Below are 72,089 nucleotides of genomic sequence, written 5' to 3' on the forward strand. Positions count from 1 at the left end.
ACTGTTTGCTGCATTATTTTAAAATCTGCACTTAAAGTTACATTTTAGTCGAATTTGATCGAAAGTTTGTTGTTTGTTTGTTTAATTTAACTGTGGAGGCTGCCCACTAAAGTGTGCTAGCCTGTGTAACTAATCTATCACTGTTTCTGCATTTTCTGTGTGTTTCTACCAAAAAAAAAAAATAATCCTTGTTTTCCCGCCTCTCCTCGACTAGTTTAGACCATTTTACAGGCATTGCTGTATTCTGGGCTGTGGTGTAGTTCCTGTGTTGTCCATTACCTTACTTGGATAGAAGGAAGTTTCTTTGCTCACCAGTGGGAGTGGGGAGCCTTGAGCAGCCTACCTGTCCCTGTAGGAAGTGACCTCAGCACAAGAAGTTGTAGTAATTGGTTGTTTTGGACCATTTCTAGCTCTTTTGTAGTTCACTGTTAAAATCCGCCTCTGGGCGTTTTTTTCTGGCTATACTGCTCAGACAAGCTCCTCGTGGGTCTGCAGAGTGGTCCTAGCAGCAGGGAACTCAGAAAAGCGACTACTTTCTGGATTTAAGTATCTTTGCTTTTTTCACTTGGAATAGCTTCTGTAGCTTACCCTGAACTAGCTTGAACTGTTTTTAACTGTTTGCTGCATTATTTTAAAATCTGCACTTAAAGTTACATTTTAGTCGAATTTGATCGAAAGTTTGTTGTTTGTTTGTTTAATTTAACTGTGGAGGCTGCCCACTAACGTGTGCTAGCCTGTGTAACTAATTTATCACTGTTTCTGCATTTTCTGTGTGTTTCTACCAAAAAAACAAAAAAATAATCCTTGTTTTCCCACCTCTCCTCGACTAGTTTAGACCAGTTTACAGGCATTGCTGTATTCTGGGCTGTGGTGTAGTTCCTGTGTTGTCCATTACCTTACTTGGATAGAAGGAAGTTTCTTTGCTCACCAGTGGGAGTGGGGAGCCTTGAGCAGCCTACCTGTCCCTGTAGGAAGTGACCTCAACACAAGAAGCTGTAGTAATTGGTTGTTTTGGACCATTTCTAGCTCTTTTGTAGTTCACTGTTTAAAATCCACCTCTGGGCATTTTTTTCTGGCTATACTGCTCAGACAAGCTCCTCGTGGGTCTGTAGAGTGGTCCTAGCAACAGGGAACTCAGAAAAGTGACTACTTTCTGGATTTAAGTATCTTTGCTTTTTTTCACTTGGAATAGCTTCTGTAGCTTACCCTGAACTAGCTTGAACTGTTTTTTAACTGTTTGCTGCATTATTTTAAAATCTGCACTTAAAGTTACATTTTAGTCGAATTTGATCGAAAGTTTGTTGTTTGTTTGTTTAATTTAACTGTGGAGGCTGCCCACTAAAGTGTGCTAGCCTGTGTAACTAATTTATCACTGTTTCTGCATTTTCTGTGTGTTTCTACCAAAAACAAAAACAAAAAAAATCCTTGTTTTCCCGCCTCTCCTCGACTAGTTTAGACCAGTTTACAGGCATTGCTGTATTCTGGGCTGTGGTGTAGTTCCTGTGTTGTCCATTACCTTACTTGGATAGAAGGAAGTTTCTCTGCTCACCAGTGGGAGTGGGGAGCCTTGAGCAGCCTACCTGTCCCTGTAGGAAGTGACCTCAGCACAAGAAGCTGTAGTAATTGGTTGTTTTGGACCATTTCTAGCTCTTTTGTAGTTCACTGTTTAAAATCCGTGTTTGCACGGCTTTGTGCAGTTGTGCGCATAGCGCAGCACCAGTTAAACAAGGTTAAACTTCTTCTGGCTCCGCCAAGTCTGCTCTTCAAATTTTCCCTTAAGGAAGCTCTACTCTTAGTATAACCAGACTACTCACTATATTATAAGCCTAGCACTTGTTCTCAATACTTCTCTACTAAGCAAGCACTCTCGTACTAAGTAAAGTACTACATCTACTTACCACCCCTGTGAATATCCACTTCCCTTAAAGGTACAGCACTCCCTTATACTGTTCTAGCATGTTGAGTGGTAGATTACTGGCGTCGTCTCCAATTCAGCTGGTCAATCTGGGTATCTTGAGACAATGCTACAATTGTCTCATGTACACAGACAACCATCTCCTCCTCCCAACAAACGCAAATACATGTGAGAGATGCAACTATATAGCCAAACTGGAGGCTGAACTCTCTCAACTCAGGGCTGGCATGACCAGACAGGAGGAGATGGCAACCACACACACAACAATCCCAGTCCCACATATACCTACCACAACTGCAAACCAAACACATAAAAACACAAAGACATACTCAGAGGCTTTAATAAAAAACTTACCAAAACAACAGAGGCTCCCAAAGCAGACATCCAAAAATCCACCACCTCAAAACAAAACACATGCAACACATACTTTAATAAATCAGTGTGTCAACCAATCACAGCCCTTAAGGCCAAACACCTTGCCTGATACACTAGTAATAGGTGACTCTATAGTCAGACACACTGATGTCCCGCTGACCAGGCTGAACAAGGAGAAGGTGACTGTGAGCTGTCTATCGGGAGCTAGGATCCACCACATAACACACGCACTCAAGTCACTCCAAAGCAAGTACAAATATGACTCTGTCATTGTCCATGCTGGTGTGAATGACCTGAGACGTACCTCCTGGACTACATGAAAAGAGACATAGAGGAGCTCTCCGATTATGTAGCCCAGGCTGGTATGACCCTGACCCTGAGCAGCATCCTGCCCTCACCAAGAATGATACCACAATACAAAGACAAGATGATCAGCTTTAACAATTGGCTCAAGTACTGGTGTCATTCTAAGGGGATCCAATGTCTGTCTGCCTGGGATGACATGTTGGACAAGCCACGTGCTTCGCAAGGGATGGCTTACACCTGTCACCACTGGGCTTCCGGATATTGGCTAAGGCTCTTGCCACCCCATAGTGCCTTTTTAGGCAAGGCTCAAAGGACAAACCCACCTCCTTAGAAAACAAAATGGAAAAACTAAGGGTAATGCTGCTCAATGCCAAAAGTCTAAATCTCAAGATGCAGGCACTTGATGCACTCCTCAGCATGGAGAACATCGACGTCTGTGCAGTAACTGAAACCTGGTTCAAGGCTCCGGAGAGCACCCCAGCACTACCAGGCTATACCTCGTATCATGCTTTTTGGCCCCAAAACCCGGGCCGAACCACAAAGGGAGGGGGAGTGTCCATATTCATCAAGGACACCCACACCTCCAGGTTAGTAGCAACACATGAAGCATCAGAGACCATACAGGTGCAACTAACCATAGGCAAAGCTGCTATACAACTGGTAGCATGTTACAGACCACCCTCCCAATCTCAAGAACCCCACTCAGCCTTCCTGAAGACATTGGAGGATATGAATGTATCACAAAATACCATCATACTGTGAGACTTCAACTACCCAAACATAGATTGGGTACATTATTCTAGCCCTAATACCCTAGCCCAAAGGTTCCTGGAATTCATAAATTCAAATGCACTGGAACAACTAGTCACCTCTCCCACTAGGGGAGATAATATACTAGACCTGATCATCACAAACATGGGGACAAAATGCTCCACACCGGAAGTATACCCCTCACTAGTGAGATCTGACCACAAACTAATCACCCTGGATATACATATCCCACCTCCACCCCAGCACAAAAGACCACAGTGAAAAACTTCTCAAAAGCAGACTTCACTCTTCTTAAGACTGAGATGGTATCCTTTAAGCCCACTGTGCCAGAGGATACCACATCTCACAATGCCGAATCCTTCACAAATGCTTTCTATGGACATCTCCAAGAATGCATGGATCATGCAATCCCAAACAAATCCAAGTCCCTCTCCACCAAAGGAAAGCATCCTGTCTGGTGGACCTCAGCCATAAACAAATTGTATAACAAAAGAAGGAAGCTACTGCACGTCAGAGCAAAATCCCATGAAGGGAAGACATCTCTGATCAACATTAGCAGAAAACTACGTTCTCTCATAAAAACATCCAAGGCCAACTTTGAGAGAAAAATCGCTAAGGACACTAAAGACAACCACAAAGCCTTCTTCAGCTATGTTAGAAACCTCATGGAAACCCTCAGATATGCTCAGAATTGGTTCACAACAACATAAAATACACTGAACCCACAGATATTGCCAACATTCTGACTGACAGGTTCAGTGCAAATTTCTCCCCTCCTTCACCCCCAAAAGAAGAAATACTTATCCCAGCTGAATGTAATCTCCCTGTCATCTCAGATGTCCAAGTAAGAACCACCCTAAACAAAGCAAAAAACACAGCATCAATGGGACCTGACGGTATCCCGGGTTGCGTGTTACGTGAACTCCAAGAGGAGCTAAACCCACACATAAAAATGCTATTTAACCTTAGCCTTACTTCAGGATATGTACCTGAACACTGGCGTACAGCAACAGTGGTCCCACTCCACAAGGGGGGTGCCTCTACAGACCCTGGAAACTACCGCCCCATAAGCTTAACCAGCCTGGTCTGCAAAGCTATGGAAAGAATCATTATGGAACTCATAAACAGAGGCATAGAGGACTTACAGACACTTGACCCCACCCAGTTCGGCTTTGTAAAGGGCAGATCCTGCCTTTTAAACCTGGTTGACTTTTTCAAAGCAGTCACTAGAGCCATTGATGAGGGCAAAGCAGTCCATACAGCATACCTGGACTTGGCTAAGGCCTTCGACACAATACCCCACTCAGGCATCATAGATAAGCTTGACAGCTTAAAAGTAAACCCTTATGTCACTAGATGGGTTGCAAACTGGCTAAAGGACAGAACCCATAAAGTTAAAATCGCTGGAGCAATGTCAGACTCAAAGCCAGTCACAAGTGGTGTCCCACAGGGATCTGTCCTGGGACCCCTCTTGTGCGGCATTTATTTCTCAGATGTTAAAGCAAACATGGGAGGGCTGTGGCTGACAAAGTTCACAGATGACTGCAAACTAGGTGCCATAGTCGATACACCAGCAGACACACACATCCTACAAAAAGGCCTCACAGAAACGGACAACTGGTGCCGGAGTCACGGCCTTAAACTAAATGCCAAAAAATGTATAGTCATCCCCTTTGGGAAAAACAAAGTACCCACAAATTATCACATAGACAGCAACCCACTGAGTACGGAAAAAGTAATCAGAGACCTAGGGACCCAAGTCGACAGCGACCTCTCATTTGACACCCACGTTGCCAAAGTGGTTAGAAAAACATTCTACCTTGCACAAGTCATCATGAAGGGATTCACATCCAGATCCAAGGATGTCATTGTACCCCTATATTCCTCCCTCATCAGACCCATGATTGAGTACAATGCCCCATTTGGTATGTACCTCACCCGGCATTTGCAACAGCTGGAGAGACCACAAAAGTACCTCACCAAGAGGATCAAGGGTCTCCAACATATGTCTTATTCTGCCAGACTAAAGAAACTTCAGCTCTATTCAGTAGCATACCGCCTGCTCAGAGGTGATCTCTGCCTGACGTACAAGGCCATGTCCAATCAGGATCTGATGGACATGTTCCACCTCAAAAAATCCAAATCCATCAGGACCACGAGAGCTAAAGACTTAAACCTCGGCACAAGTATGAATAGGACATGCTGGAGGGATAGATTCATAACCCAGAGGCTTCCCATGCTTTGGAACAAGATCCCAGTTCGTATTAGGCAGATCCCCTCACTGACTCTTTTCAAGAGAAATCTTGATGAGTGGATGGGAGATCGTAAGTTTACCCCAGGGGTCACATCTGTGTCACTGCTAGACAGGGGCACAGTAAACTAATTCTATTATATAAGGGGACCTTAGTTGTGTCACTACTAGACAGAGGCACAGTGTTCTAAATTTATTCTGTACATTTTTTGTACCATCTCATGGGGTGGCAAAAGCCACATCACTATGGCTAGGCTTACAAATGCCCCAGGGCAGATAGCCTAGTACTATACTATGAAACTATGAAACTATGAAGTTATTTTTAAAACAAGAATCTTGAATTCTGGGAAAACATTTTTAGATGTTTTTCATTACAGTATAGGAAAAAACTCTCACCATAATGGAAAATAAGAAACTACCTGGTTAGAATACCATGGAAAAGCAATATGTGCATATATGATTATCAATAACCTAAATTAGGTGTATAATAATGAAACAATGCAGCATCTAATTTCCCAGTCAAACAGAAATACTGACCATAGAGATAACAATATATTCCTAAATAAGACGGCATAAGAAAAAAAGCAGATTGAAAATCAACAAAGTTTGTTAATGCATAAGCACATAAATACTATTCTGGACATGGAGCCATAATTCCTTCGTCTTCTCAATAGTATAAAAATTATGTCCAAGAAATTGTTGACCATCCATCTCTCCTTAGATATTTTTGAAATAATCACTTCATTGCATTAATCCAACCACATGCAGGGGTGGACAAGCAAATTAATACAATATTAATTCAATTGGCAGTTGAAAATATAGAGAATGTTTTATATAAATAGTACAGAAAATGCTTACAATAAAGTGACAGTATATTTAAGCAATAACCCACGGCTGGGTGTGGGTAATGCTGGATCTACCCACGGTTGATGTGGTTTGGTCACGAGGTAGCCTGAGGCTTTTTTTGATGTACTGCACATACGTACAGGACTTATGTTCCATGCTTATGCAATACATCAGTGCTGTGCAGAGGTAGCAATGGAGAAAGGAAGTTCTCCATTGCTTTTTTTTTTTTTTTTTTTTTTCATTGAATATAAAAAAGAAACCGGGAGACTTTTTACATTCGGGAGAGTCGGGACAGACAAAATAAAGGATGATCAGATACCTGATTAGCCTTTTATTTTTGTCTGCGCCATCTCCCTCATTTGATTCAAGTCTTCCATTTTCTTTTTTCATTCAAAAAAAGAAAGAAAAGTAAACATAATTATGACATATACTAATGGGGAAAAAGTCCAAGCAACCGGACATTTTTCCATTGGTATATTCTCGGATTTACAATGGGCACACTGGTTGGGCTGACCAATCAGTGTACACATTTTTGAATATTAATGACCAGTGATTGTATAATTTTTATTTTCCTTGCAGGAATGGTATAATTCTCCTCCACCATTATTTGAAGTGACTCTAGTACAAAATTCCAAGAAAGTATAATTCATATACTGTTGGTATCAAATCTACTACAACCTCATTGTCATGTGTCTCTAAGATAAACCTCTTAGACTTAGTTTGGTTTATTTTATAGTATCCATAGCTATATCAGTAATTGGTCAGACACATTGAGTCATACTTGTAATTTGCTGAAATTATAAGCAAATTTTCTGAATATGTATCACTATGTACTTAATCTCAGTCTCGCATGTTGTTGTGACAATATTCTCTAAAGAAAGGACCCATTGTAGTAATAAAGAAGGTACACCATTGGATAAGCCTGCCAGATCCCATTAATAGAGGCAATTTTGCTGTCAAGTTATTATTTATTATTAAAAATGCATGTCTTACCATATCAGTTTTCTGTGATATTTCTAAGAGGGAACTGCAAAGTTGGTCGAAGCTGTAGTTCAAAAAATCTTTTCAGAAAGAAAAACCACATCAGAAACAAAAACACAAATTTATTCTGCAAATGTTTAGTAAATCATTTTTTATCTTTACAATATTTTCTTCCAATTCCTTTCCCTCAGGTACAAAATATGTATTCATTAAATTCAGCAAGAAAAACCATGTCAGAAACAAAAACACAAATTTATTCTGCAAAGCTTTCGGGTTAACACCCTACCTCAGTGCATTATAAAAATCAGTTAATACATCCATTTTAAATAGGATCATTAATTAATCACATGTCAGACAGCTAACCTATCATGCACATATATCACTCCCCTCCCCATATATATACAAATTCATATAAAATTTTAAAGTCACAAAGTTTTTGGTCAAATAGTGTGAACATCAAAGGGAGTAAAGGAGTGAAATATCAGCCAGGTAATGGAAGGAAATCGTGGAAGAAATACTACAGTACAAGCTTTTGAAAAAACTTTGGACATTCTGAAAAAGAAGGTGCAAACCTTCAAGCAGCTCTAATGGCAGTGGTTAAGCTTTCAAGCTTATTTGGAGCTGGGCCTAGTTCCTCGAGGGCTCAGAATCTTAAAAATGCCCTCATATGCAAATACCTATCTAGACCTGCTAAGACAGTGGCAACAGTTAAATCTGAAGTTAAGTGCTGAATATATGTATTTAATGAATACCTGTTTTGTACCTGTGGAAAAGGAATTGGAAGAAAATATTGTAAAGATACAAAATGATTTACTAAACATGCCATGCTTTAACAGTTCAATGACCTTATATCAGAATGCACTAGATTATTTACATCTAATTGATGTAAAACTAGAGGTTAAAAAAAGACAGAAACTAGTGAGAGATATCAATGACTTTAAATCTGGCCATATCTTTTTGTGGCCGAGAAATGATGTTATAAAAACAGCTGATTCAAAACCTAAAAAAAAGAATGGATGCACTGGATAAATTTGAGATACCCGGTCCATCTAAATGACAGCAACCTAACACCAATAGAAGTGAACAGGAATCAATGTCATGTGATGTATTGTCAAATCAGGAGGCTTGTATTCAACTAATGGCAATGCCTACCACTGAAACAATGGCCATGAATGAGGAAGCAAGTGGAGGAGAGGGGATAAAGTCACAAACAGCATCAAAAGATGCCAATACAATGCAACTAGTGGGTAAAATGAATCAAATGTAATTTTCCTCCCTATCTCCTTTTCAGTTAAAGCTACCAGAGCAAGTGGGTGTACAACTATACGCCCAGTCGAGAGGGCATTCTCTACAGAGACAGCAGCACAAGAAAGTGAATGGGGCAGAGAGGAAGAACAGCAGCCTTGCCTTTCAGAACAAAGCAGCATGTCATTGTTATAAAACAAGGTACTGTTAATTTATAAGCTAAAAATATAACAGAAGCGCATTTAAAGCTTCTAAACAAAGGACTTAAATTTATACCTAATGCCACTGATAACATTGCAAAAGCATTGACAGATTTAAAGTTATTTGCAAGAAATGTGAACTTGAAGTTGATTTTTAAATGTAATGAGAATACTGAATTAGCAATGTGTAGAAGAAGTAGTACTTTCTCACCTATTAGTTGCCACATAGTGACAGCTTTTGTAAATGTGGTGGAAGATGAGCTTAGGGAGTTATACTCTGTATCAAAAGGAAAGAAAAAGCATAATTTAACATATGAGGAATATGAAGCACTGCAACAGCTTATGAATGAGAAAAGTACAGTAGTTAAACAAGCAGATAAAGGTGGTGCCGTAGTAATAATGGACAGGGACAAATATATTCTGAACTTTAAAACCTTATTACAAGATGAGGAAACATTTAAGAAAATAACACTCTTTGATGTTAAAAAACTTAGTTCAGAGATAAATATGGCTATTTATGATCTGCAAATATCTGGTGATATAACAACTGAGCAGTTTAACTACTTTACTGTTTCTTGTCCTAGAATACCACAAATTTATGGCATCCCTAAGATACACAAATCCATAGAAAATCCCCCGCTGAGGCCTATAGTCTCAGGTGGTGGATGGATGACCGAGCCCATCTCAAAATACTTACAGAAATATTTAAGTACTTTCCTGACTAAATGTCCCACCATATTAGAGAACACAAATGATTTTTGGGTCAAACTATATGAATGGTGTTCTAAACAAGAAAGAAAATAATTTTTATCCGTAACTTTAGACATAGCATCCCTTTTCACAGTAATACTCAATGATTATGGGTTAGATTCTATAAGGAATTTCTTGAATGTAGAAGTGAACTAACCAGCTAGACAAATTGAGAATATCTGTGTATTATTGGAACTAGTTCTGACAAAGAACAGTTTTATTTTTGATAATGAAATTTATCTACAACTAGCAGGGGTGGCTATGGGTACGCCAGTAGCAAATACCTATGCCAACCTCATGCTATATGAATGGAAGAAAAGTTATGTCTTAAGTGATACTAATGTTATGAATAAGAAAATATGTTTCTACCAGAGATTTGTAGATGATTGTTTTTTAATTTGGGATGGAACGTTGCAACAATTGAATGATTATATAGAATATTTAAATACAACAACAAATTTCTTGAAGTTTAAAATGTTAGCCTCAGAATACAAAATAGTATTTCTGGATATAGAGCTATGTAAGATGGGAATGCATATTGAAACAAGTATACATTGGAAAAAGGTTCATGTTAGTACATATGTGAATAGGGACAGCATGCATGCCCCTCATATCTTTAGAGGTATACTGAAAGCACAAATGATTAGAACAAGCTTGTTAAATACAAATCAGGAAAGTTTTGAAAAGCAAATCAAAGAGATGATGGATACATTTATTAGTAATGGATATAATTTTGAGATGGTAAAGCAAGTATACAAGGAAGTCACTGATGGGAGAATGAGTGAATATACCCCAAGTTTTGGGAATAACTTGAAAGATAAAATAGAAACACGAAAGGAAGTAGATAAAATGATGTATTTAAATATGTTACCACTTATAATTTAAAAACTGAAGAAGTGAAATGTGTAATATATAAGAATTGGACAATTTTGATGGCAATGCCAGAATTAAAGGAAATAGTAGGAGAAAGACCCATATTTGCTTATAGAAATTCTGAAAGCTTAAGGTTAAAGTTATACTATAAGGATTTTAAACATCTGAAAGGAAAGAATGTATCAAATAAAACAGGTACTTTCAAGTGTTTTAATTGTAGCTGCTGTGATAACATCTATGAGGGGGAGAACAAGTTTGTGCACCCTGAAACAAAAAAGGAATTTATATTCTTCTGTTATACAAATTGTAACTCAACACAAGTTATATACCTAGCTGCCTGTGTAGCCTGCCCCTTGTTTTATGTGGGAAAGACTACCAGGAAACTAAGGGAACAAATAGTGGAACATAAATCACATATTAGAAGTATAAACACGAATGCATTAAGTAAACATATAACTGATAATGGCACAGGGCATTATTTTAAATTTAGGTTGATTGAGTAGTTATGAGTATAAGGGCTGGTGATTTAAATAATTTCCTAGAAACAAGAGACTATGAATGGATAGTAAGGCTGAGAGCAGCTAGTAAACCAAGTATTAATAGTATGGCAAGTATAAAGCCTATTTTAGTAAAAAAACAAAATGAAATAAAATAAAAGAGAGTAAGAATGAAGTGTTAGTATTTATTAGTTATATTTATTAGCTATGCAATGTTCACTATGTTTAATAAGTGTTTCTAACAACTTTGTGACTTTAAAATGTTATATGAATTTGTATATATGGGGGGTGATATATGTGTATGATAGATTAGCTGGCTGACATGTGATTAATTGATGCTCCTATTTAAAATGGATGTATTAACCGATTTTTATAATGCACTGAGGAAGGGTGTTAACCCAAAAGCTTTGCAGAATAAATTTGTGTCTCTGTTTCTGACGTGTTTTTTCTTGCTGAATATTTCTAAGAGGCTCAGAAAAGGCACACAGCATGTAAAAATCTTAAATATATGTTTTATATAAATCATATCAAAAACTTCATATCGTGATAAGATATACGCTCATTTTAAAATAAAGTTTCTAGATAAAATAGATTAGAATAATGTATTAACATAAAATATATCTGGACTGACAAACAATAATCATAATGTTTTACTATTCTGCTAATAACTGTTTTGCCTATTCTTCTAGAATTATTATTTAATAAGCAACTTTAATAGGGTTGAGGCAAGTATGTCTACATAATGTTTTTGTGAAATTCTATTGGAAGCTGATCCAGACCCACAGCTTTTCCAGTTGTAATATGTTTTATAGTATTTTATAGTATTCCATATGTATGCAAACATGAGGTAAGCATCTGTGTTATATCTTACATAGTAAATCCAATGGCCATATATATTCATTTTGATATGTTTTGCCATTATATTTTATCAAAATAACAGCACCTTCTGCTGTTGGTTCTGAATGTATTGCTTTCCCTGTCATTGTTTAATAGTGTATTGACCATCTCTGCATTTGAAGCTACTTTGGCTTCTGCTCTGATGTCCTCATTTCTTTGTCTGTCTCACAGTGGGCATCATACCACTCATCGCAGATACTTCATCTCCATCACCTTCTTCAACTGCTCTGCCTTTACTGCCCAGGTGTCAGTAAAGGGTTACCATATTTGGTTATACGAAAAAGAGGACGATAGATTCTTTGTCGGGGCAAAAGGTCTTTCACACTAGGTGAAGACCAAAAAAAAAAAAAAAAAAAAAAAAAAAAGGTCTTTTAGTCTTTAATGCAGAAACAGAAAATCGCAGTTCCACATTAAACACAAGTAGCTCTGTGTTTGGTGATTTTTTTGACCGGCCCGAAAACTTGCACAGCAGACCCTCTTCTGTTAAATAACAATACTTACACAGTCTTTCAACCATAAAAATAGCTTCTGCCTTCGGCACCTCTGGCCATGCAACAAATTACAAATACAAACAACGATTCAGTGTGAAGAATAGAGAAGGTATATATAATGCATTATTTTATATGTAATATATTTAATTAACAGTACCACAAAGCAAGCAAGGAAGGACCACACGATGGTAAACATTGTAAAATCCAATTTAATAGCAGACAGTAAAACAGACAGATGAGCGCTTTCACGTGGAAAACCACGCTTCCTCAGATCTCAATTACAAGAATGAAGCATTAAGTTTAAATAACAATCCTAACATAACTAGCAATCAAAATAATTAACTGTTGCCACTTAACGTCAATTATTTATTCATTAAAATCAAACAACGTATAATATATAACTTTAATATTTAATTAACAGTTAGTTTATGTTGCAGAAATCAAGATCCTTACCTCATGCTTCTTGGTTCCCTGAAAAATCTGACAAGTCTGACTGAGCCTGTGCTTTAGCCCAAGCATATTTTTCGGAAGATCTAATTGCTTTCAGTAAATTCGGCTGGGTGCAGAGGTATGCGTGAAAGTCTCTGCACGACATATCCTTAAAATTATGCTGCACGAACAGAATTCCTTTTATCAATTCAACCAACAACTTGTTCCTTTCCTTTGTCCACTGGCTTTGCATCAGTGAAAATACCCGTTCAGCGTTTGCATTATGTGCCGGAATTGCAAAGAAAAACTCCGCGATCACAATAATTTCTGAGAAACATTCCTCGTTCTTGCAACTGTTGAAGTATTTCACCCATCTCTCATAACTCAGAATCTCTTTGAAGTCTTCCTCGTTAAGATTAGCCTCAACAAATTTCTTCAAATTGCAAAACTGATTAAAACATTTGGCATCGTCAACATGCACACCCTTTTCTCTGAGATATAACACAGTTTGTTCAACTTCATTCCAACTTGGAATTTCAATTAATGTCATCCATGCAAATCTACTGAACTCCTCCACTGGTTCTGTCCACATTTCCAGATACTCTAGACATGTTCTATACATTGTGGCCACTTGTGTACAGAAAGCATCACAACAGTCTTCTAGTCCATCTTTACACAACTTCATTAACAGTTCTTTCACCTTAATTGACATGAACCCCTCTTGTGCATGGCATGCGAGAACAGTGTGAACAGATTTCAGGCAGTGTATAACCTCCAGCAACAAGTTGTTTTCACGTTCAATTTCTTCAATGTGCGAATGAAATACACTCATCAGTGAATGCACATGCCAAAGGTAAGCTTCACTCATATCATTTTCAAAGAACTTTCGTATTAGAATAGGCGGATTTTTTGAGACAAGAAAAAAACTTTAAAGCGGGAAACATCTGCAACAGCCGCTGAATGCCTGGAAATAATGACAACCATCTAGTTTTGCTGTGGTAAAGCAGCTGACGATACTCCACCTCAACAAATTCACAATAGTCTTTCAGTTGTTCAGTTCGAATGGTGTAAATTGAAAAGTAGTTGTAAATTTTGAGAAGTATCGACTCAATGTCAACATTTAGTGTGTCAGTGCCATGCTGCATGCAGTTGTTTAGTACATGTGCTGGACAGCCAACTCCAACTAACGTTCCACTCTTTTTCATCCTCTTCAAATTAGCAAAGACGTTACAGCCATCAGCTCCACACCTGACACCACCAAAATTAGTATTGCAGTTATCTCCCGCGAAGGCAATACATTTCTGAAATAAGTGGTGCTTGTCTAAAGTGTCCTTAATGCATCTGGAAATTGTATCTTCAGTTTCATTAGGGGTGCTGTGAACATCAACAAGTTTCGACTGTATGCCACTTTTTTTCCAGTCAAAATACTGCAAGAGGATCGGAAATAACTTCGCAGAACCATGATTGCTACCATCCATTGCGACTCCACAGTAACGTATATGGTTAAGTGCTTTCTCCACCAAGTTGACAGAATGTGGAGCCAGGACAGAGTTGACAATTGCTTCTGTTTTAGTCCGGGTGCACAAAACTCTTCGTGTAATGTCAGAGTCGGGTAATATTGTTTTCAACATGCCACAACTGCAGTCCATTGACCTATAACTGTGATGATGTTTAATGGCATGAAATGACAGAGTTCCTTCAGCCGCTAACACTGATTCATCAATTTTCGAACCAGGTGTTACAAAAAAATTGGTGATTTTTGAGGATGAACTTTCTCCTCGAACATTTTTAACATGCTTCGGGGTACTTATGTGTGCATTCAAATCAAGTGCACCCTTATTTGCAACAGAAATGAAAGTTCCGCCACCACATGTCATGCATTCTGCTTCCCATTCATATCTGCCTGCACGAAAACACGGGTACTTGGCCTTCATTGCATCCGTAAATGAACAACGACGTTTCGGCATTTTCATGAGCTAAACTTTGTTAAATTTCAAGTCTTCAAGCTGACTATGCCATTCACTTTCACTAATGATAACAGAAAAAAAGAAAGGGGAGACAAAGGCTCAAAAATCAGGTCAGATATTAAATAATGCTTGTGTAAACTTACAAAACATGTTATTCTAGCAATTTTCTATTAGCATAAAAGTTCTGAAGGAGATGATGAAGCATATAACAAGTCTCTAGCATTATTTAGGGACTTCAATCCTCAAAGTTTTGCCAGAAAATAAGAAACTTTATGAGGAACAAACCACAAATGAGAAAAAATGGACATTCTAAGAAATTCTGTGAAGTTGAGACAATGTGCTGTGCTGTGCTACACTACTTCCGAAATTAGTGACAGGTACAAAAATAACCAAGAATTATAACAACAATGTACTTGTGCGGCTACTGCGGCTGTATCAAATTATCGAAAATGATAATCAGATGCCAACAAAAAAACTGTCAATCCACCATTTTAACTTATTATGAAAAATAGCTACATTGTTATCCCACTTGGAAAAAAGTTTCTTATCCAAAAAAAGACCTGCTGCCTGACAACAACTACTTTCATGGGAAAGACATGATCAAAGTAAAAAAAATGAAAAGCAAACAAGAAACAATCTCAAGCTTAAAGGATTACTGCACAAGTTATGGACCACAAGTGATAGATTGGCATTCTGTTCAGTTTACCGTCTATAACAAATGTAATGAGCTTCTGAAAATGCTGTAATCCTATCCTTTGTTACAAATAAATACTGTCATATGCATTTCAATACCTAAGGCTTATACGTTATCTAGTTATGTAAAACAATATTCTCTGCATGCCATTTTCTGAACAATAGAAGCAAATACTCGCAGAATGGGTGGCAGACATGGAATCCACAGTCATTCAACAGGGCACAGAAAGGAAGAGAAACAGTAAGGGGGGAAGTAAAGATGGAAAGGATACCACCATCATAACATCACTTCTAAGGCAGATGACAGATCAGACAGGAGTGCGTTGTCTCCTTCTGCTGTCCTGTAGATTCAGTACAATGTAATTTAATACTCACAAGAGATAAGAACTGCAAAAACTGATATGATGCGGACATACAAAACAAGTAAAATAAGTAATCTAACCAGAAATCATTAACAAATATCACAAAAAGAATGACGATTCTGTCAATACTACTTTCCTACTGCAATGAACAAATTCTGCACCTCAAATTAGTCAAACAACAATTACCAGTATACAACTTTGAAGTCTCAGCTTGGGTTGCTATGTCTTTTACAAGTGGTGATTTTATTTAGAAAAAAATGGCTTGTTAAACACTGCAGTCTACATTGTTCAGGAAGAAGCCAGGAATCTACAGAGGCAATCGCTAAGGTATTCATAAGCTGAATTGACTATAAATAAATGGTAATCAGGTAAATGCGCAGAACTGTCATTAAACAAGCTACTGCTCCTTTTGGCAAAGCCTGAATATACAATCAGCAGCTTCAAAAGCTTTGACTCGACAGTAACTCCAAAACAGCTCAAATTCCTTTTCTTTCTCAGGCAGCTTCACTTCTGATAGGCTGGTTTGTTTAGACAAGTTGTCAGTCAGAAGTAATGTGAGCTCTGATTCTGAACGACCAGTTTAACAGCAGGCCCTCTGTCTTTTGCTTGTGTGTGGGCTCATGTCCCTGACAGCATGACACAGACACACGCCACACTTGACCTATTTGTTTCTAAGGTCAAAATCCTTATAGGCAAGCCAAAGGTGCTTCAACAAAGTATTTAAGGGTGCTTATTGTACGTTTATTTTTTTATATTTTTCCCTTAACAGATTTGTTTGCTTTTAGATTGAATTGCCCAGGTTATAGGTCACATTAAAGGTGGGTAAAGTTTTGAAATTATTTATGGTCTCATTTGTTTATACCACAAAAACCTGGCATTTTAACAGGGTGTGTTAAACATTTTTAAATCCACTGTAAATGGAATAAGTCGTATAATCCAGCACATATTTTATTTCATTTGTGAATACATTCTGTAAGCAGATTACCTGTTTAGAAGTTTAAGTAACATGATAAGGTCACAATTCAGGACTGGGACAATCCAGATATTTATATAATAGAAAACCAAAAAAAGGCATTTGAATGATTTCAGAGCATCAGGAAGAACCCCCCCCCCCAAAATATGTCTGCAAACTTGCATCTGATCTGACCGTAACTAACTATAGTCTGACTGCAGGCCTGCAGCCTGCTAACAAGTTGTCAGCTGCGTAGCCTGCGTACGATAAACATCATAAACATGAAGTGCTGTTGGAATAAATTACCTTGGCTTTGTTTTTACATTAGATTACTAGTCTCTAGACTGACTGACTGCAGCCTGGCACTTGTTTAATAAATGTAAATATTGAATGTCTTGCTCTGGGATGCCTGCAGTGGCTATAACCCCAGAAATCTCTGAAATGCAGATATTTGCTATCAAATCATAATGTCTTTGTGAATTTGGTCAGTTTTCTATTGCTGTTGTACTGAGTTGTTTTTTTCTTTCAGTGGTAGCATTGTTTTTACAGCTTGAACAAATTAGATGTCTGTAGTAGCATAACAATACAGTTATCCTGATGGTCACTTTGTTTACTATTGCCTTTACATTTGGAATTCAGTTTCCCAGTAACTATGAGAGGAGCTATTTTTTAATGGATAGGATGAGACTCATACTGCTCAAGTGTACCTCATTACAAGGAACATACCTATTTTGGGGTCTTAAAAAGTTCATGTTCCTCAAAGTTCCACATTGAAAGGCTCTGCCACACATTCATTAAGAATTTTTAAACTGATATCCATGGTAAATAGAAAAGAATCATATTAATTAATTAAACAATATTTTGTATGAGTAAAACCAGCATATTTTAACCATTGTATGATCTTCCTAGCTGAAGTTGTTAGTACTTTGCTAGTATGTGTTCAACATTTTGCCCATTTGTTCTATATTTTGAGGGCTAGTTTTCCTTGTTTCAGAGATGGAAGGTTGAGAGCTATGACAAGGCTTCCTTCATTAGCTGATATATTTTTTGTTGTGAGATAATACAACTCAAACAAAATCAGGAATATAATTAAACAAAGAGACAAGGCTTGGGCAATCAGAATGCACTAAATTATCAACTTCATTAAGGTTATCTTCCCCTTAGAAAACAATCCAGAACTGCAGCCGACTCTGATAAATCACCATTCGAAAAGGAAAAGCAAAAAAGCCACCGGACTGCCCAAGAATTTGTGGATAGAAATAAAATCCCTTAGAGGCTGATTTCCAGCCCTTCTATCACCCCCAGAAAGAGCAATACAAGCAGCCTCTCTGCAGATGACTATAAAGAATTTCTCATTGCCTCCATTCAAGCCATCATGCAGTCTCTCCAGCTTCAAACCACAATTAATTAAATTGCAACTCATCATCAAGGCTATATTTGTTAACATACTACACTGCAACTTTCTTTTTCTCTGAGATCTCTGTTAAAAAAAAATAAGAACTTATTAAAAAACATAAAACTCTCCCAGAAAACATCAGCACTCTGCATCCTATGTTCCATAGGAGAACAGAGGATAAAACTGAAAAGCATCTTACCTTTGTCTTCAGTCTTTTACTTACTTCAGGAATATTCCTCCAGTGCCAAAGCACACTACCGTTATTCCCCTTCCAAGGGCACATCTTCCCAAAACTCAAAAGATTATAGAACAATACCCAATCTCTGCTCAATAGCTAAAATCTTTGAAAATAATTCTTTGCAAACAAATGTTTAAGCACATCAATAGCTATGGCTTCCTTTCAGATAAGGGGCATGGCTACAGAAATGCCTTTAGTCCGCTACAGTTCTTCTCTCAGCAATAGATGCAATCTATAGTAATATCAACAATGGCTGCATTACAGCTGGCTTATACGTTGATATGACTAGGGCATTTGAAACTATAAATCAAAACTGCTAATTTGCAAACAGACAAATTTGGTGCCTGTATAGTAAATGTTTTTTTTAGCTGTCTTGTAAACAAAGTCCATTCAAATAACCGACCTTCAACAATCGGCTCACTTGGTGCAGGTGTCCCTTAGAGATCAGTTTTAGGACTAGGTATACTAATTTTCTGTTTATTAATTAATGACTTTATGGAAGACTGTCCCTCACTGAATGCTACAATTACATTATACACCGGCAACATTCTTCTACTATCATCAATAGTGCATATACACACACACACAAGCCAATATACTCACTTTAACTTAAAAAAAAAAACATTTTTACCTAACCAGAAGTAGTGAAAAATCGAAAAAACGTCCAAAACGGAGTCTCCAACTCTGTGAGACTGAGACTGGCTGTGGCTGGGCCCTCCTCCCTGACACATATAGTCCTGCTTCTCCCCGCACAAACAACATAGTCTCGCCACTCTCGCGACTCTCGCAAGCTCTTCTACCTTCTGCGCATACGTAGATTTAAAATCTTACTCGGGATTGTAAAACCCGGACAAATCTCAGAAGTTTAAAAAAACGCCCGGACAGGAGCACAAAAAGAGGACATGTCCGGGGAAAACCGGATGTATGATGGTAAGCTTATGTCAGTACCAAACAGTAGTGCAGATCAGCGTGTGTGATATAGCTTTAAGAAGTTTTCAGTGAGTCAGCACATGCATATAAGTACTGAGCATGTGCAAGCTAGAGTGCCATTTTGAGTGAGCAGCCAGAGTAAGAGTATGCAAGTATGTAGTCAGTCAGTTAGTTAGTCCGTTTAAGTTTAATGTTCCTGCTATGTATCCTGATGTATTTGTATACAATAATCTATTTAAACAAACACCCAAGCCTCAACATCTTCTTTATGTATATAAGAAGAGCAACATAGTGTCAGAATGGGATCCAGAGTTACAGCCAAGAGGCAACCAGTTAAAGTTGGAGGAATATGCAGTAGTGGATCATCCCTAATGCTCAAACAACTTGCAAAACAGGTCAGAAACAAATTCCAGGTACTGAAACTTGCTTAAATGATTTATTTTACTATAAATATAAAACAAAGCACCCAGAACACTCAAAATGAATTTCTTATTAAATGAAATGTCCGAAATTGTGACATATTAATAAAAATATTCAAAATAATTACAGAAATGTTTGAAACAATATCCAGATCGCATAAAATGTATAAAAAAGGGAAAACAACCGTATTTTTTTCACTATGTACTACTTTTTCATATTAACTAAAGCTAATCAAAGAAGTGTGCAAAGTGTTTGCAAGTGTGTGTAGTATTACAGTGCAGTTATTTCTCAAAGTAAAGTTATTTCAAAGAATGTTTCACAAAGTACAGTTATTTCAAGGCAAATTTCACAAAGTACAGTATTTTGAAGAGTTTATTGTGAATTTGATTATTATTAAAAGTACCTGGTGTGTACCTGAATGTTCATACATAATTACAAAGGCCATTTTGCATTGTGTTTTACTATAATCTGTGGACATGGCAGAAGGATTTCACAGTCCCTCACCACTTGTGTTTGATAACAATATGGCAGAAAATTGTAGAGTGTTTTATCAGGAATACAATATTTTCATACAGGCTGCTTTTTCCTGACAAAGATGCATGCACAAAAGCATTTATTCTGCTTAACTTAGCTGGTTCAGAGGCCATTGAAAGAGAGTTTTCATTTGTGTATGTACCTGCTGTGTTTGCAGGGGAGGGGCAAGACTGCTGTATAGTGGTACTGGCTGAAACAAGGGAAGGCTCCAAGTGCTTAAAATGTAAATTTAGAGAAATGTGTAACCCCCAAATGAATATTACAATGGAAAGGCATTTATTTTACACAAGGGATCAAAAGCCTGGTGAAACTCTTGCAGCATATATAACTGACTTTAGAAATAAGGCTAAAATGTGAAGATTTGAGAGATGAGTTGATAAAGGACAGGCTTGTGTGTGGTATTAATAATGACACAGTGAGAAAGATTTTGCTTTGAGACAGTAATTTAACATTGAATAAAGCCATTGAAATTTGTCAGATATACGAGCTTACACAAAAGCGCACAAGTATGCTTACAAAGCTCATGTTGATAGTATGCAGTACATGGTTAAAAGAAATAGGCCCAAGCACATGGCAGCTACTGCAGGTCCTGTAACAGTCCCAGGGAAACCCTGAGTCTTTCCAGCAATTTCTAGCGCATGGTCTGTGAAGTGGTCACGCTCAGTGAAGCATAAGGGTGAGTCAGCAAAGTCAAAACATGTGCCCCCCACCCAGCTTCATAGTCAACTTTCATAACTGTGGTGGTAATCATGAGCCCAAAAGAGAAAAATGCTTAGCTTTTGGTGAGCAGTGTCATTCTTGCAATAAGTGGAATCATTTCAAAAGGTTCTGTAAATCAAATAAGGCACATTCTTTTATTAAAAGAGGGTTGCTCAATTAGAAAGCTGCAACCCTAATTTTTATGCTAATGGTGTGTCTGCGCTTTGTGAAACAGTTAATACAGTAGATTTGTGGGGAAAGAACGGAATCTTTTGTACTGTTTAGATTAATGGGAGTAATGGGAGTAGACAAAGTAGATACTGAATCAAGAGTAAACGCTGCAGAATAACTTGATTTGACAAAGTGTGGAAAGTTTGTTGCTTATGCTGGTAAAGAGATTCAAACCAAAGGCTCAGTACTGCTTTTATGTTACTGTGCTGGGAACACCTATGACTTGTTTTTTTTTGTAGTCAAGAGACACATGCAGTCATTAATAGGCCTCAGAAGCAATTTGAAAATGGGACTGCTTTCACTTAATAAAGAAGTTCACCATGTAAGCCTGCATGACAACAGCTCAAATTTTGCTCAAACTATTTTTTCTGAGTATGATGATATATTCACAGACAAACTAGGCAAACTACCAGTTGTGTACTCCATGAAGTTAGACCCAGAGGACAGCCCAGTTGTCAGACCAGCACGGAAAGTTCCAGTAGTCATGGAAAACAGAGTCAAAGCAGAGCTAGACAGAATGGTGTGGCTAGGATTAATTTGTCCAGTAGAAGCACCTACTGAATGGGTATCCTCCATGGTAGTAGTTCATAAGAAAAGCTCAGATGATATCAGAATATGTATTGATCTGAGAGATCTGAACAAAGCATTACAAAGACCTTATCACCCAATGCACACAGTCAAAGAAGTTGCTACCGTCATGCCAAATTCCACTGTTTTTTCTGTCTTAGATGTAAAGAGTTCATTTTGGCAAATTTTGATTGACCAAAAATCTTCATTGTTAACCACATCTGGTATGCCATTTGGAAGATACAGATTTCTGAGAATGCCATTTGGAATTAATTCTGCCAGTGAAGTCTTTAAGTGTGTGATGGAGTAAATTCTTTATGACTATCCCTGTGTTATTATAGTAGATGATATTCTAGCTGGAGGCAATGGTGAAGCTGAACATGACAGAAACCTCAAGAAAATTCTGGAAAGAGCACATGAAGTGAATCTTAAGCCGAATCCTCAAAGGTGCAAGTTCAGGCTATGAGAAGTTACGTATGTTGGTCACTTGCTTACCATTTCTGGTTTACGACCTGATTCTTCCAAGCAAACAGCAATTCTTGAGATGCTAACTCCAGACAATATTCAAACTCTACAATGTTTTCTTGGCATGGTCAACTATCTAGGCAAGTTCATTCCAGATTTAAGCCAACTTTGAGCATCACTCAGAGAGCTGACACACAAAGACGTAATCTGGTCATGGTCAGAACAGCACCAAAGAGTATTTGATGTCCTGAAATAGAAAATTGCTAGTCCACCAACTCTCACCTACTATGATGTTCACAAGCCAGTTACTCTTTCCTGTGATGGTTCTAAGTTTGGTCTAGGTGCAGTCATTCTTCAACAGGGTAGACCAGTAGCAAATGCATCGAGAACTCTTACCCAGACTGAGATGTACTATGCCCCAATTGAAACGAGTTTTGGCAATTGCGTTTGCATGTTCGATGTTTCATGATTATATTTAAGGTCGACCTATCCAGATCAAAACTGATCACCAACCTCTAGTTACTATTTTGGGAAGGCCTATGCATAAAGCTCCAGCTAGACTGCAACGTATGATGCTCAAATTGCAAAAGTACAATTTCAATCTTGTTTCCACAAAAGGCAAACTTCTTTATCTTACTGATACCTTATCCAGATTAACCAGAAAAAAAACACAAAACAGCATAACAACGAGCAACTTGATTCTGAGGTCATGGAAGTGAGAAAGTTTTCTTCCACATCTCTTGATGAGCTCAGAAACAGCTTCAGATCCAATTCTCCAGAACCTAAACCTCTTTATCAGTCAAGGACGAACTTCAAAGCGATCTTGTTTACCAGTGGAAGTGCAACCATATTTTCCATGCAGAGATGAGATTTTATCAGACAATGGTATCATCATGAAAGGTCCTAAAATGATTGTTCCAAAATCCTTTCAACAAGAGTATATTAAGGTCTTGCATCATTGCCACCCAGGATATGATTCTCCCAAAAGAAGGATGAGAGATCTAGTATTGTGGCCTCCTATGTCAAGAGATATTTAGAAAGTGCTTTCATCTTGTTCAGTATTCAATAGTACAAAGTCGCATGAACAGAAATAACCACTTCAGTTAAGCCAGATTCCTGAACTACCTTCATCAACAGTAGCTACAGATATCTTTGAGTGGAATGGTCAACATTATTTGGTGTTAGTAGATTCTTATTCAAATTGGTTCAAGATTGACCTACTTCCCAACCTAACTTCTAGTACTGTCATTACTAAGCTGAAGCAACATTTTTCTCTCCATGGTAGTCCGTACAGAGTTATTTCTGACAATGGTGCACAGTTTACAAGTCAGCAGTTCATGAAATTTGCAGAAGAGTGGGACTTTGTTCATATTACAAGTAGTCCTGAATAATGTCAGTAAAATGGCTTGGCTGAAAGTGCAGTTCAAAATGCAAAACAGCTGTTAGAGAAATCCAGATGTGACAATACCAATGTTTTTCTCAACTTGTTAAATCTTAGAAACATTCCTTATGATAAACATCTTGGTTCACCTACCCAGAGATTTATATCGAGACAAACCAGAACCACATTACCAATCAGCAGTAAATTATTGGTTCTAAGTGCTAAAAACAAAAGAGCAGTAAAAGCCCAACTATTGAAAAAGCGTTTGTCCCAAAAGTCTTACTATGATAAAGCCAGGAAACTGCTCAGTTCATTGAAAAAAGGAGAGATAGTGGGGATGCAGACGTCAAAAGGTTTTGATCACATCAGATTTGTGAAAGGTTTATGTCAAGAGGTGTCAAGAGCCGAGATCGTACATTGTGGACTCACAAGGAATGGAATTCAGATGAAATCAGAAGCATTTGTTACCAGTATCCGAACCAGTGTTACAGCATCTTGCCTGTGACAAAGACTCTAGTACTCAGAGTGACTTGTCTAATGTTCCTATTCCAGAGGACATTCCATCAGCAATCCCGGGTCCTGAGAAAATCCCTGAAAGTCCCCAAGCAGAACATTCCCCAGTGACTGTCCCTGTTGCTAAACTCAGTCTTAACTATTATGTCACGAGATTAGGTCGCATCTCGAAACTTACTTCCAGATACACAGCAACCTGGACATGACTGTTGTTTTTCTTTATTAGTGTCTGTATAATTGCATGCCTATTCAAATGAGATAGCTCAGTAAAGAGAGAGGATGTAGATCAGAGTGAGTGATATACCTTAAAGAAGCTTTCCAGTGAGTCAGCACATGCATATAAGTACTGAGCACTTGCAAGCTAGAGTGCCATTTTGAGTGAGCAGTCAGAATGAGGGCATGCAAGTATATAGTCAATCCATTAGATAGTTTAAGTTTAATGTTCCTGCTGTCCATCCGGATGTATTTGTATGCAATAAACTACTTAAGCAAACACCCAAGCCTTTATGTATATAAGAAGAGCGACAAGTAGTACTGGTCGCACAACTTTGCACCTTAATTTACAGCTTTCTTGTCATTCTTCTGTCTCACATTACCCCTGATACTCTGTGCCAGTTGGCTGCAGCCTCTCTGATTCTAGCGTTGACCTTCTCATTCAGACTTCCCTTCTTCTCAGCCATCCCTCCCAGATATTTTAAGCTGTTAACCTGTTCCACTATTTTCCCTTCTATCCCAATTCTCAGCTGCTTTTGATTTCCCCCACTTGCTGTCATTACAACTATTTTATCTATACTCAGTTTCATCCCATGTGCCTTTAGTTTTGCATTCAATTCACCTGTCCTTTGCAGAAGTTCTTGCTCAGAATCTGTCTGTAATACCATATCATCTACATACAGCAGTTATGTTTATTTTTCAACTCTGACCTGTTTGTTAATATTGTCCATCACCAATATGAACAGCAGTGGGCTCAGAGCTGAACCCTGATGCACACCCACTCCCACAGGGACTTTAAACCATCACAGGACTTCCCAAATTAGCTTTTGTTGGACCTTTGTCATTTGCTTTCTTCAAGTCTAGGAATGCCCAAGTTGGACTCTTTCCTCGTTTCTAGCTTCTTTTCAATGATTTGTCTCACTGCAAACATTGGTAAGGCTATACTACATCATGATCTGAATCAGAACTGCAATCTTACTTTTTACTACTCTGTAGTCATTTATCAATCACCCTCTCCAGAACTTTCATGTAGTCTGACAGGAGTTCGAAATTTCTGCACTGTCCACAGTTGTGGATGTCCCCTTGTTCTTATAGAATGGCACTAGTATGCTTATTCTCCAGTTATCTGTGATACATCATTCTCTCCATACTACTACGAATACCCCCAGGAGCCATTCCTCCCCTGTCTTAACCAACATATTGATCACATCTGCTGTGGCCTCATCTGAGCTTGCTGATTCCCCTGACTTCATTGTACTTAGTGCTTTTCTTACTTTTATGGTGGCCTCCTCCTCTTTTTTTATTATAGGCTGCCTCTGGGCAGTACAGCTTCTGTGGGTTCTTGCATGGTAACCAGCAGTAGAAAACACCAATAAAATGAAGGAGAAGGTAGACCACTGAAGCTCCAGAAAACAGCTTTATTGTATAGCGCTTTCATCTGTGTACTAACAAGACTTCTTCAGAACAATGAACTAACAACCACACTTTCTTTTTATACCATCTCACAAAGGCTAATTGACACAATTAACACTTATTAAAATTAAAAGAGGTACTAATTTACTTGGGCAAGTATAATCTAAATTATACATGCTAAAATATCATAAAAAACAACCATACTTTTTCATTTTTAAAATACAAGAAATACTGACACATTCTTTCAAGCCAGGATATTCTGTAGCATTAAGCCTGAGTTGCCAACACAATTCACAAGCCTCAAGGTGTTCAGGAACTACTTTCCCTTGTCCATCATTAATTAATTGATCATAAATGTAAAAAATTACAGAGGGACCTTGACGAATATACTAAAGGGAGGGCGTATCCCAAACCTAATGCTAGCCCTGATAATCGGAGACAAACAACCAAACGTTTTGAAGCAAATGCTGAAAACGGGATGACCTACGACCCGAGAATTTATGAACAGCCTCATTCTGGGTTTCCTGAAGTGAGACTATCAGAAAGGCTGCAAAATCGGGCACAACAGGAGTATTTTTCTTCACAACGCCCTCAAGACAATGCTTACCAGGAAATGGAATAACAAAAAAGTTATCAGGCAACAAGGAGTATGTCTGAAAAACTGGAGAACAAATTACAAGCATAAGAAGCGTTAAGTCCTTTGTTTTCTAGGTAATGGCATTTCCTTTAACAATTCAAAACTAGATTTTGAAGAGTCTATTTCTTTGTTTGATTCTTCTATATCTTCTATATCCTTTAGGGGTGACTCATTCACTGTTTACAATGCATACATCTGTAGAAAGCCAGCCGTTTAGTTCATTTGTGAACAAACAAAGCAGCACTGTAGACTGTGGTCTCATTGGCTGTACTTTATTGGACAACTTGATATATGTTGGACACTCTATAAATAGTGAGCATATTTGCAATACTAAAGATTCTTTACCTATTACAGTGTACAATTCAATGGGGGATTTTAAATTGTTTAATTATTCAGGTAAAGAAATGTTACCTTCACATTTGTATGTACTTTCAAAGGTATTTTCCTTTGTGCCAGTTAGGAAAGGCAATATTGTTGAACTATTGTTAGATTTTAAGTTATACTTAAGAAAATTGAATTTGTGAATGTTGTTCAGGAATACTAATGTTTCAAACACGTGTAAAAGAGTCTTTAAGTAGACCAAGTACTTTTAATCGCCCTTTGCACAACAAGCTTGTCTTATTTGACAAAGTATGTGAATTAGACTTCAGACAAATGCTGAATACTTGTACTGATTGTCATGACAACTTGATTAGTACTGAAAGACATTCATTGGATGACATCATTTATGATAGGAAAATAAATGTTATGAAGCCTGATACGGGCAATGGTATGGTGGTGATGGACCAAGTTGATTATGTGTGTGCTATGAATAATATACTTATAGATGGCACATATGACGAAATATCATGTAATGCGATCAACATGGCCCACCATAAAATAGATTTAGGTTTGGACGATATGCTCTACCAAGGTAGTAACAAAAAGGCACAGCACAACCATCCATGTAAAACAAGGTTTATTACTTCAAGCTTTTGAGCTGAAACTCTTTTTCAAGAAACCTCTATCAAGGTAACATCACATTAGAAGAGTGTGTATATATATATATATATATATATATATATATATATATATATATATATATATATGAAACATTAATATCCCGTGACAGGGAGTATTTTTGGTATTCCCAAAATTCACACAATATTTGGAAAATCCACCTTTTACACCAATAATAGATTCTAAGAGGTCCAAAATGTTTTATATTGCCATATTTCTTGATCAGCAATTTAAAGAGTTCCTACAGGTTTTTACATGCATTTGTAAAGATTCATGGCAGTTTTTATCAAATCTTAATTCTGTTGATTTATCAGGACAAATATACTTTGTTACTATTGATGTTTGCAATCTTTTTAGTGTTATTCCTCATGACGTTAGATTATTTTGGCTAGAGGAACAATTTTTTTTTTTTAAAAAATTGAGGGCTACAGAATCACCACTTTAGTGACCTTAGTTGAAGTTATTCTAAATAATTTTATATTTTCTGAGGGACAACTTTTTAGGCAGAAAGTATGGGTAGCTATGGGGGTGGCTTGCGCCCCTACATTTGCAAACTTAGTTATGTCCCATTGGGAAACCAAATTTGTATTTCAAATGGAATTTTTTAGGTTTATTTCCAATTACACAAGGTTTTTGGATGGTATCTTTTTTGTTTGTCATGGTACTTTAGACCACTTGCAAGAGTTTATTCATTACATTAATCATACAGTTCAATTTTTCAAATGTACCCATCAAGTCAGTGCTGACACTATTCATTATTTGGATGTGCTGTTAAACTTTGATGCAAAATCAAAAACCTTATTGTTAAACATTTATAGAAAGTCAGTCTTTTCAAATTCCTATTTAGAATTTTCTAGCTGCCACCCCCTTTTCAAAATAGAGCAGTAGTAAAGGGGCAAATGGTTCAGGCAGCTAGAATGGTGTCTAGGGAATCTGACTTTATTGATGAGATACATTTCACCTCTCAAATGTTTAAAGCCAGAGGGTACCTGATCAGTTATTGATTTCCCTTAAGGAAGAGATTATTGATAAGAGGAAAAAATGTTTTATTCGGCCATTTTGACAGGTGAAGCAGTGAGGAGAGAGAATTTATTATTAGTCAACATCAATAAGAAAAAGGTGGATGGCCATTTTTCATTTATAAGTACATATAACCAAAATACCCCAGATATTTATGGTATAGTTAAGAAAAATTGGCCTTTGTTAACGTCTGACCATGACGTAATAGAATTATTTGGGAATATTCCTACTTTTGTGTTCAGGAGAGAATTAAACATTAAAAATTTATTAGACAGAAGTCAAAATAACAATGGTACAACAACTTCTCAGCTAAGAATAGGAAATTTTAAATGTGGCAGATGCAGCCAGTGCCCATTCATTTTTTAAACAAACCAGTTTTTTTTGCTTACATACATTTAGGATTAATATTCATTCACATTTTAATTGTGTTTCAAAAAATGTTGTATATGTGGCCAAATGTTTAGTCTGTCCCACAGGATCCTATCAGCATCTCGAACGTTGACAATATCGAATGCAATATTGTCGACGCGAGAATGCCGAAAGTAAAGAACATCAAACTTGTAAATGGAAATCTCCGTAAGGGAAGATTTCCGTTTACTACAATGTAGTGCGGTCTCAGAGTTGGTATATTTAAGTAGCGGGGGGTGCAGGGGGCTACACCCTTTAGTTTTTTTTTTTTGTTCTTTGTGTTTTTATATCGGCATTTGAAAATGTAATAGTTCGATCATTTCAGTTCGATATTTTGTGATTCAAACTAGACTGCGGTGGTGGTGCTGCGGTAGCGTTGTCGCCTCACAGTTAGACGTTGCCCGTTTGATTCTCAGTTAGAGTGTCTTCTGTGTGGCGACATGCATGAATGGGCATTCTTTCGTTGAAGGTTGTGCATTAGGCCCGGCAAGCCAGCATGTAAAAATCTACTGCCAATCATTAGTGGACCGGAGTTCCGCTCTGGCGACCCCTAACCGGGAAAAGCCGAAAGACACAACAACAACATTTTGTGATTTGAACTATTACATTTTTGAAATGCTGATATAGACCCTGTCCCACATTTTATGTGAGCAAGACTACTAGGTTATTCAAAAATAGGATATATATAAGCATGTTTCCGACATCTCTAAAGCTGTAAAAACAAATGCATTAAGCAGACATATAGAGAGTTTTAAGGACCACGCCTTTAAATTTTTGGTAGTGCAGCAAATTATTAATGATGCACAAGGGAAAGTGGTTCCTGAACACCTTGAGGCTTGTGAATTGTGTTGGCAACTCAGGCTTAATGCTACAGAATATCCTGGCTTGAAAGAATGTGTCAGTATTTCTAGTATTTTAAAAATGAAAAAGTATGGTTGTTTTTTATGATATTTTAGCATGTATAATTTAGGTTATACTTGCCCAAGTAAATTAGTACCTCTTTTAATTTTAATAAGTGTTAATTGTGTCAATTAGGTTTTGTGAGATGGTATAAAAAGGAAGTGTGGTTGTTAGTTCATTGTTCGGAAGAAGTCTTGTTAGTACACAGACAAAAGCGTTAAACAATAAAGCTGTTTTTTGGAGCTTCTGTGGTCTGCCTTCTCCTTCATTTTATTCTGTGGGTTTTTCTTCATTCAAAAGCTGCTGGAAGTATTCCTTCCATCTGTCTTTGATGTCCTGTTGACTGCTGAGCAAGTTGTTGTCGGCATCCCTTACCAAGGGTGTCTGGCTATCATCTTTATCTTTCTGTCTTTGCCTTGCAACCTGATAGAGTTTTTTTTTTTTCTGCCATCTACCAAGTCACTTATTAGAATCTGGTAGACCACTCCTGATGCCTTAATCTTTGCTTTTGCAACTCATCTATTAGCCTGTTTGTTTGCCAAGCAGTATTCCTTCTTAATCTGCTTTATCTTTTCCACCTCCAACCTTTTCCTGCATTCCTTCTTTCTTTTGATGGCTTCCTGGGCTTTGACTGCCAGCTTTCCTTATCTACATTATTTCTGTACTTGGCTCAAACAAATATCTGTTTTGTAGTCCTCACACATACTGTTTTGAGGTGTTTCCATATTTTTTTATTTCCATCTATTCCCTCATCTTCTTGAGGCGTTAGTGCCCTTAGTAATTCCTTGAACTCTTGTGCTGTCTCTCCAGTCAACTTCCGTGTCTTCAGCCTGGTATCTGTTGACCTTAGAACCTTCTCTGACCACTGCTTGCAGCTTATTGTGGCAACCCGTAGTTTATGCTGTGGGTTGATTGTTTCACCGGGGCTGACTTTGTAACCACTGATTCTACTCCTTGCCCTTTCTTTACTAGGAGGAGGTTTACCTGAGTTACATGTTGGCCACTCTTGTATGTGATCTTGTGACTCTCTCTCTCTTACTGAGCCATGTTTTGGCTACTATCAAGCCATATGCAAGATAGAAGTCTAGAATGGCCTCTTCTTCTTTATGTCAGGTGGGCCCAGTATGTGCATTCCGGTCACCCATTATCAGCACCAACTGTTGTTGTCCTGCTTTACCTTCTATGTCCTGCAAGTGCTGTCTAAATGCACTCTTTTCCTCACTATTACAACCCTGCTGTAGGGCATAGGCTGAGATTATAAATAGTACCCTATCATTACACTGGATTACAACCCTGCTGTAGGGCATAGGCTGGGATTATAAATAGTGCCCTATCATTACACTGGATTACAACCCTGCTGTAGGGCATAGGCTGAGATTATAAATAGTGCCCTATCATTACACTGGATTACAACCCTGCTGTAGGGCATAGGCTGAGATTATAAATAGTGCCCTATCATTACACTGGATTACAACCCTGCTGTAGGGCATAGGCTGAGATTACAAATAATGCCCTATCATTACACTGGATTACAACCCTGCTGTAGAGCATAGGCTGAGATTACAAATAGTGCCCTATCATTACACTGGATTACAACCCTGCTGTAGGGCATAGGCTGAGATTACAAATAGTGCCCTATCATTACACTGGATTACAACCCTGCTGTAGGGCATAGGCTGAGATTATAAATAGTGCCCTATTATTACACTGGATTACAACCCTGCTGTAGGGCATAGGCTGAGATTACAAATAGTGCCCTATCATTACACTGGATTACAACCCTGCTGTAGGGCATAGGCTGAGATTATAAATAGTGCCCTATCATTACACTGGATTACAACCCTGCTATAAGGCACAGGCTGAGATTATAAATAGTGCCCTATCATTACACTGGATTACAACCCTGCTGTAGGGCATAGGCTGAGATTACAAATAGTGTCCTATCATTACACTGGATTACAACTCTGCTGTAGGGCATAGGCTGAGATTATAAATAGTGCCCTATCATTACACTGGATTACAACCCTGCTATAAGGCACAGGCTGAGATTACAAATAGTGCCCTATCATTACACTGGATTACAACCCTGCTATAAGGCACAGGCTGAGATTACAAATAGTGCCCTATCATTACACTGGATTACAACCCTGCTGTAGGGCATAGGCTGAGATTACAAATAGTGCCCTATCATTACACTGGATTACAACCCTGCTGTAGGGCATAGGCTGAGATTACAAATAGTGCCCTATCATTACACTGGATTGCAACCCTGCTATAAGACACAGGCTGAGATTACAAATAGTGCCCTATCATTACACTGGATTACAACCCTGCTGTAGGGCATAGGCTGAGATTACAAATAGTGCCCTATCATTACACTGGATTACAACCCTGCTGTAGGGCATAGGCTGATATTACAAATATTGTCCTATCATTACACTGGATTACAACCCTGCTGTAGGGCATAGGCTGAGATTACAAATAGTGCCCTATCATTACACTGGGGTTTGACAACCAAACATGCTGAAAACAATCATGTAAAGATCAAAAATCAGGAGCAGGGCCCCAAATCCTCCAGTTAGTGTTCATTAGTAAACCATAGGCTTACAGCCTATGTTCTATGACAATCTGTTCAGAAAGTCTTGTTCAGAAAAAAATTCAAACTGAATCGTTCTGCTTTTAACTAATGGGCTGAGACACAAAGGGTACCTCATTCCAAATTACCATATGATGTTCAGAAGTTAATAGAGACATTTTTTTTTCTTTCCTTTCCAGAGCAGTTTTCTAATGTTAGCAAATGGTTGCCTTTGTTTCACCATTAAATTAAGAATCATGAAAAACTGCAATAGTAACACCATCTACAATGATTCTTCTTTTCTTCAGCACTTGCAAAAAATATTCTATCTCTCTGTTGAAGTGACAAAACTTTACCAGTACTGCCATAAGTCTGGTTTACATTTGCAGTTTTCTGAGGACTTAGTGGCATCATTCATACTTAAATGTAAAATTAACTTTTTGCACAGAAATATTGATAGGAACTGCCAACACCTTAGAAATAACAGATTCATGAGACTGTAAGCTTTATTTCCCATGCACAGATTTCAAAGGCGTCTGATTTATTTTTGTGTCACTTGTACTGGCCATGCACTCCTTTTATTTTGTCCATAAGCAGTTTTTCATGTTGTTGCAGCACCTGTGAAAGATACTGTAACTTCAGTTGCTGCACAGCTGCTTCCCTTCTGTATTATATATTCACTGATCCCAGTGAGCTACCTTACTAACAGAGTTGTGAAGCTGGTCAGGTTTTGGTGCTAGCAGCTGTAAGCCTTCTATTTGCTTTTTTTTCATTGAGTTAAAAGTCCTAGTTTGTCTATAAAAGCAGCCCAAATAACTCAGTTGCTAAGTCAATACTAGCAGAAGTATCAGCTTGCATAAAGGTAAAAGAAAAAGTATTTGTTGTACTGAGCCTGTTTCTTTAATTTCTCGAAATCTTTTGGGTTACTAATACCATGACGAGAATTGACCCCATACCTAAGTCAAGGCATGATTAAAGTTTGTGAAATTAGTATTGTTTGAGTCTTTGATGTTAGTCAAAGTGCTCTTTGCAGCACCAGCAGTGTGCCTAGTACTGACTCCTTCTGCAGTTCATATGGAGTTACATGTATCAGTAGCATATATAAATAACACTGTAAATTATTTTTATGAGGCCCATTGCTCCTACTACTATTAGAACTGTCTGGGTATCTTTCTTCCACATTGCCCTCATTTCTGCCTGCAAATCCTGGAATTTTATGACTTTGTGTCTTTGAATGTTAGACACTGTAATCACTCGGTGCAGCAATTTCAATTATCAATGCTACTTTTGTCTTCTTTTCATGGACTCCTATATCTGGTTTTCTTGCTTCTATTTTTTGAACTGTTGGTAATGGATGATCCTGTGTGATATAAACTTCATCATTCTCTAAAGCTTTGTGGTTCATGCTTCCAATGTTTTTCAGCTACATCAGTATTGTAATGTTACCACAATCCCCAGTGCAACAGCCTTGCTACATTATTATACCTTTTAATATATAGTCCTTCTGCCATTAATGTATCACACCAAGCAACAAGATGTACAACTGTTTCCAATTCTGTTGTACACATCCTGCCTTTGTCTGTTTCTCCCACATGTTCAATGCACTTTAGAAACCAACATGCACACAGTCCACTATCTAGGGCTGCAAATATAATCTTTTCATATTTTGGTTTAAATTAATCACTCCTTAACCATTCCTGCATTTGATCCTGATTGATATGAGGTTGTTCCAGGAGTTTTCTGTACGTGCAACTATATTTTTGCATTTTCCACATTTCTTGCCTTCTCATCTGATCCTTCACCTTATATTCTTTCTTTTGCTTTTTAGGCACATTCAGTTGCTGCCTGATTTTTATCTACCTCTGGTTTGATTTGCACTCCCACTTGGCACCAATATACTTCAGCTAAACTAAGCAGGGAAGTCATCTTAGACTTGTTCTCCTCACGTTTTAAAATGTTCACTACGTTTGGATCCAGGTCAGATATGTATGCAGTCCTATGATTGCAGCTCTATACATGTAATCAGTTTTGAGGAGGCCCATACCTCCTTCAGAATAATGAAGCTATAATCTTGGTAGACATTGATTTTTATAAATCATTTGTTAAGCATGAAGCATTTTTCTTGTTTTCCTGTCCAGCTGATCCAATACCTTTTGGGGCCAGTCAGTCACCCCAAAACTGTAAGTTAGAACAGGAAGAACAAATTGGTTTATAGCTTGGTCTTTGTTCCTAGATGTCAGGGCTGTTCTCAGTATTAATTTTAGTTTCTAAAACATTCCTTACTAAGTTTTGTTTGCATTTGTTCATGTTTTATTGCCGATCCTTCACCAATTCCCAAATATTTATACACTCCTGCCTGCTCAAGTTATTTTATATTACATTCCTGTACCAGGCTGATATTTTCTTAGTGCTGCAGCTTTTCCTGCTTTAAATGTTGCTTTTGCATATTTATACAGAGCAAATACATTCTTATATCATCTGACAAAGTTTTGACCACTTTTAGTTGTGCTTTCAGCTCCTTATCTGATGAACTATACAGTTTTAAATCATCCAAAAAAAAACAAGATGAGAAGTCTTCACACTTTGTTGTTGTCTGAAAGACAAATTGTAACCATGACCTAAGCTGTTAACTAGACAGTTTAATGGGTTAAAAAGAGCAGCAGTGACAGAGAGTAACTCTGGAATGTCCCTGAGATAATGATTTGTCCTTTATCATGGCTTAACTGCAAAGCAGTTTGCCACTGTTTCATGGTCATTGTAATGCAATAAAACAATGTAGGGTGTATCTTATACATCTGTAAGCACTCCTTTATTCATGAATGTGGGATGTTGTCAATGTTTTTTGTAATCTATTCATGCCATACTTAGATTCTTCCCCTTTTACTATATATATATATATATATATATATATATATATATTTACCAACAAATGACCCTTTGTTTCATATGACTTTCTTTTGTTATCCTTTTGTTCTATTGCCATGATTAAGTTTTCTAAATGACTATACACTCTGTCAGCATCAATTCCAGTGTATAGTTTATACATTGTCAAAAGGCAAGTTATTGATCTTTAGTTATTAGGATAGCATACAGGTTCATTCTTAATGAGGAGTATAGTTTTCTCCTTTTGTTAACCAGGTGCTGTTTGTTTGGGGTGTACATATATGTAGCTCTTACTCATAACTAAATCTGTGTAAAAATATTAATACTTTTAGCCAGAAGTTAGGTACTGCATCTGAACTTGAGGCTTTCCAGTTAGGAGCTTTTCTTAATTTTGTTTCAATTTCTCTGGCCATTACTTCATCCAATTTCATATTCTGTGCAGCTGGACTTCTTTCTGTTTCTTTTACTTCTTCTATCCTTTCAGCAGCTTTGTTATATTCCACAGGGTCTTCATAAATATTTCTCCAAAATGTGTCTATTTCTTCTTTTTTGGTAGTGTTTCTATTCCTTCTGCTATGTTTCGCAATTCTCTATAAAACTTTTTGGCTCATCAATAAATTGTTGATTTTCTACTGTTCCTTTATATTTATCTGCATATCTTCTACGTTTTATGTCAGTACTGATATCTTTAGTTTATTATTTGCAATAGTGTACAATAGATCCTGGTCTGTCCTAATACTGTGTGTTCCTTTCATCACGTCTGTCTTTCTAAGTATTTTTGTTATCTGTTCCCTCTTCTATACTCTTCTAACAGTGACACTTCTTGGAACTCATTATAGCAAGAGTGCACCTCCAGGCATTCCTGCAGTTACCTCCTACTGTGCCTCTAGGTGTCAAATATTGCTTGTTCATTTTTGCATTTATAATTCCAAAACCATGCTGCATACAAGGTATCAGAATATTTTATCTTGAAGCATATGATGGCAAACACAATTGCATTGATATTTGACTTCTGTCAATGACTAGTAGTTAGAACAGTAAGGTGATAACTTCATTTTTTTAAAGTCTCAAGCCACACCCACTGGGAGTTAACGGTGCACACTCAGAAGAGCTGTACTGCAGGGAAAGAGTTAATTGCTTTATAGTTTTCTCTATTTGATACTTTCATGATGGTATTTGATTACTTCCCTTCCTTTCCCCTATTGCTCTGTATAAGTATTTTTCTGTTACTAATTTAGCTACACTGTAATATATCCTATTAACATCTGTTTTATCACATGAATTTCTGTTAATAGTCTTGATTACTGTGTTCTTTTGCTTTATCAGACTTGTAACATTTGGGTCTTACTGACTTACTGTAACCTATTTCTTTCATCAAATTTAATATATCTATTCACCTCTATTAAAGCTAGCAACTCTTCCCTTAGATCTTCTTCTTCTAAACTGAGAGAACATTCTTTATCCTCTGTTCCCTGCAGGCACTCTACAGAAAGTTCCAGAACATCTTCGAGTGACATATTCTCTTCAGCTGCATCCTGCATTATCCATTACTCTTTCATATGGGAACTCACTGGCCTATCACTCCACAACATTGACTGTGTAAGAGTTGTCACCATTTCCTGCTCCTTCCCTGGTTGTGCAACTCCAACTGAGCTTCTGCACTGGCTTTCCACTGAAGGCTTCAGAGTATTTTCATGTAGCAGCTGATTGGATGCTTCCCATTCCACCTGTGTCTCCTTAATTTGGGGACTCCTTGTTCCATAATGCTGTGATGTTGCCAGAGTTTTTTTTTTTGTATACTCAGTCATTCACTTCACAGGTAATATATAACTTCAGTTGCTGTTTTTTTAACTTCTCTATTACTAATCCTCTTTCCTACTTCCCCCTTTGTTTTCTTTTTTTTTTTTAATTGAAAAATTTTCCATATCTGAATGCCTTTGTTTGTATTTCTCTTCAAATATCTTTGGTGCTGCTTTTTTATTGTTTAGTTTTGCTTTCTCCTTTGCATACATTTTCAACCATATTAAATCTCTTTCTCTTTCCCGTGTCCATATTTCTTCTTCAGATGTCTCCCATTCCACTTGTTTCTCCTTACTTTGGGGACTCATTGTTCCATCATGCTGTGACATAACATGTATTAGGCTTTCTACACTAAATCCTTCACTTCACAAGTATTCTATAACTTAATCTTCTATTTGTTTAACTTCTGCTTTACTAATCGTCTGTTCTATGTTCCCCTTTGTGATCTTATTTTTTGTATTGTGAAATTTCCATATCTGGGTACCTATGCCTGCTTTTCCTCTTCAAATATCTTTGGAGCTGCTTTTTTTTGTATTGATTGGCTTTCTCCTTTGTATAAATATTGCACCATATCGGATCTTTCTTTCTTTCCCATGTCCATGTTACTTTTTTATACCATTCAAACATCTCTAGGTTTTGTCCTTTATAATTTTCACACTTCCTCGGTCTTCTTTTTCCAAATGGCCAAAAGTTTCTATATAATGTTTTTCATAAATCTGTTATACTAATGAACACAAATTTGCATTAGAAGTTTTGGCAGTTTTTCTTATGCAAGTATTTTTTCCTCTAATTTCTATCATAATCTTTTTTGATATCTTCTTTCTGGAAATTTTGGGCTTCTTGCATAATAGTAACAATGCACAATTTCTTTCTTATCCTCAATAGTGCAGTCTATCATCTGTATGGCTCTTTTTTCACCTGTCAGTTTTTGTAGGTTTTCTGGATTTCTACTCCCTTCTACAATGGTGGGGGGGCATCCTGACCCCATTGTAGGAGTGTTTCTGTGTCTTGAGGATTCTACACTGTCATTTTTTTCAGTCATGGCTCCAGTACACCTATTGAGATTGGGCACTTTTTTATCCTGGGACGTGTGCACACAGCTGTCTTTTTTATTTTTCAACCTACTTCTGTCCGTGATATATGCTATATAAAATACAGTCTGCATATCAGTATCGTCTAGGTGAGATTTTATAAAACACAGGGTCAATCTCATGAAGGTACTCACCAAGACTTTAGGATGAATTCAATTCTAGTAATACTACTCTCCTTTGCTTGCTGTTTTTTTCATCTCTTTGTTTAATTCTGGTTTCACCGATGTGCCTTTAGACATCTTGGCTGTCCTTATTATAGCATCTTTGGGATGATTTTCATCTGTAAGCCCATCTACAATCAGTGCACCTTTTACTCCTGCATTGCTGGAGTTCATCCCATTAAAGCAGTCACCTGTCACTATTGTAGCCATAAGAGAACCCAAACACGCCTCCACCTTCAGTTTCACTTAGGGTCTCATGACGTGCCTTTATCATTTTTCTTGCATCTTTTGCCAAGATATCAATTCTGCCCTTCTGTTACTTGCACATTTTGTGAGCATTCTAGTATGTATCACCTTCTACTAACATCTCTGCAGCTAGAAACAACAAATTCATTGGCACACAGCTCAAACTTTCCATTAAAAAACTTAGACGTGAAATAAATGCTAATGGTACAATCATAAAATGTCTCAGTGAATTTGACAACAAAGATGAGTAAGTTGCAGACTGAAATGTGATACATTTGGAGATCATAATATCAGTAGCAAGTAAGTTATCATTAAAAGTTCCTTGTATGCATTTCATGACTCATCAACAAAGCTGCCATGTAATCCCTGATGGTTCAATTCCTCACCTCCACTGCTATTAATATGTGCCTGAACAATTGATGTATCTATAGAAAATATATGCACTGCTATATGTGGCCTGTCTACACACATTCTGTGTGATTCCACACCTGGTGCATTCCCATCTGCGAAATGGGATAGTTGGGAAATGGCAAGTCTTGTATTCACTCCTCCAAGTAAAACACCTGTGACTTCATGTCCATGCAGAGATGCTAGGATATCCTCGACATCTCTTAGGTTTGCAGTGTTAAGTGACTCCCTTCCAGTGGTAACTGTCTGTGCTGCTGTGATGCATGCCTTCTCGCTGGCCCATATTCGGCATTCATGTTGTGAACCATTGTTTCCCAAGCATAGGCTCATAGAGAGGGACTAGTGAGCTCTTCCTTTCTTCAACAGGTGCGTACAAAGTATTATTTATATATTTTTACTTAATTTCATAATTGTGTTCTTTTACACATTTTGCTAATTTTCTTGTAGTCATACCTGCATGCAAATAAATTCATTGCAAACAGGTTACAATACACCCCTCTTGTAGAATCACAAGTATAATCATTTTAATAGAAAATGTTGTAGCCGGATATCTTAAGTTATTTAAAGGACCTTCTGAAATAAAATTACATGCTCCTCAAAAGCCAAAATTATAATTATCAGCTCTTTGTCACTCCATGGAATTTCTATAGTAGTTGCATCTTTCAGGAACAACTTCTTTAAAGGGCTGGTTTTCTTATAAACAAATTTAGGTTGACCACCTACTATTTTAATCAATTTGTGATTCCCTGATAAAATATTCCAGTTTTAATTAATTAATTAATTCCCTTATATTACAAATACCTACTATTATATTCAAATTAAATACATCAATATTGGCTCTAAGATTTCCTTTATTTTGATTATTATTTTATAAGAAACTAATCTCTTATGCAATATGAGATGGAACTGACTATTCCTTTTGTTCATTATTTCCTTAAGTACTTCCTTGAAGAAACTCAAAATCATACCCTTGTTTCAAACATACTAATAATAACCTTTGCTTTCTGTAAAAACTTCTCATCATTAGTAATTAAATGAGAGATACTAATTAACTGACTTCTATGAATATTTTCTTAAATGTGGATGCTTACTTTTAAAATATAAATATGTTCATAGGTTCATATGTTCATAGGTGTTTACTAGGCTAACAACCACAAGGGCCTTTTTAAGCCTAGCCATTCATCCCAAATCTCTGATGAATTCTGATAGCCTTGATAAGTGTAAGCATGGCCTATGTGATGAACCATTTACACGTTACCTGTTTGCATCAGAGACATAGGTGCCAAACCAGGGATGAATTTCCGGTTTCCCATCCAATTGTTCAAGTTGCACTTGGATTGGATTAGGGAGGAACTCTGTGTCATATGGATGAGGAGCCTGTTCCATAGATGGGGTAGTCGCTGGGATACATACCTATCTCTCCAGCAGGTCCTATTTATATCACAGGACAGGTTTAAGTCTTTAGAATGGGTAATTCTGGTACTGTTTGTTCTGTGGATATGCAGGAGGTCCATCAGAGTGGGGTCTGACAATGCCCTGTATGCCAGGCATAGATCTCCCCTCAAAAGCCTGTAGGAGACAGAAAACAGGGATAGGGCCTTGAGACGGTCTGCGTAGGACATATTAATTACTCCCTTTATTCTTTTATTGAGGAACCTCTGTGGACATTCCAGTTGTTGGATATGCCTGGATAAGTACATACCAAAGGGGCCATTGTATTCAATGATAGGTCTGATGAATGCTGAATACAGTGGACCAATGACTTCCTTGGACTTAGATGCCATACCTTTGTTTATAAGTTGTGCAACATACCACTGTAGACACGTGATGATCAAAGGCTAGATTACTATATATGTGTGTCCCTAAGTCCCTGACTACTGGGTCAACTCTAAGGGGTGTGTTGTCAATATGATAGTTAACAGGGATGGATGGCTTCCCAAAGGATACTATTATGCATTTCTTGGCATTTAGTTTTAGCCCATGACTCTGACACCATTTGTTTGTCTGTGTCAGCTCCTCCTGGAGAACATTTGTGTCAGTGTGAGATTCAGTGACAGCTCCTAATTTGCAATCATCTGTTAATTTAGTCAGCCAGAGACCACTGACATTGGCCTTGACTTCTGAGAAGTAAATTCCAGAAAGGAGTGGTCCGACTGATCCCTGAGGGACTGCACTTTTGACTGGCCTCTTTGTACAGGACGACTCCCCAATTCTAACTTCCTGGGTCCTGTCTGTGAGCCAGTTGGCTATCCACTGGATGACATACGGGTTTGTGCCTAACCTCTTGAGTTTGTCAACAATGCCTGAGTGGGGTATTGTGTCAAATACTTTGGCCAGGTCAAAGTAGGCAGTGTGAATGATTTTGCCCTAATCCATTGTTTTGGTGACCTTCTCAAAAAAGTCCACCAGGTTGAGTAGGCATGATCTGCCCTTTACGAAACCAAACTGGGTTGAGTCCAGTGTCAGGAGGTTTACTATATCTCTATTGATCATATCCATGATAATTCTTTCCAAATTTTCTTTATTGATAAAGATATTTTTACTTTTAATATCACTTTCACAACTCTCTGTTTCTATGTGTAGTTCTGAAGAAATATCCCCCCAAAAAATCACTGTTAAACCTTAACTACCTACAGTAAAATTCAATTAGGTATAAAGAATTAAGAGAGATAGTGATAGGAGTAGTAGCCTCACCTTCCTTTGTTAATTTAATATTGGGATTGTGGGACCAACATATTTTGTTCAGCACTTCTCACTTTAAAAAGTTATCATAAAAGGTTTGTCGATGATCCATTTTTTCTGTGGGAAGTAACAGAAGTGGAATGTAATGATTCTGTATTTTCATCATATAGTAGAAACATTTTTTTTTTAATTTACTGTAGGTAGTGAAGGTTTAAAGGCGATTTGTTTGATATATGACAACTTCACAGTTCTTTTTATTAGTACATACCATTTTAAAATCACAGACTACCATTTTGTTCTTTACGAAAGAGTAACCATCTTCTGAAGAATTTAATAGGGATGTTTGCCTATGCTAGTGTCTCATTCATAATTTCTGCCTGGAGTGAAAATGGTAGTAAAATCATACTCTTTCTCCTGCACTGCCATTTCAGGAACAGGCTGCTGGGACCCTGTATGGGTTAATTTAGAATATTAAGTGCCTGATATAACCTGGCTAAGATTCTTACTAAGGCCCCTGGTATTCCCTAGACCCATCAGCAATGCAGTTACTGGAAAGATGACCTGTGGTACCACTGTCCTGAAGATCTCCACCATTGAGAAGCAGAGGTTAAGCAAGAATGCTGCAAATGGTGTAGTGTGTTTGCATTTGGTAATGTTTTGAAAAAGGTAACATTAAAATGTGCTGCTGCTTTCATTAGAGCAGTGATCCCAATAAAGGCCATTTCTTCTGACAGGTACCAGGGTGGACAGTTTCTGTGCTACAGCTACAGTATTCACACATATATTCACGTGGTACTGATGCATATTTGGGTAGGCAATTGTACCTGTACTGTGGGTGTTAGTGGTGGCACATAAATTCTTGTGACACTCGTACATTATGGTTATTGCACATAGCTGTTCAGTTATGATGCTGCGGTGGCCTTCTCAGGCTTTTATATTTACACATGGATCCCTCTGTAGCTTTGCACTATTGTATGTATCATATAGACCTGTATGAATTAGCTTATGAGTCTCTCTATCTTTCAGCATCAGCGGAGCAAAAGGCAAATAACTGTATTTTTTTATACTCTGAAAAGGTTTTTTAGCCGATACACTAAGAGAGATTTAATCTGTATGAAATACTATTGTTTAGAAAACTGCTTGGTGGATTCCTGGTTATGAGTGATCTGTTGTAGCTGCAAAAGGCAAATAAGGTTGGCTACTGCAAGAAGCAATACAGAGATTCAGTACAATGATTTTAGTCTGAGTACAATCTCTGGATCTGTAGTTTTTATGGGTAAACTTTGTAGGAAATTTTCAGTTAATGCACCCTTGCCTTTCTGTCTATTTTCTGCAGGTTACAATGGTGAAATTGGGGAGCAGGCATGTCATTCACTCTCTGCCCTAAAAGTAGCTGAGGTTCATAGGTTCATAATTTACTACTAAGCAATTGATTGGGCAGGACATTTCTACTGCAATATTCACTGACTGTTTCTCTTTTCTATGAGGGATTATGGGGTGAGACAGTGGGTGTATTTCCAATTATTCACCCAAATCCTGCTTGCATTTGAAGAGGGTAAGGAAAACGGCTTTGTTTCATGTGAAGAGACAATAGACTGTTGCACATTAGAGAAATTGTTTGAGTGAGGTATCTATCATGCCACCAGTTTATATTACAATGAACATTTAGGTAATTGATATGGGTGTTCATGGTGTTGCTTGTTTTGAGAATGTGAAGGAGATCACACAGGACAGAGTCATTTGAGGCTCAGTAAGATAAGCAGATGTCCACCCCTAAGGAGTCAAATAAGGCAGAGAAGAGATGAAGCTCTAAGGTGCTCTGCAGAGGTAATGGAACTCTGTGATAAAGTGCTGAGGACTTTCAAGCTGGGTCACATATCTGCACAGATACATGACAAAGGAAGTGCTACATTTAATTATGGGTCTAATAAAGGAGAAGATGGCTATGATGCTCTTCTTAGACCTGGCAAAAAGACTGTAGTAATCAGCTAGGTCAGATAGAAGGATTTTCTAACATCCATGGACACATGATTGTCAAAGGAGAACTCATTGTCAATACATGTGCCAGATCTCTGACAACTGAGTCTGTTTTGAGAGAATACCATTAATGTGATAGGAACAAGAGTGCTGCAGTTTGCCAATGGTTATAATGCTTCACATTTTGGCATTTAGCTTGACTAGTCATGGCACCATTACTAATGTATGTTAGACTTTCTTATAAAATCTGGGTATCCTCATGAGAGTTTATTATGGCATCAAGTTTACAGTCATCACCAAACATAGTCAGACAAAGGCCTTTGACATCAGCTGACACATCAGAGAATTAAATATCAAATGGGAGCATCCTCAGTACTGAGCGCTGTGGACACCACTGGAAACAAGGTTTTCAGAGAAAGTGCCCTCAGTCTTGATTGCCTGGGCCCTGGCTCTGAACCAGTGTGCTACGGGTAATATTAACAAAGGCTTTTGCCAGGTCAAGGTAAGCTGTGTATACCGAAATTTCCTCATCCAGGTCCTCAGAGACTTTGTTTCAAAGAAGGTGACCATGTTAAACAGACAAGATCTACCCCTCAAAAACCAGAACTGAGTTGGCTTATGGGTCTACAGCAAACAGGATCATTGGTGGAGCCAATTTGATGTAGGGGGGACCATGACAAGTCTCCACCCTCAGAGGCAAACCCTGACTAGAGGCTGAAGTTGTACAGATTATGCAGTGGGTCAATAAGGCAGTGCTGCAGATGGGCAAGGAAGAACCCCAACACACCAACAGACCCTACTGATCAAGTATCTTTTACATCTTTGAGAGATTTTTGTACTTGCTCAAGTGTAATGCTTGATGGGGAGGCAGACAAGGGATCAAGCACATGTAGGCTAGGTTAGCATGGGGAAGAAGTTAAAATTAAATGTGTCTTATAATAAGTCATGTATGTTTTCAGGGGAAGACTAGGCAGAATCAATATACATCAACTCAGAGCCATACTGTGTGTTATTTCTAAGGTTTCTGATGTACTAGAAGGGCATGTAAGTGACTTTAGCAAAAGAGGCAATTTTTAATTCATACCTAGCCTTGGAAGATTTGATTTTATTTCTAAGTTTTTTGTTTAACTTTTTTGAGTTTAATTTTTGAGGTGTGGGGTTTTCAGTAGGGGACAAGAGGCTTTTTCCCCTTCTTGTCATACAACTTATTTATGGTAGGATTCCACCAAAGGGGCTTATTCATAAACATACCACTGTATTGTTTATGGATTGGGGCCAAAATGCTTATGTAGATATTGACCCTTCCATGATTGCAGCTGTGTTTGCTGCTGAGTCTTCAAGGGGAAGAGGATTTTTGAAATTCATTAGGTTGTCTTGTAATTAGGGTAAATTTGTCATAGAGAAATTTGAAGGTGGTAAGATTTGAGGGACTTATGGGCTGGATTCTAATAACGAGGACTATTGCTTGATGGATATACCTAACAAAAGAGGGTATAATTACAGACATGAAGCATAATGATGCTATATTTGTAATGGTCATGTCCAGTATATTTGACCCTGTTGTGGGGGAGTGTACAATCTGGTCTAGTGAGTTTGCATTAATAACATCTAGGAAGTGCTGGAAATGTTATTGTTTCGCATAAAAATGCTATAGCGCGACATAAATGATTTCCATATTAATACCAGCTCTATGTTGTAAATATGGCTAGCTTGCGGAGTGGCTATAGGAGGTTCTGAGTATTTAATCATTCAGTGAGCATTTGCAAAAGTGATTTCTATACAGTGATTCATTAGCAAGTTTAGGGTGAGAGTGCAGAATATAGGAGTTTTCTGTTGCTTTAGAGAGCAAAAAGCATGAAACAGTACTTGCACATAGGAGAAATGTATTTCCATAGTGAGGTTTCCTCAACCTGCAGTGATCTCAGAGATTATTATAAATGAGTTAAAGATGCAAGAAGCATGGCTTTCAACATAGAGAAGTGGGATGATTTACCTCTACAAATGCATGTTTTCACTCTCCACTGTTGCCTTCCCTGAATCTAAAAGCTGTCTATATTTATCTCACTGCTTAATTTCCCTTCTCCACATGACTCTAAGCTTCTAGAAATTGCCATCTCTGTCAGATTATCACTTAGCTCTACATTAATAAGTAATTATGTGTTGCTCAACATCCTTTCACAGAAGGATGCAGCAGACATGGCAATTCTATTGTTTTTAACCTTACATACTCACTTTACTGTAATGTGAACCATAGCAATCATAATGGAACAGTATTCAAGCATTTAACTGAAGTCTCAACTTTTCAAGTTTATAAGAGCAATATTTAAAATGTAACCCTATTTTTGAGCCCTTGACCCCCCCCCCCCCAATTATTTTTGGCGTTGTTCAGATTCTTGTTTTAAAAGGTTGAAAAGTATGATTATTGTGACTTTATGTATTCACTCTTTGGAGTGTTCAATATTTGATGATGGAATCATATATAGTTAGATATATATATATATATATATATATATATATATATATATATATATATATATATATTGATATCTTCTGTCCCTCTTTCTTTCTGTGTGTATGTATATATATATATATATATATATATATATATATATATATATATATATATATGTATATATATATACACAAACACACACACATATATGATTCTATCAGGAAGTATTGAATGCTCCAAAAGAACAATGTTTTTAAATCAAATCTAAAAAGATTAAACCACAAAAAAAAAAAAAATATATATATATATATATATATATATATATATATATATATTTTTCTAGACTTCAAGACCCCCCTGCACACCTCCTGCTAATTATATATACCAACTCAGAGATCAGTCAACAGCAGGGAAAGGGCAAATTCTCAAACCCAGCTGTAACAAAATCTCACACAGAAAGCAGCCAGCAAGGTGAAAAACAAGGCTCTTCTGATTGTTTATTCTTTCAGACTGCGACCAGTTTTGTGTGTGTGTGTGTGTGTGTGTGTGTGTGTGTGTGTGTGTGTGTGTATGTATATATATATATATATATATATATATATATATATATAGGCGTGTGTGTGTTGCATTTATATTTTAGTGTATATTTTGATTCAGTGTTTATTGCACCAGAAATTTATTCTGCTACACAGTGGATGAAATTAATAAACTAGGGGTACTGACTGTCGCTTGTCTAGTCAAGATGTAATAGAAAAGTCTTTGTGGGTTCTGTTCAAGTAGCTTTATCATATACAAACACATCACATTAGAAGCTTATTAAATTTAACTTAAGTAACTTATATACAAACTAATTGCATTCATTCTCACGTTTACTCTCTGGCTGCACTTTGACAATGGCATTAGGTACAACACATGTCTTCTATTTAACGGTGCACGTACATCACTTACAATGCTTCTTAAAGACACATCACTCACTCTGCTCTACATCCTCCCTTTTTGAGAAATAGATCATGTGATACTGAGGATATTAATTGACATGCAAGCAATACAAATAGATTTTTATTGCGCATTTATACAAAACTAAGTATGTATGTACAGTTATGTCCAAGTCGTCGTGTATCTCACACTAGATCACAAAGTGCAACCAAATCATGTGACATAAAAATGGGAATTAGACTTAGCAACTGGAACTGTCTCTGTTGAATGTTCAACTTTAGGAATATCGGGAACATCCTCAGGAATAAAATTAGAAGGTAAGACATGTTCTGGAATAGGAACATTGTCTGGATTGCTCTGAGATCTAGAGTCTGTATCACAGGAACAATGCTGCAATAACAATTCTGATACAGGAAGTAGGTGTCTGCGATTTCTCCTGTGCTCCACACCCTCAGATTCTATGAAGTAGGATCTCGGCTTGGTACATATACCTGTTACTTGACCAAGCTGGTCAAAACCTTTCACCTTTTGTATTCTCACTGTCTCTCCTTCTTTCAATGGATGAAAAAATCTGCTTGATTTATCATAACTGGACTTCTGTTTAGAACGCATCCTGAATAATTGGGCTCTGATGTTCTGTTGTTTTCAGCTTTAGGCCTCAAAACATCGGTATTATCATGCCTTGACCTTTCAGGTAATTGTTTTGCACTCTGCACCATACATTCAGCTAGTCTAGTTGACTGTGGATATTCTGGACTACTTATAACATGTACAAAGTCCCATTCTGTTGCAAATTTCTGAAATAATTGACTAGTAAATGGAGAAAAATTGTCAGAAATAACTTTGTGTGGTCTACCATGGACTGAGAAATGACGTTTCAACTAAGTATTAACAGTAGTGGATGTTAGATTAAGTAATAAATCAATTTCAAACCAGTTTGAATAAGAGTCTACCAATACTAAGTACTGCTGATTGTTCCACTCAAATATGTCAGTGGCTACTGTTGACCAAGGTAGTTCAGGAACTTGACTTAGCTGAAATGGTTCTCTTTGCAAATGCGGTTTAATACTATTGCATATTGAACAAGAAGAAAGTACTTTATCAATGTGTTTCACTAGTGAAGGCCAAAATACTAGTTCTCTCGCCCTTCTTTTGGTAGATTCAGAACTTAGGTGACCACGATGCAAAATCTGGATACATTTGTGTTGAAAGGAAGCAGGAACAAGAATTTTGGACCTTTGAAAATAATGCCATCTAACATCAACATCTCATCTCTGTAAGGAAAATAGGTTTGCACTTCAGGTAGTACACTAGATTGCTTTGACAGCCATCCAACATAGTGGTTGAGCTTTTGCCAAAGTGGATTAGACTTTGTAAGATCTCTCAGCTCATCAAGTCTTGTGGTAGAAAAATTACTCGCTGCCATTACGTCAAAGTCAAAATTCTCTCATTAAGCTGTTCTGCTGTATTTCTGAGCGATATGGATAAGGTATCAGCCAGATAAAGAAGTTTGCCTTTTGTACAGACTGTTTTTAAGTTGTACTTTTGCAATTTGAGCATCATTCTTTGTAATCTCACTGGAGCTGAATGCATAGGCTTCTTTAGAAAAGTAACTAGAGGATGGTGATTAGTTTCAATCTGAATAGCTCGATCATAGATATAATCATGAAACTTTGAACATACAAATACTATTGCCAAAAGTTCTTTATCAATTTGAGCATATTGCATTTCAATTTGGGTAAGTGTTCTAGATGCATAAGCTATTGGTCTGCCTTCCTGAAGAATAACTGCACCAAGACCAAATTTTGAAGCATCACAGGAAAGAGTGATAGGTTTACTGACATCATAGTATCTTAATGTAGGTGGGGTGGAAAATTTCAGTTTAAGGTCTTCAAATGCCTTCTGATGCTGTTCCAACCAAGAACATGTAACATTTTTGCACGTTAGTTCTCTTAGAGGTGCTGGTATGAACTTGCGTAAATAGTTGACCATGACAAGGAAACATTGTAGAGCTTGAATATTATCTGGTGCTGACATCTCAAGAATAGCTGCTTGATGGGTCTGGTCTTAAACCAGTGCTGGTATATAAATGACCTACATATGTAACTTCTGGGAGTCTGAATTTGCACTTTAGAGGACTGAGCTTTAAGTTCAGTTCACGTGCTCTGTCTAAAACTCTTTTAAGGTTTTTCTCTTACTCTGCTTCACCATTGACTCCAACCAATCTATCATCTACTATTATGGCACAAGGATAACCTGAAAAAATTGCTCTATTGCATGCTGGAAGACTTCACTTGCAGAATTTATTATAAATGGCATCCTCAGGAATCTATATCTGCCAAACAGGGTAACAAAAGTGGTCAGTAATGAGAATTTGTGATTAAGCATCACTTGCCAAAATGAACTTTTTGCATCCAAGACAGAAAAAACAATGGCATTCAGTATTAGGGCTGCACCCTCTTTGACTGGACGCATTGGATGATGTGGTCTCATCAATGCTTTGTTCAAATCTCTTGGGTCAATACAATATTCTGATTTGCCTGAGCCTTTTTTGTAGGCTGCTACCATAGACAACACCCATTCAGTTGGCTCTGTAACTGGACAAATTACACCTTGCTGCACCATTTTATCCAACTGAGCTTTGACTTTATCCTGCATAGCTATTGGAACTTCTCTTGTTGGTCTGACTACTGGCCCAACCTCTGGTTCTAACTTCATAGAATACACAACTGTAAGTTTGCCCAACTTATCATTGAAAACATCAGCATACTCTGAAAAAATAGCTTCAGAATAATGGGTACTAGGATATGCGCTTATATGATAAACTTCTTTGGTAAAAGAAAGCAGATTCATTCTTAAACTGTCTCTGAGACCCAGTAATGACTACAGAGGTCTTTGAACTACATAGAAAAACAAGCTGTAACAGTTCTTAGCCAAATAGAATGAAAGCATTACTGAGGCTTCAGTTTGAATTTCTTAGCCTCCATAAGCAACAAGTTTCACACTACTACCCACACTGAGTTGTTCATTAGTTCTCAGCTTAGTAAATGCATCTGCTGATATAACATTATACTTTGAACCAGTGTCTACTTTGAGCTCGGTGGATTTATCATTGATCTGGACAGTACAAAACACTTTCTTCTTTGCCAACAAATTCACTGCGTCAACCTTTTCACCAGTTACTGATACACCATCTACATAGAAAGTAGAATTGCAGCTCTCTACATGATCAAATTGCTTTTTTGAGTGACCCTTCTTTATAACTGTGTGAGACTTACTTGATTTGCAAAACTTTTGAAAATGGTTCCATTTTTTACACTTGTGGCATTGCTGACCAAATGCTAAGCAGTTTTCTCTTTTAGGCTCATAATTGGCACCACAACTGTGACATTTAACAATAAAGCTGGATTTGAGATTTGCTGACTCATGCTTGTACTGCACTGAGCATGCTCCTTTCTTTGAACTTGCTGGAAAACTACGTGGTTTTCCTGGTGAACCAGCAGGGGCTGTGGCTGCCATGTGCTCAGGCCTGCTTCTGTTTGCCACATATTGCATACTATCTACACTTGCTCTGGAACCTGATGAAACCATGATCTTGTCACTTGCAAGCATACTTGTGTGTCTTTCTGTAACTTCATGGATTCAACAAATCTCAATGACTTTGCTTAACTTTAAAACACTGTCACAAAGCAAAATCTTTCTCACATCAGCAATATTAATGCCAGGAACAAGTCTGTCCTTTATTAACTCATCTTTTAAGTCATCAAACCAACACATTTTAGTTCCCCTGGTTTCTGATCTCTTGTGTAAAACAAATGCCTCTCTAACATAATATTTGTCTGGGGGGGATTACACATTTCCCTGAATTTGTGCTTCAAACACTCAGGATCTTCCCCTGATTCAGCCTGTATAACAATATGACAATTTTCACATTCCCCCTCATATACTGCTGGTGCAAAATTTAAAAAGGGTTAACCTTTATTTTTAAAAAACCCTTTTTTGAATTTTTTTTTGGCGTTGTTCAGATTCTTGTTTTAAAAGGTTGAAAAGTATGATTATTGTGACTTTTATGTATTCACTCTTTGGGTGTTCAATATTTGATGATGGAATCATATATAGTTAGATATATATATATATATATATATATATATATATATATATATATATATATATATATATATATATTGATATCTTCTGTCCCTCTTTCTCTGTGTGTATGTATATATACACACACACACACACACACACACACACACACACACACACACACACACACACACACACACACACACACACATATATATGATTCTATCACGAAGTATTGAATGCTCCAAAAGAACAATGTTTTTAGATCAAATCTAAAAAGATCAAACCACAAAAAATATATATATATATATATATATATATATATATATATATATTTTTTTTTTTTTTTTTCTAGACTTCAAGACCCCCCTGCACACCTCCTGCTAATTATATATACCAACTCAGAGATCACTTAACAGCAGGGAAAGGGCAAATTCTCAAACCCAGCTGTAACAAAATCTCACACAGAAAGCAGCCAGCAAGGTGAAAAACAAGGCTCTTCTGATTGTTTATTCTTTCAGACTGCGACCAGTTTTGTGTGTGTGTGTGTGTGTGTGTGTGTGTGTGTGTGTGTGTGTGTGTGCATATATATATATATATATATATATATATATATATATATATATATATATATAGGCGTGTGTGTGTTGCATTTATATTTTAGTGTATATTTTGATTCAGTGTTTATTGTACCAGAAATTTATTCTGCTACACGGTGGATGAAATTAATAAACTAGGGGTACTGACTGTCACTTGTCTAGTCAAGATGTAATAGAAAAGTCTTTGTGGGCTCTGTTCAAGCAGCTTTATCATATACAAACACATCACATTAGAAGCTTATTAAATTTAACTTAAGTAACTTATATACAAACTAATTGCATTCATTCTCACGTTTACTCTCTGGCTGCACTTTCACAATGGCATTAGGTACAACACATGTCTTCTATTTAACGGTGTACGTACATCACTTACAATGTTCCTTAAAGACACATCACTCACTCTGCTCTACATCCTCCCTTTTTGAGAAATAGATCATGTGATGCTGAGGATATTAATTGACATGCAAGCAATACAAATAGATTTTTATTGTGCATTTATACAAAACTAAGTATGTATGTACAGTTATGTCAAGTCGTCGTGTATCTCACACTAGATCACAAAGTGCAACCAAATCATGTGACATAAAAATGGGAATTAGACTTAGCAACTGGAACTGTCTCTGTTGAATGTTCAACTTTAGGAATATCGGGAACATCCTCAGGAATAAAATTAGAAGGTAAGACATGTTCTAGAATAGGAACATTGTCTGGATTGCTCTGAGATCTAGAGTCTGTATCACAGGAACAATGCTGCAATAACAATTCTGATACAGGAAGTAGGTGTCAGCGATTTCTCCTGTGCTTCACACCCTCAGATTCTATGAAGTAGGATCTCGGCTTGGTACATATACCTGTTACTTGACCAAGCTGGTCAAAACCTTTCACCTTTTGTATTCTCACTGTCTCTCCTTCTTTCAATGGATGAAAAAATCTGCTTGATTTATCATAACTGGACTTCTGTTTAGAACGCATCCTGAATAATTGGGCTCTGATGTTCTGTTGTTTTCAGCTTTAGGCCTCAAAACATCAGTATTATCATGCCTTGACCTTTCAGGTAATTGCTTTGCACTCTGCACCGTACATTCAGCTAGTCTAGTTGACTGTGGATATTCTGGACTACTTATAACATGTACAAAGTCCCATTCTGTTGCAAATTTCTGAAATAATTGACTAGTAAATGGAGAAAAATTGTCAGAAATAACTTTGTGTGGTCTACCATGGACTGTGAAATAACGTTTCAACTAAGTATTAACAGTAGTGGATGTTAGATTAAGTAATAAATCAATTTCAAACCAGTTTGAATAAGAGTCTACCAATACTAAGTACTGCTGATTGTTCCACTCAAATATGTCAGTGGCTACTGTTGCCCAAGGTAGTTCAGGAACTTGACTTAGCTGAAATGGTTCTCTTTGCAAATGCGGCTTAATACTATTGCATAGTGAACAAGAAGAAAGTACTTTATCAATGTGTTTCACTAGTGAAGGCCAAAATACTAGTTCTCTCACCCTTCTTTTGGTAGATTCAGAACTTAGGTGACCACGATGCAAAATCTGGATACATTTGTGTTGAAAGGAAGCAGGAACAAGAATTTTACGACCTTTGAAAATAATGCCATCTAACATCAACATCTCACCTCTGTAAGGAAAATAGGTTTGCACTTCAGGTAGTACACTAGATTGCTTTGACAGCCATCCAACATAGTGGTTGAGCTTTTGCCAAAGTGGATTAGACTTTGTAAGATCTCTCAGCTCATCAAGTCTTGTGGTAGAAAAATTACTCACTGCCATTACGTCAAAGTCAAAATTCTCTCATTAAGCTGTTCTGCTGTGTTCCTGAGCGATCTGGATAAGGTATCAGCCAGATAAAGAAGTTTGCCTTTTGTACAGACTGTTTTTAAGTTGTACTTTTGCAATTTGAGCATCATTCTTTGTAATCTCACTGGAGCTGAATGCATAGGCTTCTTTAGAAAAGTAACTAGAGGATGGTGATTAGTTTCAATCTGAATAGCTCGATCATAGATATAATCATGAAACTTTGAACGTACAAATACTATTGCCAAAAGTTCTTTATCAATTTGAGCATATTGCATTTCAATTTGGGTAAGTGTTCTAGATGCATAAGCTATTGGTCTGCCTTCCTGAAGAATAACTGCACCAAGACCAAATTTTGAAGCATCACAGGAAAGAGTGACAGGTTTACTGGCATCATAGTATCTTAATGTAGGTGGGGTGGAAAATTTCAGTTTAAGGTCTTCAAATGCCTTCTGATGCTGTTCCAACCAAGAACATGTAACATTTTTGCACGTTAGTTCTCTTAGAGATGCTGGTATGAACTTGCGTAAATAGTTGACCATGACAAGGAAACATTGTAGAGCTTGAATATTATCTGGTGCTGACATCTCAAGAATAGCTGCTTGATGGGTCTGGTCTTAAACCAGTGCTGGTATATAAAAGACCTACATATGTAACTTCTGGGAGTCTGAATTTGCACTTTAGAGGACTGAGATTTAAGTTCAGTTCACGTGCTCTGTCTAAAACTCTTTTAAGGTTTCTCTCATACTCTGCTTCACCATTGACTCCAACCAATCTATCATCTACTATTATGGCACAAGGATAACCTGAAAAAAATTGCTCTATTGCATGCTGGAAGACTTCACTTGCAGAATTTATTATAAATGGCATCCTCAGGAATCTATATCTGCCAAACAGGGTAACAAAAGTGGTCAGTAATGAGAATTTGCGATTAAGCATCACTTGCCAAAATAAACTTTTTGCATCCAAGACAGAAAAAACAATGGCATTCAGTATTAGGGCTGCACCCTTTTTGACTGGACGCATTGGATGATGTGGTCTCTTCAATGCTTTGTTCAAATCTCTTGGGTCAATACAATATTCTGATTTGCCTGAGCCTTTTTTGTAGGCTGCTACCATGGACAACACCCATTCAGTTGGCTCTGTAACTGGACAAATTACACCTTGCTGCACCATTTTATCCAACTGAGCTTTGACTTTATCCTGCATAGCTATTGGAACTTCTCTTGTTGGTCTGACTACTGGCCCGACCTCTGGTTCTAACTTCATAGAATACACAACTGGAAGTTTGCCCAACTTATCATTGAAAACATCAGCATACTCTGAAAAAATAGCTTCAGAATAATGGGTACTAGGATATGCACTTATACGATAAACTTCTTTGGCAAAAGAAAGCAGATTCATTCTTAAACTGTCTCTGAGACCCAGTAATGAATACAGAGGTCTTTGAACTACATAGAAAAACAAGCTGTAACAGTTCTTAGCCAAATAGAATGAAAGCATTACTGAGGCTTCAGTTTGAATTTCTTAGCCTCCATAAGGAACAAGTTTCACACTACTACCCACAGTGAGTTGTTCATTAGTTCTCACCTTAGCAAATGCATCTGCTGATATAACATTACACTTTGAACCAGTGTCTACTTTGAGCTCGGTGGATTTACCATTGATCTGGACAGTACAAAACACTCTGTACTTTGCCAACAAATTCACTGCGTCAACCTTTTCAACAGTTACTGATACACCATCTACATAGAAAGTAGAATTGCAGCTCTCTACATGATCAACTTGCTTTTTTGAGTGACCCTTCTTTATAACTGTGTGAGACTTACTTGATTTGCAAAACTTTTGAAAATGGTTCCATTTTTTACACTTGTGGCATTGCTGACCAACTGCTAAGCAGTTTTCTCTTTTAGGCTCATAATTGGCACCACAACTGTGACATTTAACAATAAAGCTGGATTTGAGATTTGCTGACTCATGCTTGTACTGCACTGAGCATGCTCCTTTCTTTGAACTTGCTGGAAAACTACGTGGTTTTCCTGGTGAACCAGCAGGGGCTGTGGCTGCCATGTGCTTAGGCCTGCTTCTGTTTGCCACATATTGCATACTATCTACACTTGCTCTGGAACCTGATGAAACCATGATCTTGTCACTTGCAAGCATACTTGTGTGTCTTTGGATTCAACAAATCTCAATGACTTTGCTTAACTTTAAAACACTGTCACAAAGCAAAATCTTTCTCACATCAGCAATATTAATGCCAGGAATAAGCCTGTCCTTTATTAACTCATCTTTTAAGTCATCAAACCAACACATTTTAGTTCCCCTGGTTTCTGATCTCTTGTGTAAAACAAATGCCTCTCTAACATAATATTTGTCTGGGGGGGATTACACATTTCCCTGAATTTGCGCTTCAAACACTCAGGATCTTCCCCTGATTCAGCCTGTATAACAATATGACAATTTTCACATTCCCCCTCATATACTGCTGGTGAATACACAAATGAATGCTCACTTTCAATGGCCTTTGACCCAGCTAGGTTTAGCAAAATGAATGCCCTGGTGTATACATCTTTGTCAGAATAAGCTGCTTGTATAAAAATATCATACTCTTGCTCAAATATTCTCCAATTCTCAGCAATATTCTGATCAAATACAAGTGGTGAGGGCTTTTGAAATCCATCTGCCATATTAGCACATACCAGTGAAGGTTTTTGCAAATATGCACGAGCACACACACATACACATATACCAGAAATTTATGCCAGTATTTGTAAGTTTGCACAATGGCACAACAAGCCTCTGAATAACTAAACTTTGAGAAATAAGTCTCTCGGCCACTGAAACACTTAAAATTGCTGTACTGCAAGAAATCACCTCATCAGTGTAAGTAAGACTTCAAATAACTGCATTGTGTGAATGAATTGGGTTGAAGAAGCTCAGAGTAAGAAACATTTTAAAGTGATTGCACTTTGCAACTAAACAGTACACAGCACCTGGAAACTTCCCCAAAAGGACTGTACTTTGCTAGATAATTCTTTACAGTGCAAGAAACACTCTGTAATGGTGACACTTTGGGAATAGACACACCCAGCACAAGAAACTTTTCAAAATGTCTGTACTTTGACTGTACTTCACAAATCAGTTGCAGTTTGCACACAAATAAACTCTTCAGAATACATGCACAGTAATAAGCACACACTGTAAGCACTTTTACACACTTTGAGATACTTAGAATAACTCTAGTTACACCCTTGATACAATACGAAGTCATAGTTATGTCAAAACACAGCACTTTGCCAAAAAACATGCAGTCTCCTTATTTATGCTTAATGTGCCCTTTTTGCCCTTATTATATTTGCTTTGCTGATCTAATCTCTTTTCATGCCCATTGCATTTTTTTTGTGCTCGTTTTACTCTACACATGCCCACTTTGCTTTAAACACACTCATTTTGCTTTTCTGATAATTGTTTTATCATATCTCCTAATCTTAAACAGTTTGCTTAGTTAATATATCTTTCTTGCCTCTCACTTGTTTAATAATGCAGTTCATGGCCTTGTAATGCTCCGGTTTATCTTTTTTTTTTTTTAATAAAATAAAGTGTTCGTGCAAGTTTTCATTACCTTTGGTTCTTTTCTGGCTTTTTTCATGCCCATTTCTCTTAGTTTACCTTCACTGTTATCTCTGCACCTCGTGGCTGCGAATATCAATCTCTGGAATCCCAGTTCTGACATGTTGTCTAGTCATGATGTAATAGACTAGTCTTTGTGGGTTCTGTTTTAAGCACTTTATTGTATACAAACACATCACAGTAGAAGCTTATTAACTTTAACTTAAGTAACTTATATACAAACTAATTGCATTCATTCTTACTCTCTGGCTGCACTTTCAAAATGGCATTAGGTACAACACTTGCCATCTGTTTATATGTGCACGTACATCACTTGCAATGCTTCTTAAAGACACATCACTCAGTCTGCTCTAAACTGACTAATGATGTTCTTCTATTGATGCTTCTACATTGGTTCTTCTTTCTGCTTTTCCCACTTAGAGGTCACCACAGTGGATCACCTGTCTGCTCATGATTGGCAGTGAAGTTTTAAGGTGTCGAGTTGCCAGCCCGGTGCCCAACCTTCCACAGAAGGCACACACTCACACCTAGGGCCAATTTAGAGTGTCCAATCCACCTACAGTATGTCTTTGGGATGTGGGAGGAAACTGGAGTACCCAGAGGAAACCCACGTGAGCACAGGGAGGACATGCAGACTCTGCACAGTAGGCACCCCAGCCAAGGATTGAACCGGAGAACTTCTTGCTGTGAGGCTTGAACACTAACCGCTGCACCACTGTGGCCGCCCATTGCTTCTACATTGGTTGTACTATTTAAATTTTGCATATCATTGATTATTGCTTTCTCTTAGAAGGCTAAAAGCTCAGGTGAAATGAGTGAAAAAAATAAAGTTGCTAAATTTATGCTGTGATTTTCATTCATGCTTAATTAGATTGTCATTTTTTTGATTCACTGATGTTTATTTTCATGAAGCCAGTCATAGGTACAACTTGTGCTATTTGGATTTAATGCTGTGATTCATTTAATGGTAACTTTACCTGTACATCACTCTCCTCCTCCACCTTGATTAAGAACACATTCAAAATTCTGTTCTTTCTGGTACAGTTCCACACCAGTAATTTAAACTGCTCATGATCCAAGAATTGAGTCAAATCCCACTCCCTCCCTACTCTAGAGTTCATAACTTCCCAGTCAAATCCTAGCAGTCTTAGATCCTTAAATAATATAACCCTCTTCATCCAACTTCACCTTTAGCCTGTCCTCATATTCCTCATTTGGCATTCTTCCTCATCACCTTCCTTAACCTGCGTACTCCCTTTTCCTTTTTTCCTGGTGGTGAACCTCCTCCATTCAGGTCTAATATAGGGTCTCATGTTCCTGTGATGTCAGCATTTTCCACTTACCCCTTCTTCATCACTATATGCTGCCACCTCCATTCTTCTCACCAGAGTCCACATATGTCATGAGAATATTACTCATCCATCCCCCAGCCCACTCTTTGTTTCTCGGCTATTTTCTATGTTCTTTTTCCTTTTTTCATCTGCACATGTATCATTGAACTATACCTCTGAGCACTGCTGTACTTTTTGAACTGAGATGCAGCCTGTCCCTGGCAGTAATATGGTCTCTGTACCAGGTTTTCCCCCATCCTCCTACCTTCTCCGCTGCTGCAGTTAGTCATTATCCTCCCTAATTCACCTCTCCCACAGTGTATTAACTGTGGTATAAGTAAACCTTCTGGAAATGCTACCTCCAAACTGTTATGCTGACATCTCTCTTATACCTCTCTGACTACTCTTAGTTCTACCATAACTGTCTCCACTGTCACACCTGTTCACCCCTGGGATTCAGGTTACTGGCTAAGGCTCTTGCCACCCCTATAGCGCCTTTTTTAGGCAAAGTTCAAAGGACAAAACCACTACTGTAACAGGTACAAGCATGCAAAATCTAAAGGTAATGCTACTCAATGGTAGAAGTCTAAAACTCAAAATGCACTCTCTCGAGGCACTCCTAAAAATGGAGAACATCAATACCTGTGCAGTAACAGACCTGGTTCAAGGCTCCAGAGAGCACCCCTGCAATACCAGGCTACAACTCTTACCACACTTTTCGGCTACCAAACCAGGATCAAAACACTAAAGGTGGAGGAGTGTCCATATTCACCAAGGATATTCACACCACCAGGTTAGTTGCCCAACACAATGCGTCTGAAATTCTTCAGGTGCAACTAACACTAGATAAGATTGCAATCCAAACTGTAGCTTGCTACAGATCCCCCACCATGCCCCAAGATTCTCACTACACCTTTTTAAACATATTGGAAAATATTAATATACAACCAAACACCCTAATACTGGGTGATTTCAACTACCCTGCCATTAACTTGGAAAACTACTCATGCACCAACACCTTTGCCCAACGGTTCTTGAAATTCATAAATTCCAATGCCCTGGATCAACTAATCCAAACTCCCACCAGGGGCTCCAATATCCTAGATCTGGTCATTACCAACGTGGGAAATCAATGCTCCACACCTATGGTCACCCCCTCATTGGTCAGGTCAGACCATAAGCTAATCACCCTTAACATTCACAACCCACCCCCACCCCATCCCCCAGTAAGGAAACCTCCATAAAAAACTTCTCCAAGGCAAACTTCATGGCACCCATGCAGACAGGAACTGAAAGTTCGACTGTTCAGTCCTACACTAAGGCACTGTATGAGCACATCCACTCATGCACGAATCGTGCCATCCTAAACAGAACCAAGATGCTCTCCTCCAAAAAAAGGAAGCCAATATGGTGATCCCCTGCCATAAACAAACTTTACAACAAAAGGAAAAAACTGTTGCAGAAAAGAGGAAAATCCCAGGATGCAAAAAACTCCCTTACCAGCCTCAGTAAGAAATTGAGATCCCTCATAAAATCCTTCAGAGCTAGTTACGAAAATATAATTGCCAAAAATTCCAAGGACAACCACAAGGCATTCTATAACTAAGTCAAGAATCTAAATGGCAATGCTCAGATCTGCTCTGAGCTACAACAGAATGGCATTAAATATACTGATCCCAAGGATATTGCCAATATCCTGGCAGATCGATTCAGTGCCAACTTCACCCCCCTCTCACCCCCTAAATGGCCCATCTCAATACTGGAAGAGATTGCCAAATTCCAGTAATAACGGCCACACAGGTAAAAAATGCACTCTCCAAAGCTAAGAATACAGCATCCATGGGACCAGATGACATCCCGGGCTGTGTATTACATGAACTACAAAATGAACTGGCGCCTCACCTAAGTGTCATGCTTAATCATACCCTCACCTCAGGCTTCGTGCCCACTGAGTGGCACACAGCTACAGTTATCCCACTCCTCAAGGGGGGATCCACCTTGGATCCCAGAAACTACCTCTCCATCAGTCTGATGAGCCTGATCTGCAAGGCCATGGAACGTATTATCATGGAACTTATAAACAAAGATATTGGCAACCTTAAAACACTGGACCCCTCCCAGTTTGGGTTCATGAAGGGCTGATCTTGTCTCCTGAACCTTATTGACTTCTTCAAATCAGTCTTCAGAGCCATGGACAAGGGTAAGGCAGTCCACGCAGCCTATCTGGACCTCGCCAAGGCCTCTGACACCATCCCCCACTCTGGAATCATAGATAAACTTACTAAGCTGGGCATTATTCCCTACATCACTCAGTGGTTGCCAATTGGCTTACTGACAGAACCCACACTGTAAAAGTAGCTGACTCCAAATCCAGCTCCAGACAAGTGACATGTGGAGTACCTCAGGGTTCAGTCCTGGAAACTCTCTTGTTTGGCATCTACTTCTCTGAAGTACAGGCCAACACTAAGGGACTCTGGCTAACAAAGTTTGTAGATGACTGCAAACTGGGAGCCATTACTGAATCCCCAAATGATGTGTATACTGTACAAAAGGGCCTTACAGAAACAGATGCTTGGTGCCAGAGCCATGGGCTCAAGCTGAATGCTAAGAAATGTATAGTTATCCCCTTTGGGAAAAAAACATGTACCTGTGAATTACCACATAGGTGGCAGTACACTAAACACTGAAAGTGTGATAAGGGACTTAGGGACACAGATGGACAGTGGTCTCACCTTCAGTAATCACATCGCCACAACAGTCAAGAAATCCTTCTTTGTGGCACACCTCATCACTTAGGGCTTTTCATCCAGAAAAAAAGGAGGTCATTGTCCCACTGTACTCATCCCTCATTAGACCCATTATAGAATACAACGCCCCATTTGGTATGTACCTCTCAAGACATCTGCAACAACTGGAAAGGCCACAGAAATACCTCACTAAAAGAATCACAGGCCTAAAGCAGATGCCCTATGCTGACCGCCTTTTTTCTCCCCTATCTTTACATTGGCCCTCCTTCCAAAAAGAAAAACCACAGGAACGCTTTAATGGGAAAATTAAGGGGGATTCACGCAAATTAAAAAAAGAGGGGTTTTTAAACCCAATTGCATAGAAAACCCCAAAAACCAATTTTTTGGTTGTTTAAAAAAACTAGTTTAACAAACAAACTAAAAATAAACCCCACAAAATTCAACAAATGAACAGAATTTTTAGGTTAACCCAAACGGAATGTTTCCATTCCCTTTAAAATTAAAAAAATTTTAAAATTTAAAAACTTAAAATTTTTTTTTTGAAATAAAAGCCCGTAAAAATAAAATAAATTGTAAATTGTGTATTTTTTAATGTTAAAAATCAAAAAAAACTGATGTTTTTTAGAAAATTATGGTAACAAATTTCTATAATTTAAAACTGTATTATTTTAAAAAATTTACCTTTTTAAATCTCCCCCCACCTTAAAAAGGGGAAAAAACAAAATTCTGGCTTAAAAAAAAAAAATTTAAACAAAATAAAAATTGATCAATACTCCCCCCCTACTTAGAGGCTCTTCTTTAATAAACAACTTAGACAAATAATTTAACCCCCTTTTCAAACCCTTTAGCCCTTTTCCATTTAATTTAATTCTTCCCAAAAATTTTAAACCCTCTTTTTTCTCTTGGTGGTGACCTTAAAAGGTCCCAAAATAGGTTTATGTTCTAATGCATTTTCCTTACCCTTCTATTCATTATGCTCATAAAACTTCAGAATCCATTTCATTAAAAATTAAAATTTCTCATTCCAAAACCCCCCTCTTGTTTTCATTTTTTCCTTTTTTAAACCCAAATTTTTCTTAATTAAATCTGGACTCTTAAATTTTGAATAATTACCTTTTGGCATTTTTTTAAAGCCTGGTGTTCGTACCTCCTACCCTCCTAGTGTTTCATTTCCTCCCCCTAAAATTAAACCCCCACCTTATTTAACTGTTGGGTTTTAAAATAAATTTCTAAATGTTATTGGAAAAAACTTATATTGGTAAGGTTAACCTATTGTTCCAACTGGGCAACACCTGTTCACCCCTGGGATTCAGGTTACTGGCTAAGGCTCTTGCCACCCCTATAGTGTCTTTTTTAGGCAAAGTTCAAAGGACAAAACCACCACTGTAACAGGTACAAGCATGCAAAATCTAAAGGTAATGCTACTCAATGGTAGAAGTCTAAAACTCAAAATGCACTCTCTCGAGGCACTCCTAAAAATGGAGAACGTCAATACCTGTGCAGTAACAGAGACCTGGTTCAAGGCTCCAGAGAGCACCCCTGCAATACCAGGCTACAACTCTTACCACACTTTTCGGCTACCAAACCAGGATCAAAACACTAAAGGTGGAGGAGTGTCCATATTCAACAAGGATATTCACACCACCAGGTTAGTTGCCCAACACAATGCGTCTGAAATTCTTCGGGTGCAACTAACACTAGATAAGATTGCAATCCAAACTGTAGCTTGCTACAGATCCCCCACCATGCCCCAAGATTCTCACTACACCTTTTTAAACATATTGGAAAATATTAATATACAACCAAACACCCTAATACTGGGTAATTTCAACTACCCTGCCATTAACTTGGAAAACTACTCATGCACCAACACCTTTGTCCAACGGTTCTTGGAATTCATAAATTCCAATGCCCTGGATCAACTAATCCAAACTCCCACCAGGGGCTCCAATATCCTAGATCTGGTCATTACCAACGTGGGAAATCAATGCTCCACACCTATGGTCACCCCCTCGTTGGTCAGGTCAGACCATAAGCTAATCACCCTTAACATTCACAACCCACCCCCACCCCACCCCCCAGTAAGGAAACCTCCATAAAAAACTTCTCCAAGGCAAACTTCATGGCACCCATGCAGACGGGAACTGAAAGTTCGACTGTTCAGTCCTACACTAAGGCACTGTATGAGCACATCCACTCATGCACCTAATCGTGCCATCCTAAATAGAACCAAGATGCTCTCCTCCAAAAAAGGAAGCCAATATGGTGATCCCCTGCCATAAACAAACTTTACAACAAAAGGAAAACTGTTGCAGAAATGAGGAAAATCCCAGGATGCAAAAAACTCCCTTACCAGCCTCAGTAAGAAATTGAGATCCCTCATAAAATCCTTCGGAGCTAGTTACGAAAATATAATTGCCAAAAATTCCAAGGACAACCACAAGGCATTCTATAACTAAGTCAAGAATCTAAATGGCAATGCTCAGATCTGCTCTGAGCTACAACAGAATGGCATTAAATATACTGATCCCAAGGATACTGCCAATATCCTGGCAGATTGATTCAGTGCCAACTTCACCCCCCTCTCACCCTCTAAATGGCCCATCTCAATACTGGAAGATTGACAAATTCCAGTAATAACGGCCACACAGGTAAAAAATGCACTCTCCAAAGCTAAGAATACAGCATCCATGGGACCAGATGACATCCCGGGCTGTGTATTACATGAACTACAAAATGAACTGGCGCCTCACCTAAGTGTCATGCTTAATCATACCCTCACCTCAGGCTTCGGGCCCACTGAGTGGCACACAGCTACAGTTATCCCACTCCTCAAGGGGGGATCCACCTTGGATCCCAGAAACTTCCTCCCCATCAGTCTGATGAGCCTGATCTGCAAGGCCATGGAACGTATTATCATGGAACTTATAAACAAAGACATTGGCAACCTTAAAACACTGGACCCCTCCCAGTTTGGGTTCATGAAGGGCTGATCTTGTCTCCTGAACCTTATTGACTTCTTCAAATCAGTCTTCAGAGCCATGGACGAGGGTAAGGCAGTCCACGCAGCCTATCTGGACCTCGCCAAGGCCTTTGACACCATCCCCCACTCTGGAATCATAGATAAACTTACTAAGCTGGGCATTAATCCCTACATCACTCAGTGGTTGCCAATTGGCTTACTGACAGAACCCACACTGTAAAAGTAGCTGACTCCAAATCCAGCTCCAGACAAGTGACAAGTGGAGTACCTCAGGGTTCAGTCCTGGAAACTCTCTTGTTTGGCATCTACTTCTCTGAAGTACAGGCCAACACTAAGGGACTCTGGCTAACAAAGTTTGCAGATGACTGCAAACTGGGAGCCATTACTGAATCCCCAAATGATGTGGATACTGTACAAAAGGGCCTTACAGAAACAGATGCTTGGTGCCAGAGCCATGGGCTCAAGCTGAATGCTAAGAAATGTATAGTTATCCCCTTTGGGAAAAAACATGTACCTGTGAATTACCACATAGGTGGCAGTACACTAAACACTGAAAGTGTGATAAGGGACTTAGGGACACAGATGGACAGTGGTCTCACCTTCAGTAATCACATCGCCATAACAGTCAGGAAATCCTTCTTTGTGGCACACCTCATCACTTAGGGCTTTTCATCCAGAAAAAAAGGAGGTCATTGTCCCACTGTACTCATCCCTCATTAGACCCATTATAGAATACAACTCCCCATTTGGTATGTACCTCTCAAGACATCTGCAACAACTGGAAAGGCCACAGAAATACCTCACTAAAAGAATCACAGGCCTAAAGCAGATGCCCTATGCTGACCGCCTTATAAAACTCCAGCTATACTCTGTCACATATCATCTACTTTGAGGCAATCTCTGCTTAACATATAAGGCCATGTCAAACCCAGTGCTGTTGGAAATGCTGCACTTAAAGAAATCCCAATCCCTCAGAGCCACACGCTCCAGGGATCTAAATCTTGTCATCACAATAAACAAAACATGCTGGAAGGATAGGTTCCTGACCCAGAGACTCCCCAGACTCTGGAATAGACTGCCCATACATGTCAAGCAGAGCGCCTCTTTGATCCTCTTCAAAAGGAACCTCGATGATTGGATGGGAGAAAGGAAATTCACCCGAGGGATTACGTCAGTCACCCTGCTAGACATGGGTCCAAGGAAGTAAATAGTGTGGGAAGAAATAGCCAGAGAATTGTTATGGCTTGGCTTGTATAGGCCCTAGGGCCGATAGCCTATTACCAACCTATGGACCTATGAACCTATGAGAGCAACTCTTTTGGAATCTGACCCTCAGTTCTGAATCAATGAGGAAAATTCATTTCACTTGAATAATGCAAAACAAAAATGAATCAAAGGTTTACACCTGATATTTAAGACATTCAAAGAAAAAATTCACCACTTGATAAAATGTAATCTCAGACTTAGACCTAACACTGCCAGCTACCAATTCCGGTATGGCCTTGTGTAAAGCAGTAGACAACAGTGAGTGCCCCTGGTTTAACCTGAGACAAGTTTTAGTGAATTATGTTACATCTACACCATTCTGCAAATAATATGCTAAACTTGGCTTGTTGTAGATGGACTAGATACTACATACTGGCAGTCAAGAGAGGATTCTTTCCTGGGAGATCCATCTACATATTTATAAAATGTTAAGTTGGAAAAAATGACTGTCAGAGCTAAACAAGAAGCATCTCTGTCACAAAATTATTTTCTCATTATTTTCTTTGTGGATGAATGTTAGATACCACCAGAAAGACAGAAAAGACTTTGGTCATAGGTTCATAGGTTCATAGGTTCATACTAGGCTATCTGCCCTAGGGCATTTATAAGCCTAGCCAGAGTGTGTGTGGCTTTCACCACCCCTTAGGATGAGAATACTATACCCATTAGTTTGCTGTGCCTCTGTCCAGCAGTGACACAGAGATGATTCCCAGGGTAAACCTACGATCTCCCATCCACTCGTCAAGATTTCTCTTGAACAGAGTCAGTGAGGGGCTCTGCCTCACATGGACTGGGATTCTGTTTCATAGTGTAGGGAGTCTCTGGGTGATGAATCTGTCCCTCCAGCATGTCCTATTTATATCCGTGTTGAGGTTTAAGTCTCTTGCTCTCGTGGCTCTGGTGGATTTGGATTTTTTGAGGTGGAGCATGTCCATTAATTCCGGGTTGGATATGGCCTTGTATGTCAGGCACAGATCACCTCTGAGCAGACGGTATGCGAATGAATAGACCTGGAGTTTCTTCAGTCGGGCATCGTATGACATATGTTTGACCCCCTTTATCCTTTTGGTTATCTGACTGATCCCTTAAAAAAACAAAAACACACACACACACACACACACACACACACACACACACACAAAACTCTGTCCCTTAACCCTATTAAAGGCCTTCAAAGTTTGTATTTTTCTAAAGTGGGTGTGAGTAACAGAAGGTAGTTGTAGGGCTAGAGGAATAGAACAGATTATTTGAATAACTGACCACTATATTGCCATAATTCTGATACATATAAAGACTCACCCTGTGGACACAAAAGAAGTAAATACCAAATTAATGAAGTGATATTAAATAACTTAAATAAAAATGTTAATTGAAAAACATGCCTACTTAGTGAGTATGCCAGAGGCATACAGGGATAAAGCCTTGACAACAGCCCTGGAACTCAGTCTAAGACTAGTGTCTCAGAAGCTTGATGATGACAATTCAGGCAGGGAGGATGGGTGTTTCCTTCTTGGGTGGGGAGGGATGGCGGCTCCCACCTAGATTATGCCACTTCTATATTGACAGGGTCTTGGTTGGACAGCAGTGGCCCATCATGATATGGGAAGCTGCTGTCAGAAAGACATGGGTGAGGCTGCTCAAGTCAGTGATGGTAGCCCCTGCTGGCACACATGGGAGCATGCATGCACAAAGAGACATAAGCAGCCCTTTTGGTCATGTAAGTGATCATGACACTATCAGCAACAGGGTTATGCCAAAAAAAAAAAAAAAGAAAACAAAATGCTGCCATTGCCAGAATATCATTGAGAGCACAATGCATCCTCATGACTGCCTGGATGAAGGCCCCACTTGGACAACATATTGTCTGATCAAGGGCAGTTTTAATAGTGATGAGACAAAGGGCAAAAACAATACAAAAACAAATTGCCTACCTTATGGATATTACCCAGTATTTCTTTACAAAACTTAACAGCTGAAGTGTAGTACAAGAAATATGTTTCCAGTTGTTATAAATATTTCAGAGAGGGGCATTGCATAAATAACCAGTACATCACTTGCCTGCTAAAATTTGAAACAGTTGAAAAACTAAGATTATATCAGAAGATGCCTGGTGTAGAAGGGGAATGTGTAATAACACACAACCTCTGATTCCAAAACAGAGATCATTATTATCCTTTAAAGCAAGATAATGGCAGTCACATGAAATTAGATAGAGTTCTTCCCACACTTCCAGCCTGGTTTTACACATTTCCACGCAATACAATGTCACTTTACTAAAAGCACGTTCAGTGAAAGATGTTTTCCCAAACAAAAATGCATGAAATGTCATTAACCGAAACATTTCACCAAAACATAAGCTAAATGTTTCATTTGGGGTGCAAGAACCCACATCCTTGTGAAGCAGCTGCACCCTTGTACTTCCTCATGTCCCTCTGAAATTAATGCATTGAAAATGAACTATCCCTAACTCTGCAGAACTTGAACTGAGTTTGCCACAAATGTAATGTAAAGACAGTCGTTGATCAAAGAAATAGTGTAGAAACAACATTCAACAACTTAGTCTAGTTCTAAAAATGATCCATAACACTAACACCATCACTTTCTATACCACTTGCATTGGTGAGTGTAGTGGGGGTAGGAAGTTCTCATTTCCCCACCACAGTGCAGAGCAGTATAATGCCTGCAGTACTGCTGCCATGGCACCCATCCACTGGTCAGTCCAACAGTCAGCGTTATCCTAACTTGTGAGAAAGATTTCACCACAATGCAGTGCAATGTCTGCAGTACTGCTGCCATGGCACATATCCACTGGTCAGTCCCACAATCGACAGTACTCTGACTTGTGAGCAAGACTTAAACACACTTAAACTGCACCATTTCATGTAGCTGCCCCACCCCCATCCCCATTCAGCTGGGGAAGCAACTCACAATTTTGACCTCTCTTAACCTAAATATTGATAATGCATGCACCCAGGTCTGATGACTCATCTACCAAGTCAGTCACTGACCTTTATTCCAAAGTGCTGTAGTACCACATACAGTTATAAGTATCCCTATCTTCATAAAACATACTGTTTCCTATGGACAATCCATGACTAACAGAGATGTCCAATGTCAGGTCACCACTCAGGTTCTGATCAGGCAAGATTCTTCCCAGTTGCTCTATTCTAGGTACCTTCATCCTTCCCAATATAAAACCTGAAGTCTCCAAGAAGAACTACAGAATCCAGATCCTCTGAATAGCTGTTAGATATATATGCCTAAACAAAAGACAGACAGACTTTTCCTTTCTGCAACAGACAGTCACATTGAGATGGCTCTCACAATTACTAGAGCAAACTCCAATTGAAAGACACCCAGCTAGCTGACTGTGAATATCCCCACATCAACATGAGGCATCTCTTGATGGTCAGCCCCAGAGTAGAAGAGAGACCACTCTCACTCCAGACATCTGGTTTCAGAACCATTGATGTATGTAGATAAAAGACCAACTAAATATAGAAGATACCATTCAACTTCCTGCACAAACTCTGTCTCTTCTTTTGGGATTGTGACTTTACTGCTGGTAAGGAAAGTGTTTGCCCTTGAGATCCTTATAGTACTGTTGTCTATAGCTTTGTGATCTTGGTAAGGTCATCCTTTGCAAATTGGCCTGATAAGAGGGGACAGAAATAGTGAGCTAGATTGCTCTCTGTGATGGTTAAATTTTATAAACTGAGAACCTTACCCAGAATGGGAATATCAGGACCTATTCCCTGGAGCCAGGTCTAGAGGTTTCTTTCATTGACCAGTTCCTGGCAGCCAGGCAACACACGCAGGCTAGACCATCTCATCCCAAAACAGCTGTGTAGCTGTGCCATGAGAGTGCACCACTCATAAGGCAAAGGTTGAGGGTCAAACGTGATGCAGATCAAATGGCATGTGGAAGCAGAACAGATGGATGATGCACACATAAAGTGTTAAAGACAATTGTTGGCTCTAGTGCAGCTCATGAAATTAAAATTTGGGCATAAAATATGATATAAAACCAGCAACTTATACAGTAGTTCATATTTTAGTGGTCAAAGTAACAACTCTGGCACCTGAAGACCCGTATTTAAGTACCAGATAAAGAGAAATGTTTCAACCACGATTTAACAATTGTCCCAAATGTTACAAATATTTTTAGAATTATATGCAATCATTTCAAAGTTAAGTGGAAAGATACTCTAATATAAAAATAATCCTAAAATAAATACTTAAACTGGCTTAGTTATATTTAGCCTCTGTGGTTTGTTGTGTTAAAGAGGATTCTAGATATCCATTAGGAATATGTTCTAGATCATTAAAGGAAAATGGACACATGAATTACAGACAGTTTTAAAGTGTGTACAGACTAGGGGATTGTAAATGTTATTATATTGCAAACATCTCATGGTTCTGCATTTTGCAAACTTCAGAAGTGGCAACAGTGGGGGGCGTGGCCAAGGATGAACACAGGATAGCAGCAGATTTCTTCAGCTCCACCAATTTCACAGCACTGACAGGAAATAATTACTTTAAAAATTAATTTATGAAGTAATTTTCTTTCTAAATACGTTTGGAATATCAGTTTCTTGAATAATATCTAAAAAAGAAAGAAAATTTCAATAATATTCCTGTCAGAAAACACTTTGGAAATTTCTCTGTCAGCTTCTCTGTTTGAAATGAGTTCCAGTAAGACAAATTCTCAAGATTCCAGCATCAAGAAAGAGCTTCAGTCTCTGATATCTACAATTCAGCAACTTACTACCAAAATGGACAAACTGGATACTAAAATTGATAACTTCATAGAAAAAGTACAAAACAAATAGATTTGTTACATCTAGACTTGCAACAACAGAAGACTCAGATTACAGGCATAGAAGAGACTGTTAATGACATGGAGAATAGAATCCAGGAAGAAGAAATTAACATTGAGTTTTTGCTGAAGCAGAACACACATCTACAAACTAAACTTGATGACCTGGAAAATAGATCTAGGCGCAATAATATTAGGATTTTTGGACTGCCAGAAAATATAGAAGGTAACAATATTACTTCTTTTTAAATACATGGCTTCCCAAAACTTTAGACTTGTCAGAAGCATTTTCTTTTGGTATTGAAAGAGCCCATAGATCCATATCTAATTTTAACTCTAACAAAAGTATCCTAGATCAGTTATAGTTAGATTTCTATCATCCTATGACAAAGAGATGGTACTTAAATCTGCATGGGCTAAAGCACCTGTTAAAATTAATGAGGCAACTGTGCGTTTTGACAATGACTATTCTTCCTTGGTAATAACTAAAAGAAAAGTTTTTCTGCCATTAATAAGAGAGCTTAAGAAAGCACAGTTTAAAACCTACCTTCTGTTTCCTGCCAAACTAAAAATCTTTTTACCTGATGGTCCTGGAATTTTTGAAGACTTAGACTCTGCATTGTTGTATATTAAAAAAAATAAGATTTTGGATAAAATAGAGGAAATGGAATGGGCTAGTCCTTCATTAAAGAGGTTGGCAACAGAAGCTTCTTGGAAGACTTCAGAGAAGAAAAAAAGACTAAAAAACAAATGACTTGTTCTATGTTTTTTCTTCTCTCTCTCTTTTTCTTCACTATTAATCTCTTTAAATACAGTTACTGCATCTCCAGAAAGCCACAAATATTCTGAAAAAGATTTAATCAAAGTTATTTTCTGTGTACAAAGAACTGTTTTGTTTCATAAATAGTCAAAATATCTGAGGAACAAATAACAAGCTATCAATCAACTTGTTTCTCTTTGTGATAAAGAGACCCAAGGTTAGTAATTTGATACATTTTTTTTTCTTCTTGTTTTAAATAATAACATTCTTTCTAGATTATGCATTCAGTAAGGGGTGGGGGAGGGCAGGGAGAGAAGTATGATGAAAATATGATAAGTGGAATAATAACTTATTAGTTTTTTTAAAAAAGTATATATGCTGTTTAAATACTGTTGCTAATTATTTTGCCATGATTCTATTGCTTATACTTGTTTACAAATAATCTGTCATGATTTAATTACTAATAATTAGAACTAAAATAGTAGTAAATAATATGTTTCATATCTATCTTTATTAATATAAACAGCAAGTAATATTTCACTGTAGATACTTTTTATAGCTTCCTTTTTTATTTTTTCTCTTTCTTCTCTCACTCTTTTTATTTTCTACTCTCTTTCTTTTCTTTTCTCTCTCTCTCTTTTTCTTTCATATAAGTACATTTGCATGCTTTTGATAATACTGATACATGTATATAATAAGATTTGTATAAAAATTGAATTGGGGCATAAAAAATTAGTTGTATTATATATTAATAACTGTGGGCTTAGTTTCACTGTCATAGAGACTGTAATAACTTGTAAAATACTTCACGAAGGTTTTACTCTGTTTAGTTTCATTTGTATTGCTAAATGAATGTCAGTCACTTGCATTTATTAAAATTCCTGCCAGAATGTTAAGGGAGACAATTTGGGATGTGGGTTACCTCGTGAATAGTGTCCTCGAGTTGTTTTAAAAGCTTCAACACTCAGAATACACGCAGAGAAGCTGAATGCAGTCATTTTGAACTTTGACCCCTGAATTCACACTGACACATCGCAGATTCAAGAAGAACACTCTACCAGGAAGTAGAACTGCTGCA

Source organism: Protopterus annectens, chromosome 3.part1, assembly GCF_019279795.1.
Source record: "Protopterus annectens isolate FY-2018-M chromosome 3.part1, PAN1.0, whole genome shotgun sequence".
Taxonomy (NCBI): domain Eukaryota; kingdom Metazoa; phylum Chordata; order Ceratodontiformes; family Protopteridae; genus Protopterus; species Protopterus annectens.